The sequence below is a fragment of the Glycine soja genome, chromosome 7 (assembly GCF_004193775.1).
Source record: "Glycine soja cultivar W05 chromosome 7, ASM419377v2, whole genome shotgun sequence".
NCBI lineage: Eukaryota > Viridiplantae > Streptophyta > Magnoliopsida > Fabales > Fabaceae > Glycine > Glycine soja.
This window is the reverse complement of record NC_041008.1, coordinates 39,772,647-39,844,735: the sequence shown is the minus strand read 5'-3', so window position 1 is coordinate 39,844,735 and position 72,089 is coordinate 39,772,647. Positions and strand designations below refer to the sequence as shown.

General features: G+C 32.3%; 4 protein-coding genes, 1 long non-coding RNA gene and 1 other non-coding gene across 6 annotated transcripts in view; 2 read left to right on the top strand and 4 right to left on the bottom strand.

The window, feature by feature from the left end:
• The first annotated feature begins 11,096 nt into the window (after nt 1–11,096).
• Nucleotides 11,097–14,988, top strand: LOC114419634 (stearoyl-[acyl-carrier-protein] 9-desaturase, chloroplastic-like). Its single transcript, XM_028385358.1, has 3 exons — nt 11,097–11,325; nt 13,136–13,640; nt 14,064–14,988. Exons 1-3 carry the CDS (start codon nt 11,183–11,185, stop codon nt 14,622–14,624), a joined length of 1,209 nt encoding a protein of 402 aa, XP_028241159.1. The 5' UTR covers nt 11,097–11,182; the 3' UTR covers nt 14,625–14,988.
• Nucleotides 14,989–24,786: 9,798 nt separating this feature from the next.
• Nucleotides 24,787–28,867, bottom strand: LOC114419633. Its single transcript, XR_003668268.1, has 2 exons — nt 28,752–28,867; nt 24,787–25,276 (listed from the first exon to the last, which is right to left on the bottom strand). It is a non-coding gene; the product is annotated as an uncharacterized LOC114419633 (long non-coding RNA).
• LOC114420824 lies at nt 28,505–28,626 on the bottom strand. Its single transcript, XR_003668455.1, has one exon. It is a non-coding gene; the product is annotated as a small nucleolar RNA snoR86 (small nucleolar RNA).
• Nucleotides 28,868–33,250: 4,383 nt separating the features above from the next.
• On the bottom strand, nt 33,251–36,013 carry LOC114419631 ((+)-neomenthol dehydrogenase-like). The gene is made up of 4 exons (XM_028385357.1): nt 35,884–36,013; nt 35,341–35,608; nt 34,737–34,922; nt 33,251–33,874 (listed from the first exon to the last, which is right to left on the bottom strand). The coding sequence occupies exons 1-4, from the start codon at nt 35,928–35,930 to the stop codon at nt 33,464–33,466; spliced, it is 912 nt and encodes a 303-aa protein (XP_028241158.1). The 5' UTR covers nt 35,931–36,013; the 3' UTR covers nt 33,251–33,463.
• Nucleotides 36,014–44,979: 8,966 nt separating this feature from the next.
• Nucleotides 44,980–52,472, bottom strand: LOC114419630 (cysteine synthase, chloroplastic/chromoplastic-like). Its single transcript, XM_028385356.1, has 10 exons — nt 52,025–52,472; nt 51,812–51,921; nt 50,389–50,446; nt 49,133–49,396; nt 47,524–47,661; nt 47,254–47,305; nt 47,075–47,154; nt 46,636–46,695; nt 46,195–46,275; nt 44,980–45,396 (listed from the first exon to the last, which is right to left on the bottom strand). Exons 1-10 carry the CDS (start codon nt 52,256–52,258, stop codon nt 45,304–45,306), a joined length of 1,170 nt encoding a protein of 389 aa, XP_028241157.1. The 5' UTR covers nt 52,259–52,472; the 3' UTR covers nt 44,980–45,303.
• Nucleotides 52,473–62,949: 10,477 nt separating this feature from the next.
• The window catches only part of LOC114419628 (probable phosphoinositide phosphatase SAC9), an 11,563-nt gene continuing 2,423 nt past the window's right edge, over nt 62,950–72,089 (top strand). The window contains exons 1-9 of the mRNA XM_028385354.1: nt 62,950–63,127; nt 63,238–63,833; nt 64,645–64,777; nt 65,121–66,343; nt 66,682–66,789; nt 66,902–67,072; nt 67,436–67,678; nt 68,490–68,915; nt 70,331–71,116. Coding sequence (XP_028241155.1) covers nt 63,115–63,127; nt 63,238–63,833; nt 64,645–64,777; nt 65,121–66,343; nt 66,682–66,789; nt 66,902–67,072; nt 67,436–67,678; nt 68,490–68,915; nt 70,331–71,116 — 3,699 coding nt within the window. The 5' untranslated portion in view covers nt 62,950–63,114. The remainder of the gene's footprint in view (nt 63,128–63,237; nt 63,834–64,644; nt 64,778–65,120; nt 66,344–66,681; nt 66,790–66,901; nt 67,073–67,435; nt 67,679–68,489; nt 68,916–70,330; nt 71,117–72,089) is intronic.

Genomic DNA, 72,089 nt, shown 5'->3' with positions numbered 1-72,089 from the left:
TTTATAACATTATTTATAAATTTTTATGTTATAAAAATTTATTTAATCATTTAAAAAATACAACAAAGAATTTCCCCACTTTAAAGAAAAAAAATTATATGCAAAATTCAATTAAAAAAAACTTTCATTTTTTTTATCTCAAATAAAAAATTAATACTTCCATTTTATTTGGATTCTTATCTTAATCCAGTTTTACTTCTTTTTTTAATCCAAGATATCTCCTCTTTCCGAATATATGTTTTCTATATACACAAACTTCATAATTAAATATTTGATCACATATTTAAAATGAAATATTATTTATCGATTATAACACATCATATTGGTAATTGACATAATTTAATGCAATTCTACTCGAATTAAGATTACTATGAACAATGTTGATGGTAAAATTTAATTTGTGATTCAAGATTTTAATTCAATAAATATGAGTTATAATGATGAGAATTTATATTTCAAATTAAAATAATTGTGAGTTCTTTAATCGAACTAACAATCCACTTGATTCTCAACTTGAAAAAGACTTAAACTTAATTTAATTTTAACAAACACTTTGGTATTAAAAGAGTGTTTGACGATATTTTTCAATATTGAATTCATATAAATAAAATTATTTAATTTCTATTGGCAAGCATCAATACTTGCCTTCACATCATTTACTATTCACCTCAATTAGTAAAAGTATCATTTGAAGTTTGAATCAAGAAAACCATAAATCATAAAAGTAATAAAAATGAGTTATAAATAGAAAAAAGTGTTATTAAAAAAAAGAATAAGATGGAAAGCAGAAGCAAAGTAGTAAATCTACACTAATAAAAAATAAAGAAATCGACAAGAAGATACACTTTTCCATTAGAATCATGAGTCATGTGTGAGACAATTTGATGTACAAGAAGTGAGTAATGTTCAAAAACTATAAGATGATTACACCATATCTACAATTTATAGAAATCCTAATTAACGTTCGGATGTTGAGATAAAGACACATGTCTACTTTAGGTTAAACCACTTGTCTAAGAGGTTGACATTTGTCCCACGCGTTGCTCTAATTACTAACCTCCATTAATTACCCAGGTAACTTCTCCCAATTACATTACTTCTCCAATATGTTCGACAACATTTTTTGAATAACACTTAAACCCCCAACCTTAGATACACATGACAATCAACTTTTCGAACATCTTTATTTTGTCTTATTATAAACCTCTCGGTCTTGTCTAGAATAACTTTTCAACCATTTCCTTTACACATATTTACAAGCCATGCATAGCTCGAAAAGCTTCTTAGGAATCGTAAACTTGGAACATTTTTCAACACTCCAGTCGGCGAAAAAACTTTCTTTCCCAATATGTATCATAGTGTTAACATTCACATTTTTTTATTATTAAAAAATTATTTTCGACGAAATATTGAGAAATGGTATTTTAATATATTATTTTGAGTAAATGTTAAAATATAGTCTTTTAGTTAATTATATGATGATAAAATAAATAAAGATTTAGAAAATATCAAGATTTGAAAAACATCGAGGTAATAAAAGATATCAATAGTGAAGATTGGATATATAAGTCATTAAAGGTCACAATCAAAGATAAAAGTTAATGAAAGTTATTTGGGAAATTATGAGTAATTAGGAATTATTGTCAATAAATATTAGTTTGTACCATTGTAATAAGGGTTGAAACATATAACACTCTCATATCTTCTTAATCTTACTCTTTATGAATTGACGGGTTAGGCCAATGTTTTTTAACAAAAATTCCAATTTCAGTTTTCATTTTCCTCAACCCTTTTACTTTTTTCAATTTTAATTTCTTCTTGAAACCTTACCTTTTCAATCTTCATTTATTCTCAAAATTTTTACAATTTTAATTCTTACTTCTTATTATTATCGAAATTACTACCAAAATTATTTTGAAATTTCTATTAGAACTATTATCAAAATATTATTAAAATTATTATTAGAGTCAATATTATCAAAACTCATCACTTTTTTATTTATAATTTATTCCAATGATTAATATTTAAAATTGATAAAAGTTTAATATATATAGATTCATGGCGAAAGACCTATGAGGAGGATAAAAGGTCTCAAAAAAAAATTGTTTCATTATTAACACATAATTACATATTTAAAATTAGAATTTACAACTATTAATTAAGCTAAAAACAATTTTATATCAATTAATTCACATAAAAAAAGTAGTCCATTATCTTTGTGTTTAGGCTTAAACTAGAAGAAAATATAAAATACAGTTTTATAGGAACATTCATTTCACGTCATGTTCTTTCATTATCGAGGATAGGAGAGTGGAAATACATATACCATGTTTATCAGAAAGTTATAAGAATATATGCCCAGATATGTTGAATTCTCAGGAAAGTTACATAAGTAAATTTTATTCACATGAGAAAGGATATAAAAGTTAGTATATTTTTTTACAATAACTACCTATATATTTTTACTGCATTCTACTATATTTCGTTTTCTATTTTTACTTTTTAATTAAATATATTTCAATTACTAAATATTAATCAAACATATCTATGAGAATAACATTGTTGAACATAATATTTTTGAAAATATAAAACTGTACCGTAAAACAAACGTTATCTACTAAAAAAAAACTAATATTTTACACCATGATAAAATAAGATTTTTTACCGAGTGATAAAATAAGATTTGAACTTTTATCAAAAAAAATATTCATATTTAATATCCAATTTTACGTTAAACAAAATTATATATGTGAAAAAAAATGTAGAATAAGTTCAGTAACAGTCCAATAAAAGCCTCATGGCGAATAAGTCTACTTTCATTGAAGAAAAGGAAAGTGGGCAGTTCATGTCTATTAGTATTAGATAATTAGCAAAACAATAAATATTGCTTTGAATTGAACAAAATGGTTTTCACGCGCAACTTACTTCACAATAAATTAACATCACTTTTTTTTCCATTAAAGCCATATAATGCCGACCACTTCATAAGTAAGCCCAAGGGGTTGCCAGTGTGTGAAAACAAGAATGCGAGAGAGCATGAGATTGCGGTGCCATAATTTCTCACATAAATTAAAATTTCACATTTTCAATTATTTAAAAGTTTGTTTAAAAATTTTAAAAATTTAAATTTTTCATAAAAAATTTAAACAATAAATTTTAGATTAGAAAAATTTAAATTTTCTAATAAATTATTTTATTCTATTTAAATTATCTATCCAAACACACTTTAAATGTCATATAATTTAAAATTGAAGGATTATTATCTTAACAAACAAGATTATACTAGTACAATAAATAGACAAATTTTGTTAAATATTTGTATAAGAATTTACATTGGTAGTAGTATATGTATATAAATTAAACTTGTAAAAAATAGTTGAAATAATATAGTTTTATGAATTATGATGACTATTTATTTATTTAATTTACACAACTTAAGCAAATTACGTTTAAGTAAACATTTCTGATAATCCTATCTTATTCATGCTACTAAGATTATAACAATATGCATCAGTTTTGCTATCAAATTCAGAAATAAAAAATGATTTATTAAAAATATAGCCTTTATGCTATATAATTTTAATTTGATGCATTCCCCGTATAAAAATGTTTATATATTATCAACTAATGTAAATAACGGTAGGTATATTATTAAAGTAAATATTACAAAAAAGACTTGTAAATCATGATAATTTTTTTGTTTTTTTTTAGTGATGAGAGGTGTTCCTCTTATTAGATTAGAGACTAATTTTACACGTAACATATAATTGTCTTGGGTTTAAGAAATTTTTTTATATTAAGTAAATGTAACTTTTGTTGCTAAATATATACTATATCGTAATGGAACCTAGCTCACACAATTGACTCAACTTTTGGATTATTCATGATAGCCTATTGTTGAAGAAAAAAAAGTGTAAAAATGTTTTATATTAATTTTAAATTAAAATTATGTTATAAATATATTTTTATAGCAATTTTTAATAGTAGAAAAATATACTACTACTATTATTAGTAAATATTATCTCTGACCCAAAATAAGAGTCACATTTGAGAGAAAAAATTTGTTACAACATAAGTGTTATTTTTAACTTTTCAATATAATATTAATTATTTTTATATTAATACTCCAAATAAATATTACTTTAATTTTATAATTTAATGTTAATATTATTTTTTCCATTTATTTAATAAGATTAATTTTATAAAATTATTAATTTTTCTTGATTAATATAAAATAACATAAGATACATTTATTTTGAAATGGAGGAAGTATTTAATCGTAATCCTATATGTATATATAGCTCACATGTGATTTCCATACATTTTAGGCATTGCTGAAATCTATATGCATATATTGCTAGACATTCATAGGAGGAACTTTGAAGAACCTTGAAATTAACGGAGGGCAATAATTAATGCATGGGTTGACTTAATGACCCTTTTTCTCCGAAACCGATCCATCACAGATTAACTTCATTTTTCGAATGTGAGAACCATCCTCCGTGTCTCACGCATATGGAATTATGGAAAATCACAGTTATTTCATCGCTCCAACAGTAAATAATTACTTCCTCGTTTTTCTTAAATGTCAGATTTTTAAATCAAAAAAATATTTTACTTATATGTTATTTATAAAATTTAAGATATATTAATTATTTTTTTTAAATAATTACTCTATTTATATGTCATTACTCTTTTATCTTAAAATAAGTAGTAATTACTTTTGTTTTTAATATAGTATTAATGATTTATTATTAATATTTTTATAAGTTTTATTTTTAATTTTTATATAATATTAATAGTAAAATTAGTTTCGTAAAATAATGATTCTCTTTCATTTATTTTAAATTTTTTATTTGTATAATCTAAACGTAACGTGAAGCTTTATAATTTCGATGTTCAGTAACTGTGATTTCTAGCGGTCCAAAAAAAAAAATCTGCTTTCTTGATGTTAGATAGTTGTACTGTAATGTTATTTATCATGGCAATATTTTATAAAGTAAATATTTTGATATTAAGACATTTGGCAGAAACGGAACAAATAGAATTAATGGTTTAATTTAAACTTTTTGGTAGAATTAAAGTTTACTTTTTAAAGTTTATATGTTATTTTTGGTTGGAATTATAAGGTTGATTTGATCGAGGAAGAAAAAAAAAGAAAAACATAACATTTGAATCTTTTCCTCACATTTTAATAAAATTAATCATTAACATTAATATATTTATTTTTGTTTTTCTCACAACTTGACTAGTAGAATTACCAAGTCATTCATTCATATTAAACAGCAAACTGGACTTTTTCACACATGGATGGGTGAGTGGTTAAAGTTATACAATTTTGCATATTTTAAAAGGAAAATGTTTCTCAAATACAAAGATACAAAAAAAAATTTAACTTTTAAATATATTTTTGTGATGGGTACTTATAAAAAAGTTAAAAATAAATAAAGGATAAAAATAATTGAATATAATATTTTTTTTCTTAATTCTCTAGTTTATTAGAGAAAAAAAATCTTTATTAATACAGAATTTGATCACCAAAGATCAAACTTAAATATTACATAAATAATTTAACTTTAATTTTAATATATTAATACTTGTTTCCAACCATCTAGGTTATAATCGAATATAAATATAACATGCAATATCAAAATGTTAATATTCTAATAATATAATTGATTTTAAATTTTTAACGAATCTAGTTCCCGACATTATATTACAAGACTTTTTCCAATTGAGGTCCAATCAACATTATATAATAAGACTTTTCGCAATTGAGGTACAATAAGATTAAGTTATTTCAATAACTTAATAAACTAATTCCTCGCACATTAATAGTTATAGACTTATTAGTCATCATTGTCATAATCTCTGCAAAGGAGATCATTAATCTTAAAGTTCATTTTTTTAATGTTTTGTTGATCTTCAAGTTTGGTTTACATCCCTTCGAAAAAAAGTTTGATTTACATCAACATCAGCATTAACCTATTAATACATTAAAAGCTCCAAATTTCGTTATGAGAGAAAAATGAATTTAAAATTATGTTTGATTTCTCCTTAAAAGTATGTTTGATGATAAAATTTAGTCAGAAAATTCAGTTCAGTTTGGAAGAAATAATTATTGGGATACTTTTACAAACTCAGTTTTCAAACTTAATTTTGATTCAAACTTAAGTTTGCAAAGCAATCTAAACATGCACTAAATAACTAATAAATTAAAAATATAAATATATATATATATTTTTACTTAAAATATTATAATTTTTTTGCTTTAAATATCTTTCTAATTCTTATAATTTAATTTTTTTTTTACTTTTCATTCTTGTAAAATTATTACTTTTAATTTTTAATTTTTGAAAATTATGTTTATTTTATTTTTTGTTCTTATAATACTTTAGATAACGCTTTTTATTCCTTTTTCTGAAAAAAAAAACGTTTTAAAATGTTCATTTTAATGGTCCTTCATATTTTAAAATATTTATTTTAATTTGTTAAATTTTTAAAGAGAATCAATACGATTGTTTCCTTAGTTTAAAACTAATATCTTAATAATTTTAACATAGTAGTGATTAAAAACCACCACAGAACAATATTTCATTTTTTCACATGTAAAAACCATAGTAACAGTCTTTAATTGTCACTATTATTTAAAATTATAAAAATTAAATGAAACTAAAACACATGTTCAGCAAACCAAAGAAGAAAAAAGAATCAAATTAAAAAATAGGAGTTGAATTTACCAAGTTGTTGCATTTGATACATCTTTAATTTGATTCAATGAAAGCTTCATGAGACATCTGGTAATTTTCTTGTTCTTCCCTTCTTTCTTTTTGTTTCCCATTTTCAAACCCCAAATTAGAAACAAATAAATCCTAGAAACTGCAATTTAAATCATTGCAAGAAAAGACCCACAAATATTCTAATTTTGAAAATAGAGAACAAAAATTTGGTAGCGTTTGATCTAGGGTTTTGGTGGTTCCTGAATTGGAAAAAAGTAGAAGATGAACAATGCAAAAACGCTTTGTGATCCATTGAAGGTGAGCTTGAACAGATTCTAGTGTACATTGTTGGCTCGAAGATTGAACAATTTAAGTGGTCATCTTTGCAGCTTGATTGAGTGATTATTGCTTTATCCACTAGGCTTCAAATTCGTAGGGTTTGAATTTGATTGTTCCTCTTCCCTTCTGATTTTGTTCCTTGTATGTGCAAACAAAATTGGGAATACTTTAGATTTGAAAACACACTTGTATTATTGTTTCTTTTATTGTTGAAACGAATGTTAAACTTGATAATTTCTAGCTTTGGAATGACGATAGTTTTCTCAAAGATTTAGTGCATTAAACAAACTTTACTTTATTTCTGCTTAGTTATAATTTTACAATAATAGTGGTAGTTAAAAGCATAATGGTGGTTTTTAACTGCCACATTCATTTTGCAGCGTGGATAAGTTCATGTCTTTCTATGGATGGTCCAGATTTTGCATCAAATGTTTTTGAACTTTTGTGGGCGCTATGGAAATGCAGAAATGACCTTATGTCTTTTAAACGGGAAACTCCTATTTCTATTTCCTAAGGTGTTGAATACGACAATTTTGCTAAACTCATATAGAACAATGACAGAGACGGAGAAAGAGCAAGCTCCCATTGTCTGGTGTCTCCCAAATCCTGATGAGATTAAAGTTAATTTTGATGCCTCAATTTTGCATAGTAAAAGAACTGGTTTCTGGGTTATCTTCATAGATGAAAAGGGACAATGTTTGGCTGCTGCTACAAGTTTTTCAGCGTCATGTTATGATCCTCTGGTTGTAGAATCTGTCACCTTTAAATGGAGTATTCATGTAGATAGAAATATATATGCTTCACCAATAAGGTGTTTGAAATAGATTGTCAGGTACTACATAGTTTATGGAGAAGGGATTTACGATGAGATATATATCGTATGTCGCTGAAGTGTTAAAGGATTATGTTTCACTGACTGCCAGACGCCAGCTTGTGCCTTTGTAGTTCACGAAGAGAGAAGGAAATAGGGTGGCTAATCTTTTAGCAAAACATGATTTTTCTTTCCATGAGTTTTATTGGCTTGAAGATTTTCCTCACCAGATATCTCCTATTTTACATGATGATGTAATTGCCTTAAATAGTTAAATGACACTTATTCTCTTCTATAAAGTGCTATTTTCATAAATTAAAGAAACCCATGTGTGCAAAAGTAATTTAGGAAATAAAGTATTGTTGTGTGATAGTTTTTAACTTATTAATAGTGTTGATTTTAAATTGATAAAATCATCATTTTGACTCATTTAAAAAACTTCAAGGATTAAAATCAATATTTTAAAACATGAACAATCAAATTGAATAAAATTAAAAACACAAGAAATTGAATAATACTATCTTTTATATATAAGAAAGATAAGACAAATTATCAAAATCAAGAAAAATAGTGATCATATTTAATATTATTATAAATATAAATTTTATTTTAAAAGTGTCTTTAAGTTTAAATATTATAAGTTTAATAGGTTCAACGAATGTAAATAAAATTAACAATGAATTAAAGATATTAAAGAAAGTTAACCTATGACGAGTTTAAAAATTAATTATGGTTTCTTATAACTATGACCAAAGAAAAAATTAATTTATTATTTATATATAAGACCAAAAATAACATATTTTAGCTAAATAAAAAATAGGGTAAATAATTACTTTTGTCCCTCAATGAGTAATTCGCTGACAAATGCATCCTTGAAAGATGAAAATACAAAATTTAGTTCCTGAAATATGAAAATATAAAATTTAGTCTCTCAAAGTGTAAAAAGTGTTACAAATATATCCAGCCGTTAACTTCCGTCCGTCACCGTTAATAAAATAGTTTACGTGGTATGAAGAGATAAATTTGTCACTGAAATGATTGTCAACATGGATTGCTAGCATATGTACATATTTGTCATAATATTTTTTTGTTGACTTTTCGTCCTCCTACTCTGTTGACAAATACATCCCTTTAAGATGAAAATACAAAATTTAGTCCCCGAAAGTATAAAAAGTGCAATAAATATATTCGAACGTTAATCATAGATTGTGACTTATTATTATTATTATTATTATTAATATTATTATTATTATTATTATTATGTGTTCATAATTTACTATTCTTATTCGTTTAGTACTTATGTAATATATTTTTTAAATTGTCTTTTAATATATATATATATATATATATATATATATATTTATTATTTTGATTTCCCTTTCAAACCTTAATATTTGCTGTTAAAAAAACTTTATCTTATATCTTATAATTTTATCAAATTTCTACTAAATTTCTCACTTTTGATCTTTAAAAGTATTCCATATCTCAATTCCAACTTAAGTACCCTTATACTTAGATTGAAAATAATATGTCGAGAGTTTTGAGTAGAAAAAACACAACCAGTCGTGGGACCAAATTTATTTATTTATTTATTTTAAAAAAAGAATTTAATCAACTATTTTTTTTAAAAAGTGTCACAAAATTTAAACTAGATAAAGATAAAGTGAAATTATAAGTATTTTTTCTTAATCAATAAAATGTATATATATATACCTCAAATATGAAAAAATACTTTGGATAAAACTTATGTGTTTTTCCTCGAGATAACACTTATTATACATAATATAAATGAAATGAAAACAATTACTAACGAATAAAGAACCCATATAAATTTAAATAAAAAAATACAATAATGCTCAAACTAATACAAAGGTTAATTTTAAAAAAAATAATATAGAAATTTATTCTTTGCCTTTGGGACGTATAGTTGTATCTCTCGCTGATTTAGGGGTTGCAACGACCTTACATTCCATGTGACATATTATGACGTAATAAAGATTAGTAAGGGTGTGTTTGATTTGCATTTTCATTTTCTGTTTTCAATTTCTGAAAACTGTTTTCATTTTCAAAAGATTTGAATTCTGAAAACATGTTTGGTTTGATTTCTTGTTTTCCGTTTTCATAAAATAAAAATGCTGAAAATTTATGATATATTGACTTATTGTCTTTTTGTATTTTTAGATTTGCTTAAAACTACATTCATTGTCACCGCAATTTCATTTTAACCAAAATGAGGTTTGTGTTCTCAACTGAAAATACTGAAAACGAAAATTTATTGTTTTCATTTTCTAGTTGTTTCCTGTTTTCATTTTCACTGAAAATGTTTTCAGAAATCAAACCAAACATATTTTCATCACCGTTTTCTGTTTTCAGTGAAAATGAAAACAGAAAACAACCAAACCAAACACCCCCTAATTAATTGAAGAAACAAAAAATTTCAAGAAATAAATGACTTTTATTTTTTTAAATGGTAACTAAATTTTTTTATATCATAAAACTAAAGAAATTTATTTTATTTTGGAAAATAAGTAGTTATATTGATTAATTAAAAAACTAATTAACAATTTGATAACCGGATAAATAGATAGATAATCAAAGCATAAGAGTTCAAATCTTAAGTTGTATTTTACTATTTTTTAATCTCTTTTTTTCCTAACTTCTCTCTTATAGAATTCATTATTAGCGTTTGAATATATTTATCGCGGGTGAGAAGACGAAAAGTCAAAAAATATTATGACAAATATGCCCATAGGCTGACAGTCCACATTGACAATTATTTCATGACAAATTTGTCCCTCCGTGTCACTTAAACTATTTTATTAACGTGATGGATGTTACGGTCAAATATATTTGTTGCACTCTTTACACTTTAAGAGACTAAATTTTGTATTTTCATCTTTTAAGAATACATTTATCATTAAATTACACATTAAATGACAAAAATGATTATTTATCCTAAAAAATATAAAAGTCAAATTATACTTTTAATGTATCAGTTATTATTGTTTTACAATTTTAATCTTCATGTTTCAACTGTAATAATTAAATTTTTTCAAATATTATAAATATATAATTTTAGTCCTTTCCTAATTCATGATCTATGATACTCGTGGAACACAATTAAAGCCTTTAAAACTAAATGGGGGTGGGGGGTAATTAAGATAAACAGGAAAAGACAGGTGTATCCCCGAATCCCGAATCCCGAATTGATGCGCATAAACCATTCATTAAGTGGCCGGTCCCTTCTTCTCTCCCTTACACTTGCTCCTCCTCTCTCCTTCTACATTACTCTCTCTTCTCCTAAAAATTTCTAATGCTTCCATTGCTTCATCTGACTCACTCATCAATGGCTCTGAGACTGAACCCTATCCCCACCCAAACCTTCTCCCTCCCCCAAATGCCCAGCCTCAGATCTCCCCGCTTCCGCATGGCTTCCACCCTCCGCTCCGGTTCCAAGTTAGTCCCTCTCTCAGATCCCCCTCTTCACAAACCACTCTCCCCTTTTTTACCTCTTTTTTATTTTTCCATAAACTAAAAATCACGCATTTACCTCTTTTCAATTCGATTCTCAACTCCATTTATCACTTTGATCTACCGTTTTGTTATTTTATTATTATTATTATTATTACTGTTTTATTTCTTGTTTTTCTAGCTCTCTCTCTCTCTCTCTCTCTCTCTCTCTCTCTCTCTCTCTCTCTCTCTCATAATAGTGGCTTTCATTTGTGTGTGTAATGCCTGAAATGAAAGCTGGGAACAGTGAAAACGACGCGCCAGTTTTTTTCGCGTTTATTTTTGAAATTGACGTTTTTCTTTTCTTTAAAATTAAGTATTTTGTCTGTTGAAAAATGCTAACCTCGGAAGATATTTTTAATTTATTGGTTGGGCCATTCCCATAGGTTTGATTTGGTAATCTGATGGTTGGGGTGGTTTGATTTCATTCAATACAAAACCATTGGGTTTTCCCTTTTTTTTTTTCTCTCTTTACTTTACTTTTTGGGTTTGCATGTATTTTCTTTGGGTTGGTGAGAATTGGAAATGGATTGTTATTTGGTTGAGACTTGAGAAATCTGTTTCATCGTGCTACAATACCGACAACTTTTTATTTCACTTGCTCAGTTTTTCTGTTAGTTTGCACAGTAGAGAAACGTGTGGTTAATTGAATTGGGTTTCATGTTATCAATTCTGCTGTTCACTCTTTCATATTTTTTGAAAGAAAAAAATATTGCATGTCTGTGTCATTCTATAATGTTCAACGGTTTTGCAATCCATGTCGAAATTCTAAATTAGTCCACCTGAATTTTGCTCACGTTTTGTGGAACTTGTTATTTCTGGTTTATTGTTTGATGTTGGCACATATTCTCTAAATTTTGACTTTATTTGTTGGGATTCTTCTTTCTTCTTCAGTTTCGAGTGGAATATATAATCAACCATGGAGATTGGAACTTGCTCTGTATTGATACCTTGTGATTGATTTGATATGGAGTATGGAGTCTTGTTTCTTAGCCCATGATTTTTGCATATATTGGTTTGATGAATGTTGCCAACTTTTTACTAATTGTGATCCTCTTGTTGGAGGTGAAAATAAAAAGTATTGGTAACAGTTCCAAATTGTTATTTGCCGTTGCATCAAAATAGTTTTTCTGGTCGGTTGAGTTTTTGGATGAAGATTTGAATAACCTAGGCATGATGTAGGCACGTTCTGTGAAACTGTCCATGTATGACTATGTGTGCAGTTTGTGTTGATCAATGATGCATGTGCACTCCATTTTGTGTGCCATGCACATGCTAGGTACAGGTACACGTTGTGTATGGCTAGGTACGTAATAGGTGTGTACAATAATCTTTTCTATGGAAATGATGTGATCATGTGACTGGGTATGGCTTGGGTTTCAGCCGATTTTATTTGCCAAAAATGGCATCATTTCCCCAATTGAAGATATGCTCCCCACCCTCCCAATTCATCCTTACCCTATACCTGATAGTTGTGAGCAGAGTGTCTCCAGTTTAATCATAGACATTGGTTGTGTATCTTGCTGTATCAAAACTGATTAACTGTTTGCTATGATGCCATGCAAACTTCATGTTCCCATTTTTATGATTTTTTCTGTGTTCATGTAATGGTGTATAACTGTTGTACATGTGGGGGTTATATGATTATTGTTTCTACCAATAATACCATTCACTCTATTGATCAAATTTACCGGCATATGATCATTTGAAAAGTTGTTTTATTATTTCTCTAAAAGTCATTTGAATTTCTTTGTAGAGAGGTTGAAAATATTAAGAAGCCATTCACTCCTCCCAGAGAAGTGCATGTTCAAGTAACCCACTCTATGCCTCCCCAGAAGATTGAGATTTTCAAATCTTTGGAGGATTGGGCTGACCAGAACATCTTGACTCATCTTAAACCTGTAGAAAAATGTTGGCAACCACAGGATTTTTTACCCGACCCCTCCTCAGATGGATTTGAAGAGCAAGTGAAGGAACTGAGAGAGAGAGCAAAGGAGATTCCAGATGATTACTTTGTTGTTCTTGTCGGAGACATGATCACAGAGGAAGCTCTGCCTACTTACCAAACTATGTTAAATACTTTGGATGGAGTTCGTGATGAAACAGGTGCCAGCCTTACTTCCTGGGCAATTTGGACAAGGGCATGGACTGCTGAAGAAAACAGACACGGTGATCTTCTTAACAAATATCTGTACTTGAGTGGACGAGTTGACATGAAACAAATTGAGAAGACAATTCAGTACCTTATTGGGTCTGGGATGGTAAGATCCTATACAACTGTAGTCTATTTTGGTCTTCTGCTATTGTAGTTTTATTAATGAATCACACAATTATGCAATGTCAAAGAAACTCTTGCTACCCATTTATAGATACTTTATTTGTTTTGAGGGGGTGGGGGGACGACTGCCTGAAATATAAATTTTATTGATTAATTCCTCTGGATGCATTAATGTGTCACTGTCAGCAACATTCATATTCACACGAGTGTCTTTAAACTATTGAAGGATCTTCTCAGAATGAAGGGCTAGATTACAAAGAATTGGATGATACTTTCTTGAAATTAATTAGTAAAAATAGGTTATTATGTTGCTCTGAAGTCATTACACTAATTGATTCTTCATAGCTGCTGCACTTATCACATTTCTGGTATTGACCTTTCTTGACTGATTGAAATTGATGGATAGGATCCTCGGACCGAGAACAGCCCCTACCTTGGTTTCATTTACACTTCATTTCAAGAGAGGGCAACCTTCATATCCCACGGAAACACGGCCAGGCTTGCGAAGGAGCATGGTGACATAAAATTGGCACAGATCTGCGGCATGATTGCCTCAGATGAGAAACGCCACGAGACTGCATACACAAAGATAGTGGAAAAGCTGTTTGAGGTTGATCCTGATGGTACAGTTATGGCATTTGCCGACATGATGAGGAAGAAGATTGCTATGCCAGCACACCTTATGTATGACGGCCGCGACGACAACCTGTTTGATAACTACTCTGCCGTCGCGCAGCGCATTGGGGTCTACACTGCAAAGGACTATGCTGACATACTCGAATTTCTGGTGGGGAGGTGGAAGGTGGAGCAGCTAACCGGACTTTCAGGTGAGGGAAGAAAGGCTCAGGAATACGTTTGTGGGCTGCCACCAAGAATCAGAAGGTTGGAGGAGAGAGCTCAAGCAAGAGGCAAGGAGTCGTCAACACTTAAATTCAGTTGGATTCATGACAGGGAAGTACTACTCTAAATGCTTGCACCAAGGGAGGAGCATGGTGAATCTTCCAGCAATACCATTCTGAGAAATGTTGAATAGTTGAAAATTCAGTTTGTCATTTTTATCTTTTTTTTCTCCTGTTTTTTGGTCTTATGTTATATGCCACTGTAAGGTGAAACAGTTGTTCTTGCATGGTTCGCAAGTTAAGCAGTTAGGGGCAGCTGTAGTATTAGAAATGCTATTTTTTGTTTCCCTTTTCTGTGGTAGTGATGTCTGTGGAAGTATAAGTAAACGTTTTTTTTTTCTCTGGCAATTTTGATGATAAAGAAAATTTAGTTCTTCTGTGGTTGGTTCAATTTTGCCATAGGGTAACTGAAATATATGCTTTACTAGGTAATTTTATTGTGTATCATTTTGTCAACTGATTACATGTAATCTTGCTGGGATATGGCTTGTTATTTTCATCCTGTTTTACTTTGGTGCTTAGAATTCAGGTGTTATATTTTAATCTAATTTATTAATAGGTTTTTAGGTTAATTTTTTTAATGACTTTTTCATGCTACTAAAAGTTCTAATGAAATTTTTATTAACGATTCTATATTTCCGTTATAAGTTCTTAGGTCTTAATTATAAAATTGGCCAAAATCAAATTAATAAGATAAATAATTATTAGGAAGTATATATATTTTTTATTTGTAAGAAAAGGAAAAGGCAACAAAGAACAAAAGAAACAATTAAATCCTTTGGGTTGTGACACCCATGGCATCACCAACGTTAAGAATTTTATAATTCTTAATTAATTAACTACATATTATATTATAACATTTATATTAGTTATTTTCATTTAAATGAGTTTAATATAAAGTGATTTATTTAAGTGAGTCTATTAGACTGTCAAGAAATTGATAATATCAGTTTGACCCATTAGAGGATAATGAGAACCGTAATAGGTTTAAAACATAAGGCATGCTTATGTTCCCTATCATACAAACTCTCCCATTTGAAGAGAAAACGGTCCCATAAGGAAGAAAGAGATTTGGTTTAGAAAGGTCATTAAACCAATTGTTTATGACCACTGTTTAATGTGTTTTGGTGCTCATTTGGTATTGTATATGATTTATTGAAAATTTCGAAGAAGTAAAGCTTGATATATGAAAGAGGGGACAATGATCAAGAATAATAAAGTCCTCTCGAGAAGAGTTTCCCGTCTTTGCAAGTCAATCTGCACACTTGTTCCCTTCACAGTACACGTGCACAAAGGTCACCTCCCAATCCATCTGCTTCAACGAATGGATCAACAAGATGGTAGGGAAATATTGATGAAACAAGTTGATTTCTCCAGTGATCAAGTCCAAAGCAAGCTTCGAATCTGATTCGCAGATCAATCTTCCAATTCCTTTGTCTCTAGCTATCTTCAAATCATGATAGATGGCGAGTAACTCTGCATGAACTGATGTTAAAGCCACAGGATCCCATAAAACCTGTGTGCCAGTTCCCAAGACTATCCCTTATGATTCCGCCAAATCCTGCTTGTCCTGGGTTTCCAAAAGCGCTCCATCAGATACTACTATGAATATAATCTTTTTAGTTCTTGTAATTTTTTTTTTTTTACATTTTGTTCTTTTAACTTTTTTTTAGTTGTTAGGAATTATGTTTATGTTTATGTTTTTTCCCCATTAAAATGTACTTTGAACAACGAACAGTGAAATAAATAAAAAATATGTTGAAAAGATTAAATAATAAATATATCAAAATAGAACCATTGATTTTTTTTATAATCTTTTTCACTCCTAAGCGTCTCTCTCTATTAATCAACCCATGCTCCTCCACTCATATCCTGACAAATTGGTCAAGTTGCTCAAACTTTGCTGGCTGTGAGGGAACAACAGTTTCACCATATTCAAACTCTTGGGTTGTTATGGACTTCTCATCCATGTGATCCTTGCCTACCCTCTTCAACTCGAATTGAGATCTCTTTATACTTCAACTGCTATGTTGTTTACACATCATAACGTGTTCTGTTTTTCTTTTCCCCTCTTTTGTTCATTATGTTTGTATATTCAACTTAATGCTGTTTGTGAGTGTTTGATACCATGAAACAAAGTTTATATGATTTGTTGCTAGTGAGATCGACCTTGTATATAAGCATTATACCAATCAACATCAAGTATTCATTGTCGTGATGTATTTACTATATTCCTTGATATGGTACCAACTAGATCTATTGTGTATTGTAGGATGTAATTTTACGCAAGTGAATACACTTATTATGGGCCGTAAACTTTTCTTTTTCTTTTAGTATTTTACACAATAGTCAAATAGGTTACAAAATAAGAGTGTAAAATAATTTTACGTTATTATTCAATCACAATTTGTTATATATAATAAAATTATTAATTTTTATAATAATCATCTTAGAGGTCATATCAACGATAATTTATAATTAAACAATAATATCAAACTATTTTATAATATCAGCATATGATTATTAGATTCTTAACACAATTCAATTATTATTCGTAATTAGTCAATTACTTTTATTTATTTATTTGGGAATAACAACAAAATAAAAAAATTAATTTTTTATTTTTTATCAGTAAATGTTAATTGCTAAGTCTATTAGTTTTTACTGGTGGAGGAATTTGAACCAGAAGCTCTTCCTCCCTCCTTCACTTCAACTACCAAATCAACTTTATATGATTCATTTTAGATCTTTTTTGTTACATGAGCTAAAAAGAAAAGAAAGGAAAACATAAATACAATCTAAGAAAAACAACTTCTGTTGCATCAGCTCGCAAGGGCTCCAATAACATAAGAGGAGGAGCATAAATAACTTCCAACAGGCATGAAGATGCAACACCCATCTTAACCAGCACATTCGCGCACTGATTACCCTTTCTCAAGGTTTGATTCAACGAGCAAGGCCAATCCCTTCCCAACAACTGATGAAACTTCATAATCATGTTGTTGTAGAAATGGTAAGACCGAACTCCATTGTTGACAAGATTAACCATTGTCAGAGAGTCAGAGTAACAAACCAACTTCTTGTACCTAGCCTCCCAGCACAACTCGAGACCTTTAAGGAGCGCTAAAATTTCAGCATAAAGCACCTCCGATATCTCCACTGCTCCATAGAACCCTAACAAGAAAGCACCATTATGATTTCGACATAGACTGCCAAACCTTGCCACTTGCGGATTACCCAGAACGCTCCTATCTACATTTAAAGCAATAACATCCCCTTGAGGCCTAATCCAATTCACTTGCCTGGGCATACTTTGATGTGGTCTCTTACTACCAAACGCTTACATCGTATGCTACCTTAGGGCTTGAGCTTGGACGAGCAAGTCATAATCCCTCACCTCCATTCCCTAAAAAATGAGCTTATTCCTCACCCTAAATATCCACATGAACGTAGGCACTCCAATGCCTACCTTCGAAACACTAGCGTGCATCCAAGTCAAGATCTCCACATCAATCACAGCTAGCTGGTCACATCAAACCTTCCTAGAACCCATGAAGTATGGACTCAACATCGACACCGGACACGATACCGACACCGTGACACAACTAAATTCTAAAACATAATATACGAGAACACCACACACACATATAATAAGCATAAAAAATTATATTAAGTAGCACCATTATCATTCAAAAGAAAAATTTCACAAGACAAAAACTTTGTCTCTTTAAAAAATAGTCTAAAAACAAACTTACTAATATATTTAATAAAAAGTCTCACCTAAAAAAGTACCAAGATAAATCATCATAATTGAAAAGATAAATAAAAAATTGTTATCCTAATCCATCTAAGTTCTTCATCTTCTTCTTGTTCATCATCATTGAAAAACACAACTTCTAATTTTGGTTCATTAATGGATAAATTAATTAGCAACTTCAAGAATTCAATTCTCATAAAGTGATACAAACTCATCTCCTGCAATGTCTCACATTTTAGTTTCTCCTTGATGATATTGTGGAGAATTTCTTGAAAGAAGACGAAGATTACTATGAACAAATAGTAGATCTTTTGTCCGATGAAGTGTCATCTTGTTTCTTTTAACTGAATGAATGAAAGAGTAAGTAGTTCAATTTCTTTCACAGCATGATGATGAACAAGGTTGTCCTAGTAACTTAAGGAGCAATCTTTTGAAATGTTGGTGCATGAGTAGTGTGAACTAGCCACCAAGACTGTGCCTCCATTAGAGTTCTATCCTTTGGAGAGTCAATATCATCAGAGCCTTTTCTTCCAGCAGAAAAGTTTACAAACTTTACATTCACTTGCCTTCTTTAATTATTATAATCAAAATACCTTTTGAAACATTGATAACTGCTAAATAATTGTATTTTGATAGTAGAAAATTAGTCAAATATTGGCCTGAAATTAATTATTTAGCATTTATTTGTGATTAAAAGTTAGAAAATTAATTAAATTAAATTTTTGGTTGCAGATATAAAAATTGGAGGTGTAACAAGCAAAAAGGGAAAAAATTGAAGAAAAGAAGAAAATTTGAAGAAGGCTCAACCCAATACGCGCGCTCAGCATGCGTCACAGGCTAAGCGAACCAGGAAGTACACGCGCTAAGCGCAGGGTGTCGCGCTAAGCGCGCCTACGAAGGCCCAAAGCCCACTTCAGCAGCTATAAATAGAAAGTCAGTCCAAGGGAAAACAGACCACCACAGAACCCCCTCTCCTAGGGGTTTCATTTACTTCTTTCACCCCCCCTTCTCATTGTAAAGCCCTCATGACTATGAGAGGCTAAACCCCCTAGCTAGGACCTGGCAGGCCTAAAAAGCCAATGATGTATGGAGCATTTCAAGAGTTATCAATAAAAAGAGGAATTTCCTCCTGGTTCTTTTATTTATTCACCGTTCTTTCTTTTTTACATCCTGTATCTCAGAACTTACTTTCTGTTAGGGTTTAGTCCACTCAGGAGAGGGTAAAGCCTAATCAGGGGTAAGGAATGAATAATTGAATCTGTTTTAAGGGTTAGGCCACTCGGGAGAGGGTAACGCTTAATAGAACACTAAAAGGAAGAAATTATCGGGTTATCTTTTAGAGGGTTTTCCTTCCAGGTTCTTTTATCTGCCTTTCTTTCTTATTTATTCTGCATTTCAGACTTTATTTTCTGTTAGTCTTTAGGCCACTCGGGAGAGGGTAGAGCCTTGAATGCGTGAATCGGTTTTAAGGATTAAGCCACTCAGGAGAGGGTAGCACTTAATAGAACAATAAAAGAAAGAAATCATTGGGTTCGCATGACCTAATGCCCCGATGCCTATGCTTTAGCAAACATCTAAAATGTAATCTTAATGCATCTTAATTATTGAGTCTTCGCAAAGGGCATTTGGAAGATAGGTAATTAAAGTAGGCTTGTCATCATGAGGAATCAGGAGCAAGTAGATGGATAGATGTGGGGCAAAATTAGTTCACTGGTATTGATAACAGACAAATCCTGAATCCATATATTTAGGCTGATTAGACTTGTTAGGTTTTAGCAATTTTAATATATAGATTTTATTCCTTATTTTTCTTATTTGTTTTTCTTAGAAGTAGTTATTCCTTATATTTTACTGTTGGGTTTTATTAGGAGTGGTTATCCTCTATTTAGGAGTAAGTATTTAGGCTTAGTAGATTTAGATTTTATTCTGCCTTTATTTGAATTTCGTAGAAGTAGTTATCTTTATCATATCGCAATTTAAATATTTTATCTTCTATTTTGATCTTTCAATCTTTTATCTTTTTCTTTTATCTTCTAATTTTATCTTTAAATAACTTATCTTTTATTTTATCTTCTAATTTTATCTTTAAATATCTTATCTTTTCTTTACCTTATCTTCTATCTTTCTTTATCTTTTATTTTAAATTCGTATCTCTTGCTCTTAAATTGGATTTGCATTAATCTAAGTACAAACAAAGTCCCTGTGGATCGGACTTTCGAGAACTTTACTACTTGTGACGATTTGGTACACTTGCCAACGAGTTAACTAACATTTCAATCTTTCACGAGTAAGTTCTCCATCTTGGTGTGGAGGAATTATATTTGAATCTTCACTTAGCCATTCATGACTATAATAAAATAGAAATGCTCATCTCTATGATTAATCAATATAATAAAATAAAATAAAATAAGAACACAATGACCAATTTTAAAAAAGAAACTATGAATGATTAATTGTTATATTTAAAAACTATTATCAAAATAGGACATAAAATTAACAAACAGAAAGTATTAAATGTATTAGTAGGTCAAAAAATAAAGAAAAAAAATATTAAACTAAAAATTCTTACGAGTCTACGAAAGTAAAGAAAAAGTTTCAAAGGTGCAAACCTTACAAAGTTACAATGCACCCAACCAAAATAAAAACAGTAAGTTAGAGGTCAACAACCACAAACGCAACAAACAACAAGCCAGAGTCAGCAACCGTAAACGCTACGAAGGTCATAAGCTGAACAAACGACAACGACCACAAACTCTACCCAGTAATGATTAGACATGAACGAGAAACAAGTGAAGATATATGCGAATGAAGGAGTGACACGACTGATGTGAAGAGGAAACATTATTATTATAATTTGATTTAATCTAAATTCTAATCAGTTATTATAATTTAAAATATAATGTTTTATCTTTAAGATGTAAAAAAGATAGGAAGCATAAACGATGTGAAGAGGAAATAATAAAAAATATAATCTATTATTATAATTTAAAATTTAATCTTTATCTTTCAAGATTTAAAAAATATGATTTTGAAAAAAAAATAACATGTCCAGAACTATGTTGAAAGGTTTTTTTAAAAAAAAAAATAAAATCTGAACACGACATATGCATGTCCAACACGTGTTCGATGTGTGTCCGTGTTGTCGGTGTGTCGGAAACATGAACCTCGCTATTTGAGGCCCTGTGAGTGCTTCACAACCTAGAACCCATTAAGCTCTAGCCCAACGGCACAAAAAAATGGGTTATGGACTCCTGCTCCTCATTACAAACCAGGTAGTTCTCTATAAGCACAATATGTCTATGCTTAAGAACACTCCACATTGGAATAGCTACGTGACAAACATGCCAGATAAAGAATTGAATTGGAGTCGAGATAGGCATCCTCCAAATCTATTCCCAAGCATTATGTAACAGGCTTTGGTCATCCTCCCCCATGAGAGACTTGTAAGAAGTCTTAGTTGAATATACCTTTTCTTGGTTTGAGTCTAAACTCAAATACCACGCATGTCCTCTACCATTCATGGTTGTATCTTCCTAATCTGGTTTTCCAGTATCAAGGGAAGAGACGTATAAAGATCATCCAACTTCTAACCCATTCGTGGACTAAACACCCCTCACCCTTAGTCCGGTATCATGAATATCAATCTAAGGAAACTACACTGCCAATAACTTCTTTGTAACCCATGAATCATTCCAGAAATCCAAATTTCCCTCACCAATCTTCATTTGAAATCCTTCCTTAAGGAATTCCAAAGCTTTCATAATAGAATTCCACACCACTAACCTTTTTTTTTTTTTTTTTTATTTCGAGCGAAAAACAAATTTCCTTCTTGGAAGTACTTGCCCTTCAACACCGATGTCCATAATTGATTCGATGGGTTCAAGAGCTCCCACACTAGCTTCCCCAACCACGCTATATTCTGCTCATGCGCCACTCTCACCCCTAGACCACCTAACTTCCTTGGTCTTATAACAATCTCCCACTTGACCATAAGTAACCCCTTATCATTATGGCAACACCAAATGAAACCCCTGATGGATTTATCAATAAAATCACATATGGACTATAGATACCATTGAATCTGCATTCCATATGTTGGTAACAAGGCAATAACTGCAATAACCAAGGTTACTCTTCCTGGGTTATTCAGCAGCCTACTCTTCCAAGCATGTAATTTGGAATGAACTCTATCAACCAGCTCACCAAAATTATCATGGGTGACTCGCCCTTGAGAAATTTTAAATCCCAGATACTTCCCCAACTGGTTCGTTAACTGAGTCTGGGTAATCCATCCAACTCACTTCTCAAACAGAACGTGACTATTCTTGAAACAAAAGTTTTGGATTTAACCACACTAACTTTAAGCACCAACATCACCCAAAATTCCTCCAAAACCTTGGCAATACCCCTAGCTTGACTAGGCCTTGCTTTAGCAAATAACAACATATCATTTGCAAAAAACAAATGGGATATTCTAGGGCCATTTTTTTAGATTTGAATAGGATCCCACCTACCCCCTTGAACCTCCTTTTGAATCATCGCCCCCAGTTTCTCCATACACAATACGAACAAGTATGGGGAGAGCAAATTTCCTAGGCGCAACCCTCAAGTTGGAGAAAAACTATCCAACCTACTCCCATTCCAGAGAAGAGAAATGTTTGTAGAACTAATCCTATGCATTCTTAACAAAACAATCACCTTCGATAAACCATACAACCTTAACGTTTGCTTCAAACAGCCCCAATCAATCCTATTGTAGGCCTTTTCCAAATCTAGCTTAAGCACTATGTCCCCATCCTTCTTACTAGAATTTCTCACATGATGAATCACTTCTTGAAGCATTATAGCATTATCCTTAGTGCTTCTTTCTGGAACAAAGCTACTTTGGAGAGGGGTAATTAAATATCTCAAAAGCGGCCTTAATTTATTAACCAAAACCTTGGCCACCAACTAATATACTATATTTAGCAACATAATAGGCCGAAAATCTTTGAAACAAGATGGCACGTCACTTTTCAAAATAAGCACTAAAAGCGTCTCAACTACACTTGCATCGAAATTGCCCGTGTTAGACGCTTGAGACACAAACCTCCAAACGTCCTGCCCAATCTCATTCTAAAACATTTTGAAAAATATTGGTTGGAACCCGTCTAGACCCGGGCTTTATACGATTTCATGCTCATAAGAGCTTGATACACCTTTTCTTTCAGAACTGGCGCCACAAGAGAAGTATGAGCCTTATAAGGAAGTTGACAAACATCGGGCCCATTAAGATCCCCACTACCTATTTCTTGGGAACAAAAAAGGCTTTTAAAATAATCAATAACATCCTTCTTCAGGTCCTCAGGATCTATGCTCCAAGCTTCAAATTGCAAGTGTAACCCGTGGACTTTATTCCTCTTTCAACTCACAATGGTTTGAGCGTGAAAAAAAGTTGTATTTGTGCTCGTTAATCTGATCATCTTCTTCCTAGACTTTTGGAACCACATGGTTTCTTCCAAGAAAAGAATATTCTTATACTCCAACAGTAGTTCCTCGAATGCCCCTTGATTGACTCTGGGTCTCCTCTAAACCTACTACATTATAACCCATTTGTTCCCAAAATTGCTTGGCTTTTGAGATAGGGGAGTTAGTTTCAAGAACAAAAATCAAGTCATGATGATGCCTACGGATTAACTCCCTCGTATGATGAGATTTTCTCTTATTAGCAAAACCCTGAATATTTCAACACAACATTGAGAAATCTTTAAACTCAATCATAAAAACAAAAAAATATTGAAGTAACCTAAAACCGACCTCATGACAGTGTTTCTACCACCATCTCATCACTATTATCCACCACCTACTCTAAATGGGAGTTACTTGCCTCACCCCCCCTCCTCCCACCCCCCCCCCCCCCCCCCCCCCGGCCCCAGGACCACCGTTATACCCACCATGTTGTTTTGGTTTCTCAATTGTTACCATCCTTTGAGTCCTACCAGCTCCAGGAACCGACAAGGTTCTATCTCCTTGGGGTATCCTCCCCTCATTTGGATACCTCTCCTTATCACTTTATTGTATTATCTCCTTATTCTTCCCCCACATGCACCCCTTTTGAGGTACTATCCTTAAATAGAATTTTCATTTAGGTGTCATGTGCATCACTACTCTTTACCTCACTCTCCTTAACCTCACTCCTTGCTTTTTTGGATAAGTTCGTCTTCTTTCTTTTCTTTTTTAATCTTTTCCCCCCTAATCTCTCCTTAACCTCACATTACCTCACTCTTTACCTAATTTCACTCCTAATCTCTCAGGAGCTACATCAAATAATTTGTATAAATAAGGCTAAATAATATCATTATATCCCTTAACATAGATTACCTAGATGTTCTTCTCAAGTTCTTAGGAGATAAGCATTTTCCAATGCATAAACCCTATAATACTACATGAGTATGGGTGATCAAACCATAAACATGATATTAAGCACATAAAAGAGACAATAATATCAAAATAGCATTAAATAGATAGTTAGAATTATTACATCAAGAGTGTTTGGTTGTTGAGCTCCCAACAATGAATGGTTTAGCCCTTCATTGTCATGAGAGGCTTACTAATACAAAAAGAAAACAAGAGGTGTGGAAGAGAATGGAGGGAAGGGTCCCCAAGTGGGTGCATTCTCCCCCTTCTTTCGTGCCCTAGCTCATTCTTTTGGTAAAAAAAAAAAAAAAAACTGCTTTGGTTTCTCCCTTTTTTCCTTTAAAAAGCACCATAGTCATGTTTTTCAACATTGACTGTACACTAAGCCTGCTCGTGTGCGCTAAGCGTACATGCAAAGTTCAGTTGACATAAGTGACATCGCGCTAAGCCGTTAAATGCGCGCTAAGCCTGGCCTCCAAGTTGACTCCTTGCGTTGAGCGGTTGTTGACGCACTAAGCATGTTGCTCTAGTTCTTCAACCTTCTTCCAGGCCTCTTGCTATGTAATTCTACAAAAAAAAATCACTCAAAAATACTGTAAATTAACTAACTTTAACATCTATTGGATAAAAACTCAGAAGAAGCTAATTTCTTAATGCTTTAACACAAAAGAAGCAATAAAAGAGAGGAAAATTAGATAATTACTATGTGATTTAAATATTCAAATTACGTATATATAGCAATTATCACTTCCTTTTGAATATGCTCCACATCATGTTGCGCTAAGTCAAAACTTACCTCTTTTTCATGATTCCCCAATACGTTAAACTTGTTTTCCTTCCTCATATCTCTACCATTATATTTCACTTTGATATTCCATCCCCAATCTATAATTTAGTTGGTTGTTTTAATTTTGAAACTACAATTCAATCACCATATTGATTTGTCTCCACATGAATCGCGTCTTTTCCTTGATTACTAGATTTTGTGCTAGGGTTTCTTGGTGCACTCTTACTAGGCATGTTTAGGTCACAAACCTGATTCCCAATGCTCTACACAGTCGAGTTATCTTGCACTACCACTGTATCCTCTTTTGCTTTTGGACAAGTTCTTGCTATATACCCATAATACTCACATTTATTGCATATGAGGTGTAAACCTTTATATTCCACATGAAACCAATGATCCCTAAACCACACCCTTCCAATCATTGGTTTGTTCAAATATATTTCAATACATACTCTCGCAAACCTCCCTTGTGTTGCATCCACCATCCTCATATCCACTTTCATCGGAGTACCCACCACCGTCACTAGAGCTAGTAATATACTTTCATTGTAATACTCTAGCCCTAACGATGGAAATTGTATCCATCATTGTACTATTTATCATCACTTGTGATACCACAAAGTATGGAACCCAAGGTCGCACCGCCAAATAATGGTCAAAAACCATCCATAGGCCTCAACTAATAACCTTTTCACGATCATGTGACAGATCAAACTTCACTATGTAGAACCCAGACCCTACATCAATCATTTTGAATCCTCCCTACAGCTCCCAGATTTCCTTAAGCCTATCTCACATAGCAAAGAAAATTAGTTGTTTCCCAAGTAGTTTGATAATTATTGCATCTTTCCATGCCCTCTATCTGTCCTCTAGATTTGTATCATCTAGAAAGCATTTAGGTCTCAAATAATCTCCATCCTCCAATTCTATCTTAAACAAATTTTTTGCAATCAAATCCATTCTCCATTCTTGGGTTAGCCTTTGTCCACCATCACCATATCCCGAAACGAAATCTTAAGGACTCACTCTGTTCCCCACCCTATTAGGTGGTTTGGGTTACGGTTGAGCCCCTGTGTGCCTTGGTCTCGTATCATCTCCCATTCTCCCCACTTTCACAATCGTACTTAAATATAATATAGGATAACTCCTTTTAGGTTTTGAATTTAATTGAAAGAAAGAAGAATGCAATTAAAAGCATTAGACAATTCAATTGGAAATAGTTAGATATTCGAATCACCTTGATTCTCTCATAAGGTAATTTTTTTCTTCTTCTAAATCCCTCCTTATTATATGATTAACATTTTACTTCTCTAATTCAGTTTATCTCAATCTCATTGGATAGTAAATCCTTTCTTCCTAATTATGAACCCCAATTCCTTATGTGAGCAAAATTAGTAATGAGCATTAAATTTAGGAAATTCACACAAATGTATACAATCTATCCATATTCTAGGCTTAAGAATCACATGGTTATTGAATTGGAACATTCTAAACCCCAAATTTTTTTTTATTACAATAACTAGATTATGATTGAGTTTCCTGACGAGGGTTAATCATGAAAAACCATTAAGCATGAAGTCAATTACTTAATTAACATAGCAAGAAAAATTATTCAGAAAAAAAGTCAATTACAAAAACTTCAAATTCAAGATTCATCCTAACCTATCCTTGACGAACTTAGAAACCCGTAGAGTTAATAATAAAAAAAATGACGAAGAAAAAATAAGTAGAGAAGACATGAATCTACAAGTGTCACTCCCAAGTTCTTCAATTATACAATTTCTCAAAAAACTAACCATTAACATTTGTCGATAAAAAAAATATGTAAATTGAGATCAATGAGAGAATTTTATGATCAAGATGAAATTCTAGTGTGAAGGTTGAAAGTTTCTAAATTCTCCTTTTGTTTTGAAGATATAAAGAAATTTTATTTAAATTCCATTTTTATATTTAAAAATAAATACAAGTTTTTTCTATTTACATTTGAACTTCTCTACTTCAACCTTCTGACTGTAAATGGTATCTCATGTGGTCTACTGTTTAGGGAATAAGACTCAGAATACGTAAAATGTACCATCTAGGCAGCTGCCAAATGCACATAGTAAGAGGAAGCCTTTCATGATTACAACAGCCAAGATGACACATTTTATGAAAGGCTTGGCATACAAGCACAAATCTGATTCCATTTACTATGAAAGGCTTGGCATACAATCGCCAAGATGACACATTTTATGAAAGGCTCGGCAGATATATAGCCACAAAAGAATCTCATTCCAAATTAATATGAAGACCAACCCTCAACTTTTGTTTTGAGTCACGTAGTAGTCTGTGCGTAGTACATGTGCAATATTACAATATCATAATACTATCGGCAAATCTACATTATTTTGTATAAAAACCAAAAAACATGTATCTCCACTGTTACTACATGAATAAAAAAGTTTCATGAGTTTTAACGACATGGAGGACACAATAATTTAGTCATCTTCCGACACAAACTTGGCATACAAGCACAAATCTGCTTTATAGATGACCATAATATGAATGAAATTATTATTGTTTCCTTTGACTCGTGATCCAGGTTTTTTTATGGTAAGAATAATTTCTTATATAAACTCCGTTTAAAAAATTGTAAACCCATTAGATGTAAGAAGCTAGTCTACAAAATCTTCGATCAATTTTCAAGTGGTTACCAACGCGAACTTCGAAAACCCTAATCATCCACCTTACCAATCGATTATTAATTTGATTTATTTGTCATCCAAAATTTCCCATTTCAAAATTACAACCACGGCACCATAATTGTCAAATCTCCCTTGATGTTTCATAAATTTTTTACACGAAAAAGAATGGCTCATAAAACGAAAGGGCTTTGACATTGATCTATTCCCAAAACATCATATTAAAAAAAATACTTCGAAACTTTAGTAACAAACATCGATTAGGAGGAAAAAATAAGAAATTTCAGGAAAAATAAAACAAGAACGAAGACTAATAAGACAGAAAAAAATGTTGCGACTTGTTCGAGGCCATCATCAAAACAGAGTAAATTTGATAGGCACGGAGAATCGTCATTGTTTTCGCCAACCTTCAAGGCAAGATGCGCCATTTTTAATCGACGCCCTTGCTCTGCAAATTGGCTTTCACTTTCAATGCAAAATTATGAATTATGAAATGACAAACACCAACGCACACTCAAACAGATGCATAACATAAAAACTAAATAGAATTGGATTTATACAGAAAAACCCTAACCCAATTTTGAAGACGCCACAACGCGAAGTTACGACCGTGCTTCTGGTGTCTTGCGTTTTATAGATGGTCAAGTGGAACGGTAAACCCTAATTTCGTGCGGCGGCGACAACTGTTATTGTGAGTTGGGCTTCAAATAAGGGCCATATGGCCTACTAAACTTTTATTAACAAATTACTATTCCCCCTACCATAATTACTATTTAAACTACCCACGTGGGTAATTTCTTTGTTATTTCCAAAATTGCTCTTTCTATGAAAACATACTTTCGTAATTTTGCTGCATATACTTTTTCACCCCCACACTACACTAGAGAGTTATGTTTATGTTGAGTACTTTTTTACACTCCTTTTAATTAATTTTAATTGCAAGTTTCCATTTTTAACAGTAATTGTTATCTTTTTCAATTAAAATTGAATTAAATGGATAGAAGTTATCATTTATAGACGTAATCAAATTAATTATTATATGAATTAATTTTATTAACAGTAATCAAATCAATTTGTATCATAATTATAGGAAAATGGGGAGGGTGTCATAAGAGAGGAAGGGAGAACAAGGGATGGGTTGAGGGTGTAGTGCCAATACCAATTTTGGTAGTCACAATAGCAATGCCCCTTTTATTACTGTATCGATATTATTGAGCTTATTTAGGGATTCTATTTGCACTTGTCTATTCCCCCACCTATTCATTTTCTTTTAGGGTAAATAACCACTTTTATCCCCTAATGTGTAATTCGCTAACAAATGCGCCTCTGAAAGATGAAAATACAAAATTTTGTCCCTTAAAGTGTAAAACGTGCGACAAATATATCATGCTGTTAACTTTAATCCGTCACCGTTAATAAAGTCGTCTATGTGACGCAGAAGGACAAATTTGTCACTGAAATGATGGTCAACGTGGATTGTCAGCATATGAGCATATTTGTCATAATATTTTTTGACTTTTCATATTTTCAGTCTGCTAACAAATACATCCCTAAAAGATGACAATAAAAAATTTAGTCCCCAAAAGTATAAAAGTGCCATAAATATAGTCGTATGTTAATAATAGATTATGACTAATGATGATGATGATGATGATGATGATGATGATGATGATGATGATGATGATTATTATTATTATTATTATTATTATTATTATCATTATTATTATTATTATTATTATTATTATTATTATTATGTGTTTAAAATTTAGTTTTCATATTTGTTTAGAACTTATGTAATATATTTTTTAAATTGTCTTTTAATATATATTTTTATTATTTTGATTTCCTTGTCAAACCTTCATCTTTACAGTTAAAAAAAACTTTATCTTATATCTTATAATTTTATCAAATTTTACTAAATTTCTCATTTTTAATCTTTAAAATTATTCCATATTCCAATTTCAACTTAAGTAATCTTATATTTAGATTGAAAATAATATGTCAAGAGTTTTGAGTAGAAAAAAAACAATCAGTTGTAGACCAAATTTATTTATTTTAGAAAAACAAATTTACTCAACTATTTTTTTTTAAAAAGTCTCACAAAATTTAAACTAGATAAAACTAAAGTGGAATTTCAAAAAAATAAAGTCTCACAAAATTTAATCAATTGAGTTGTCATTTTAAAAAATAAAAGTATTTTATTTCTTAAAATTTTTTGTTTCTTCAATTAATTATTAATCTTTATTATATGTTCTTCTATAATATGTCAAATAGAATGCAAGATCGTTGCAACTCCTAAATCAACGAGACATACAACTCTATGTTCCATAAGTAACAAAATCTCTGTACTAGTTTTTTTTAAGTTAACCTCTGTATTAGTTTGAGTATTATTGTATTTTTTATTTAAATTTATTTGGGTTCTTTATTTGTTATTAACTATTTTTCATTTCATTCATATTATGTATAATAAGTGTTATCTCCAGTGGAAGCACATAAGGTTTATCTAGGGGATTATTTTATATTTGAGGTATATATATATACATTTTATTAATTAAGGAAAAAGATTTATAATTTCACTTTAGTTCTATCTAATTCAAATTTTTGAGAGTTTTTTTTTAAAAAAAAATAGTTGATTATATTATTTTTTTAAAATAAATAAATTTGGTCATGCGGCTTGTTGTGTTTTTTCTACTTGAAACACTTGACATATTAATTTCAATCTAAATATTAGAGTACTTAAGTTAGAATTGAGATATAAAATAAAATTTGAAGATTAAAAGTGAGAAATTTGATGAAATTATAAAATATAAGATAAAGTTTGTTTAACAGTAAAAATTAAGGTTTGACGAGGAAATCAAAATAATAATAATATATATATTAGAAGACAATTCAAAAATATATTGCATAAGTACTAAACGAATAACAGTAAATTACAAACACATAATAATAATAATAATAAGTTACAATCTATTATTAATGTCCGGATATATTTGTCATACTTTTTAGACTTTTAGGGACTAAATTTTGTATTTTGATTTTTCTAGGACGCATTTGTTAGCGCAGTCAGAAGATGAAAAGTAAAAAAAAAATATGACAAATATGTTCCTATGCTGGCAATCCACGTCGACAATCATTTTAGTGACAAATTTATCCTTCTGTGCTATGTAGGCGATTTTATTAATGGTGACGGACGGAAGTTAACAACATGATATATTTGTTGTACTTTTTACACTTTCAGGGACTAATTTTTGTATTTTCATCTTTATTTATCAGCGAATTATACATTGAGGGACAAAAATGACTATTTACCCTTTTATTTTATAAAAACATTTTTGAAAAATTGACATACATTCTTAATGTTTTTATTTTCTAATACGTTACAAAAATCAATTCTTGCAATGCAAAATTTCACATTACCGAAACTAGCTTCAATAATGCAGCTATTTTTTAATACATTATGAATGGAAGAGGAAAGATGTTAAAGATAAGAGATAAGATATTTTTTAAAATAAAAAAATGATGTAAAGAGAGAGAAAAAAAGGGATGACTTCTTTTATCCAGTACACATAGATATTCATGTGGGCCTGGGGGTTGATTTCGTTCAAACCCAAAACAGTAATTCGAAAAACAAAATGGGTTGCTAGGTCCATTCCTTGTGCTTTATGATTTATAATAATAATAATTGTCAAGCATACTTAATGAATTTGGAAATTGTAACCAAAACGAAAGAAATTTGTTAAGAAAAGAAAAACAAATTGTTGGGGGGAGAGGGAGTAATTGAACAACACCTCCGTTGACATTTTGGACTATTTTTGGGCCCAGAGTTGAATTTTTTTAGCCTTTTTTATGGTTTTTGGTAAATGACATTTTGGAGTTTGGTTTAACTAATTTTAATTGAGTAGGTGCTGCGTATGCCATTATTCAATGTGACGTAGGTAAGGTAAAAGCATGTGAAGATCAGGCAATTAATCAATGACCATCATATCATACCATATTTGATCCTAAACTCTTTATGGGATACATAGCCATAGGGTATCAACACTGACAACATGCACATACTTTTGAATGTAGAAACACATGTTGCACGTTTATCTGGTCATAGTTAATTATCAACATCAACATTCAACATAAGCTCATCAAGACATTCAACCAATTAGCTAATTAACTTCTTTCATATCATTGTTGCTTTGGAGAGAAAAGGAGATTAGTTTCGCTGGAAAGGGATTAGTCTTCAAGATATAGATACCTTAGGCGTATACTAAAAAAACAGAGATTATTACTTTTTAAATGGAAGGATTAATTTTTTAGTAACAAAAGTGATAGCAGTATACTTTACACTTCTCTTTATAGATGGAAGGGCTATTTTTTTTTGGCAACACAAGTGGTACGTGTATATATATCACAATCAAACGGGTAGAATGAGGAGCATATATATACTCAAATGTCAAGATAGTGATTCTACAAGATATAAATTATTCAATATCATCACGAAATCTTAATTATGATAATTAGGTTGCAATTTTAGAGTGGCAGCAGGACATTTTTCACTTCTCTTTATGAATGAAATTGAAGGATTATATTTTTGGTAATATGAATCACACGACTACCACACATATATATGTCGATCAAATGGTAGAATTAGGAGCACATATATTCAAAAGTCAAGTATACGATATCAACGTATGAAATCTTAATCATGATTAGCACGCAATAATCTGAGTCATGTGATTAGCAGTTGTAACGAACCATATAAAATTCTCTATAAAAAAAAACCAAAAACAAACCATATAAAATCATGCATCTTCCAACAACTGTCTTATCCGATGGCCTACAGTGTCGTGCAATATATATACCTTCTTTTATATGGTGTCGTGCAATATACTATAATCTACCACAGACACATATAGATACATAGATAGATTAAAATTTATTTAGATGTTACATTATTACTATTTAAAAAAGGCATGTGTATTTCCTTTTAATATTGATAACCATTCAAATAAAATCTTATAATTTTTAGCAGTAGAATGCACGCAGTTAATGTTTCTGCATATGGGTGGCGGGGAACGGTTATGCTGCATTGAGCTCTGCTCATAACTTTTAATATACATTTTAAATGTTCATGTTACACTTTGTACCTATCATACTATAGTGTTAAAACGCAGCTCAAGACTTAAAATTAATACCATTAGTTAAAGTTAAGATAACTCGAGCCAGTTGATCAAGGAAACAAAAAGAGTGTTACAATGTAAACATTTATCTTGATTAATTAATTAATTAGTGGGATCATAATTTAGAAGTAGGGTTGAGGAAGGTAGCCTTCTTTCCAAGCGAGAAGAACTTTCCGGTGGGCAAGAGGTGCGGCGGAAGCAAGGCGAGGGTGGCGGCCAGCGCGGCGGCGTCATCCGCGGTGTGAGTACCCTTGCCCTTGGTCATTGCGGTTTGAGTGAAACCAGGGCAAAAGCAGTTCACACTCAACCCACTTCCTTCGTACGAGTATCTCTTTGCCAACATTCTTGAGTATGCATTCAGAGCCAGCTTCGACACCGCGTATTCCGTCCAGTACGACGGCCACCCTTGGCTCTTCCACGTTCCGTTTCTCACGTCTCTGAGGAACGTTCCCACCACTCCATCGATGTGTTCTTCCATCAAGTCCTCGCGTTCTAACACTGCTCTTATCTCACCATTTCTCACCTTCTGCATATGCATATAAATATATCAGTCATATTCTTTCTAACACTCTTTAATAATTTTTTTTTTATAATTTGGACACACGTAATGATAATAAACATCCCTTTATTTAAAACATCACATTAACATTTTTTATTTTTCTCTTCCTATCATATGATAAGTTCTATAAGTCTCTTTCCTCGGATGTCTAATACCATTTGAGGTGTCAGTTTATCTTTTTACACCTACCATACATGACAGACAATCAGACAAATAATAATGGTCATATTGGAAATTTTAAAACAATTTTAATGAAAGTAAAAATATTAATTAATTACTCCTAGGTTAATATAAGACAATGCACCGGTAGTTATATGTGAACACCAAATTAAATCACTCCAATACTTTCTTTATGTCGTCTCTGAGTGTCACCTAGAGTTCGAATGTTCACTCGTCATTTTTTCCAGAAAGAAGCTAAGATAATTATTGTCTCGTTCCTTTCTAAGGTGTGAAATATGAGTGTGAACAAAAGAAAGATATATAATGTAAGAAAAATATAAAAGAGAAAAAAAATGAAAGATGTAATGAGAAAGAGATATTCCTATTCCTTCAGTTTTATATTATGTGTCTTTTAAGATAATTAATATATACTTCTTAAAAATATATTTTTCTTTTAAGTTAATATGACAAAAAAAAGTAATAATTAATTTTTTAAAATGACGAATATTTTGAGATAAACATAAATTATAAACAAATATCAAGTAGAATGAAAGTGAACACAAAGGGAATGTAAAAGAAAGACTATAGAAACATCAAGTTGCACTACTGTATTGACGAATTAACTAGTAAAATAAAATAATGAACAAAAGAAATAGAGGTAGATCATTACATCGAGGGAGCCAAGCCTTGAGCTAACGTTGAGAACACGAGTGATGGAAGAAGAAGAGCAACGAAAGAGAGGGAGAAGAGCTTCAATCAGCAACTTGGGACCGTAGAAGTTGGTCTTTATGACGCTTTCTGCGTGCTCCACTGAGTTTTCGTCTAGTTCATTGTAGGACACTCCCGCATTGTTCACCTGAATTATCACAATATATTCGTAGTTAAATTAACTATGATCAATTTAATAACGTAATTTAACTTTAAATTTCATTTCTGTTAGGTATTATTGTAAAAAGTATATCAATCATTAATGTATTAGATTTTTTTATGATGTAGTTCAATCAATAGGGGTGTGTTGGGATTAGAGTTGAAACCACCTTAAAGAGAGTAATTGTGTGATTTTAATGCAAAAATTCGAAAGTAACTATGTTATTGTAACTTTTATCTGAAAGTTTGTTCGTGTTGGATTAAAGTGATTTCCAAACACACACTAGATCGATCTCTTTAATTTGTTTATGTACGTAGCATGTGCACATGTGACATGATACAGGGGAATTGAATTAATTTTAAATCAAAACATAATTGATGTGAAAAGTAAAATAATGAATACGCACAAGAATATCCAAGGTGGCTCCGAATTTGGCTTGGAAGGAGGATGCGAAGGTTAACACAGAAAGGGGATCAGAGACATCAAGAAGTAGAAAGTGAACAAAATCACCAAGGCCTTGCTTTCGGAGATTCTCCACTGCAGCTTCCCCTCTTTGTCTATCTCTAGCAGTTAGCACCACACTCACTCCTAATTCCGCAAGACGGTTCACCAATGCAAACCCTATGCCCTTGTTCCCTCCGGTCACCACCGCCACCGTCTCCCTCGACCACCACCTTCATTCATTCACCAATCACTTAACACAAATACAAGGAAGAAAATAGTATGCAAACCTTTGTTACACGTATATATTTCAAATTACGAACAAAACTTAGACACAATTTTATACATACTTTTAATGTTGTTCTCCAATCAGAATTAGAATTTTATCTCGTAGTCTTGTTGACCTTTATACAAAGTTTTATTATGCAGATTATCAAGGTCAATTCAATTTTGACTGGAGAACAGTATTAATTAAACAGATTAACCCATACATAAATAGATGGCCTACCTGGTTAAGCATGATGAAGGACAAGGAAAATAATGCTCCGGTTCCATATATGTGTGAGAACAAAAGAATATGAACGAGTGTCAATTAATGCAGGACACTGTAATATGTATGCTGGGTGGGTATGTGTGTGTGTATATCTATATATATATATATATATATATAGGGTCACACACACTTACATGCATTAATGGGATTAATTAGGAACAAGACCTGACTCAGCAACATATAATATAACTATAGAAGTAGACTTGGCTCGAGACAGTGGCGGTGACCAGGTTATAACTATAAAATAACTAAGGGACGAAAAGCAAGTGCCAACCAGAAAAAATGGAACGTGTGATTTTTCTTAATTTGCAATGCCTAGTCTTCCAGGGGATGCGTTATAATTAAACTACTCCATAAATGCATTCTAGATATATCTCTGTTCATCTTTCTCTAATCACCACGTATGATTAGATCACGATAACAACTTCTTTTTATTGAATTTAATTAGAATATATATACTCATCATATACTGTCATTTAAAGTTTATTGATATGAGATTAATTTGTTTAAATTTATAAAAAATAATTACAATCTCATATTTTAATATTAGATTTATTAAATTTGTATTTTGTAAAAAAAAATAGGTGTGTAAAATTTTCTCTAAACATCTTTATCTCCCATAAAAATACTTGTGGTTTAAATTATAAAATAAAAATAAAAATCCTTCTCCACTTTGTGAATTTTTTTCCCAAATATACATAAAAAAATTAATTAAATACCGAAGTATACATATTCCTCTATTATTTATCAAAACATATATATTTACTATTCATAGTATAAATTTGGTTCACTTTTATGATAATTATTTTAAAAGTTATATATTAAAGAATTTGAGTCCCTCCAACCTGAATTCTCAACATGATTTATTTTTTATTTTTAAGAAAATTTAATTTTTTTAAAAGATTTAAAAATAATAAATAAAGGAAATTAATGCAAAATAATAAAATTAGAGAATATATTAAAGAAGATAATAAAGTTAAATAAAAATAGTTAAAAACACTCTGGTTGAAGAACTTTTTCTAATTTATATATAGTGCAAAATTCAATACATTGATAATAAACAAAAAAAGAAAATTAATTTGTTTGACTATAACTTTCAAGATGGTGAGAACACCTATTTTTTGAATGATCTACTAATCCACAGATTAAACAATGTTTTGGTTGACCTTTTTCTTTCTCATTCATATTAGTCCATATTCTTGTTGATTTTGGTCGACTTTTTTATTTCTCCTCATAACTGTATTGACACATAATTGTGGTCTTTCATTGATGATCAATAATCATGATGACACATGTATGTTAACGGGACTTTGTAGACACTTGACACGTAGTCCAATGTGTACACTGAATGAACATATTGCAAGTAATCTATATTTATGTGCTTACATGTAATAATGAAATGTGCATATGGTATGAGTAGCTTTTGAAGCTTCTCACAATTACATGTTCTTTGATCCAGCCTCAGTGAATTTTCCCATTCGATGTCTCTCTCTTGAATTCATTTTTTGCTCAACTTGAACTAAAATCTTTGGCGGTCAAATTGCTGAACGAAGTGAGTGTTAGACTTAGTTTCTTCTTCAATGATGAACTTGGCCGCAATGAGTGTGTAAACTTGTCTAGAGGCAATCATTGCATCACCTTGAGTCCCACGATCAACAAAATATTTGCTCAACTTCTTATACGTGATTTTGACCAAGGCAGTAATTGAAAATTTTCTCATTTTTTTTAGCATCAAGTTTAGTGACTCTACCAAATTAATGGTCATGTGTCCCCATTGTTTTCCATCATTCCATGCCAAGGTCCGTTGCTCCCTTGGTATTTGATCAAGCCAGGCAATGCCGTATGGGTTGTCTTTTTGTAACAACTGGCAATGACAAAAAAACTCAGGTTAAGTCATGGTATATCATGTTGTTTGAAAAAAATATAAATATGATTGTCAATTTAATTTTAAATAATAAAATAATGTGAATTAAAATTTTAAAAAATATCTTACTCATACTCAAGACGCTTTTCCTTTCATCCTCACTTTTGAATTGTTTTTTGTAATTTTGTCCAATGTGACGAATACAAAACACATGTGATGAGTTATCTGTTGTCCACCCACTGTCTGGTTGTCTGTATGTACTTTTGATTGACTCTTGCCTATAAGAGATTAGGCATATACCATGTTGTGGTGTGACGTGGGTTCTCAAGTTTTGCAAAAAAAGTGTCAATCATCTGTTGTCTCGCTCTCGACAATGGCAAATGCTAATGGAAATATATTGTTAGCCACATCTTGTGCAACTACAATTAATAATATCCCTTTGTATCGTCCATAAAGCCAGGTTCCATCGATTTGCACCATGGGTTTACAAAATACAAATGCAGCAATGCATGCCTTGAATGACCAAAAAAGTTGATGGAATATGACCTTGTTTGGAATTGGTTGGCTTGACTTGTCTAATGCAGGTATAGTTTGAATTCTGACAATTGTTCCAGGGATGAATAGTTGCAATGCTTGTAGATCTTTGACATGTATGTTGTATGACTCTTTCCAATTATCATATACCCATAGTTGTTAAACCCGACTGGTCATTGACTCAGTTGAGGTAGTGGGTCAGTGATCCAACCAGTGGGACAATAATTGACTCGATTTGACCCGATATATATTAAAAAATTCAAAATTATATATGTATCTATTATATATAAGTATATAAATAACATTATTTGAGTAAGAAAAGTTCATCCATACTCCAAAATCCAAAATAACAATTAATAATAATGAGACATCAAAACAACGTCGTAGAGCTGTAAAGGTGGTCCATTTTATTTTATTTTTTTGTAAAACCGGTCGGGTCAGATCGGTCCAACTGGGATCCGGTACCTAACCAACTAGGTTTGGCCAGGTCATTCCAGGTCAATTGCGTGACTGATCCAATAGTGGATCCGGTCCAGTTAGGCCATTAAGTCCCGATTGGACCAGATCGGGTTTCACAACTATGCATATACCTTCTTGAGGGCTCATTGTTTTGCTAGTCATGCTTTTCAATATGTGATGGTGTCGCTGAACTCTTGTTTAATGAATGTGATGAATGTTGGAACTGTTAGTTGCTCATTTTCTTCAACCATTGCAAGGATATTTTTGCTTGAGTTTGGAATCTATCTTATTGTGATCTTGTGAAATGGTGGGCTTAACGCATGTGTGAGGCCTTTCAATCATTATAATTTCCCAAAATTTAAAATTTTTGCATTTTGACGCTCTAAGTTTCCATTGGCACCCCTCAGCTTGACAATAGAAGACTCATGTATCTTTCGCACACCTCTTGTGTTTGAAAGTGACATGGTTCTTAATATGCCACATTCTTACTGCGTGTTTGAGGTCCTCCAACTGACGGAATCGCTAACCAACATATAGCTCACCATCCTGTGATTTAGATTGTTGTGGTAGGTCCAAAAAATGCCTATAGTTGGGATTGTCAATCACTTGGTTGTCACCAATATCAACGCAATTTGGATATGGACGATAGACATTTTTAGTTGTTGCCGGTTGGAAAAGAAATTGGATGTCATTATCATTGTTGTCGTTGATGTTGTTGTCATCATTGACCGCCAAAATTTCATCTTCATTGTCACTGAAGTCACCAACTACTTCATCCGGCAACCCGTTTTTAGCATGATAGTCATGTGATATTTCATTACTTTGAGATTGAGCAACATGGATTTGAGTAGTTGGTTGGACATTTAGGTCGGAGGGCTCATTTAGGTTCAAAAGTTAGGGAACCGTCACATAGTAGTTTGATGATCCATTAAGCAATTGTGTGTATGAGCCAATGTGTGCATCAAAGAAATGGAATGGTTGTTTGGTGAATTTGTGGTGATGGAATGGTTGTTTCAACATTAGTGGTAGAAGAAGGTTGTTGTTCATATTGTACGAGCAACTCAAAGAAACCTATGCATTCATGTCAGTGATAGACATTGAACATGTCATCAATATCCTCATTGTCATTAATGGTAACAACCTGGTAATTGAACATGTCTGACCCGACAATTATAGGGTATCGATAAATGTCTGTGGTTATGCTTTGACCTCGGTTTAGGCTCATCTTTTGTTGGATTTTTCTTTTCTAGGCATTGAAGGTCATGTCTCTTTTCATTGAAACAAGTACATTTTTTTTGCCTTTAAACTCAACGTCAACGTTACAATCGGCATCGTAGTGGACAATGGTAGAGACTGTTTGGTTTATGGTTGACATGGTTATACTAAGGTGTGATGTATGTGAATAAGTTATATATTTAAGAGTGAATTGAAAGTTATCTAGTGAAGGGTTTGATGCGTTATGAAGAATACGTTATTAGTCTAATTTATAGTATCATGGTATGAGAATGTTGTACTGATAGATTCAACGGTCGTCATCGCACAGACACTTTTAGCGGTTGAGATTGCATCGACAATTGTAGCTACAGTACCATGAATAATGTTTGTACCACGTCTGCATCGAGATTTATGACGCACAGTACCATGAATAGTGTTTGCACAATGTCGCTGTAGGATTCATGACGTGCACAGTGTCTCTGCAGGATTCATGACAGACACAATGTCACTGCGTCTCTGCAGGATTCCTGACATGCACAATGTCTCTACAGGATTCCTGACAGACACAGTGTCGCTGCATCTCTGTAGGATTCTTGATGTGCACAATGTCTTTGCATGATTCTTGACGTGCACAGTAACGTGCATAGTGACACGCATAGTGTCTCTGCAAGATTCCTGATGTGCACAGTGACGTACACAATGTCTCTACAGGATTCTTAATGTGCACAGTGACGCGCACAATATCTCTGCAAGATTCCTGACAGGCATAGTGTCACTGCACAGTGTCTATGTAGGATTTCTGATGTACACAATATCTTTACATGATTCCTGACGCGCATAATGTCTTTACAAAGTAATTTAGAATTAATTTTCCATAGGTAAAATACAAAAATCTTACTATCTATTTGTATCCCATAAAAAGGTTTTTCTCTTTATTATTTGAATGAAATTATTTTTAACAAACTATTTTCATATATTATTCTTAAATGTAAATTATTTTTTAATATTATTTTTTTAAAAAAAAAAACTAAGGTTTTTCTATTTATTCTGCTAAAACAAAGTTTAATAAATATATCAAATGGGCCAAAAATTAATTTAAAAATAAACAAATTCTTGTCCATGAGGTGAAATAGTTATGAGTAAAGTGAAATAAATTTCCTTTATAATGCATCATAAACTCTTTTGTACAATGTCTGAGTATTATCTTCTTTTCTTTTTGCTAAAAGCTGAATATTATTAAAAATATATAAAATGTAAAATATATTAAAAGAGAAATTATTTTAAATCATATAAAATTACAATGAAATTATATAATTTAATGATATATAAATTAAAAATAAATGAAAATAATTATAATTTAAAATTTAAAAATAACTATACAGATAATTGATTCAAAAACTGAATTTATTCAAGGATGTTATTATATGTCGTTTTTTAAGACATTATATTGGGTTTGGTAAAAATAATGGGGGATTAAACTGTTTTTTATTATAATAATAATAATAATAATAATAATAATAATAATAATAATAATAAGTTTAGTAATAATAATAATAGTAATAGTGATTATTATTATTATTATTATTATTATTATTATGTGAGCTTGATTTTGACTTTTTAATATTATCGTGCAATATATGAATTAATACGTCACTAAATAAATTTAATTTTTTACGTAGTTAATATTAATGGTCGAGCTTTTTTAACGATTTGAAAAAAAAAAATATATATATATATATATATATATATATATATATATATATATATATATATATAATTTGGTGAGACAATTTGATTTAAGAATAATTAACAGGTTACATTATTATTACATAAAATTTAAGAAACTTTTATGCACAAGGATAAATTCCGAAATTAATTATTAAGTGAAAAATTGCAAAATTCAATATATTTAAATGATTTTTTTTTGTTTTAAAAGTAATATGTATCATAGCCCTGCAAAAATTGCACATAATGTTTTTTCATAACATAATTTGCTTTAATAATTAAATCAGTACTATCAATATTTTAAAATATTTAGTAAAATTAATTGATAAGTTAGTTAAAAGCTCATAAGTTTACTCCAAAAAAATTAGAAAATTTTATTAAAAAGACAAAAATTTGACAAATCATAAAATGATATAATATAAATTATTGTACATATATCATATCTCAAAACAAAGTCTCACAGAGACTAATTATGAACAATAAAAATAAACAGGAATTTTTAGAGGAACTATTGACAAGGACTAAACACTTACCCTAAAAATTATAAAACAAAATAAAAAACTAAACTAAATTTTAACATAAGAAAAATAATATAGTCTATAACATTGAAAAAAGAAGAGACTTGTTATAAACTCCAACTAGAAAAAAAAAGTAACACATCATTTAACTTGATTTGCTTTCGGCCTTCTAATATTTTTGAAAGAAAAAGGGAATGACTAAAAAAATGAAGTAAAGGAAAAATAAAGAATGTAATATTTGATAACACTACTCAAATAGCTTATACTTATATATGTCTAAAAAAATTAATAGATAAATTGATTATATATTTTATGTGTTGGGTTTTGATTAGACATAAAATATATATAAATAAAGAGTGTACTGATACTTTTGACATTTTTTTTTGCTTAAACATGAAACTGTATAGTTCAGAACATTTTGTAAATTAGGGGGGCACTCCGATAGCTGTGGTTCCGTCCGTGACTTAAAAGGGATAATTTTGTTTTACGAATATTAAATCCTCTCTATCATTGCTCTGAATTATGTAAATATGTTGCATATCTATCTATTCAAATTTACACGTTTTTTTTTTTTTGCTGATATATAAAAAAGCATATCAACCTAATTGATTAATTTTTCGTACAATATTTTATCTGATAGAAAATTAAACCAGGGTTGATGGCCCCCCCAACCCGTGCCCAGTTTATGCATTGCACTGTTGGAATCCACGGGGCATAGTGCGTTAGCTTTCTTATTCAAAACCTTTCTTGAGTGCAAGAACTACACAATCCACTTCACAGTGAACTCAGATAAATTTATTAGAAAATCAACCATTGTTTTTTCACATATTAATTTTTATACTTATTTGTGTAGCTCAGTTGGCACATACCCTAGCAGAACGGATTTTAAATATGATTAAATTTTAAACTAAAAATTAATTTCATAATCAACTCAAAGAACTGAAATATTTTATTATTTTCTTTTTCTTTTTCTATCTTTCCTCTCATTCCAAAGTTCAATTCAATCAAAGAATAAAAAAATCATTTTTTCTTGTAAAATGAAACTACCATATGCACATTTTGATTACTCTAAATCCACTTTTCCATTTTCTTTTCATGAACATGCCCTTTACCTAACTTGTAGCTTCTAGCCATAATGTGGTCCTCAGAACTCAGATTCCCTACGACCGGCGATCATATTCTTCGGTTTATACTGCACAGCAAGAAAAAAAGTCACCCTAGCTTTTGAGCTTTGGGCATGTGACATGTGACTTATATTTTAGAAAAATGGAAGAGCACTTTTGTTTCTAAGTTCACAGCCATTCAATTCTTATATATGAATTATGATCCCAAGGAAGTCGATCGGCTGAAAAAAATGAGCAAATATCATTGCTCTATCTTTATCAAAAAGACAAAAAGATGCCAATGTTTTATATTTTACTGCACTTGAACGAACATGAAGTCCACTGTGACTGCTGAGCCAACCAAACACAAGCGAGTTCTTGTGTTTTTTTCTTTATATACATGTCAGTATCTCTTTGTGAACCATATATATATATATATATATATATATATATATATATATATATTTATTTATTTATTTATTTATTTATTTTGTGTGTGTGTGAATTTGACTCATTTAAAGTGACCAACTTACTTTAAAAAGTAAAATAAATAATCTCAATTGTTAATTATATATACATGCATGATGAACCATACACGTGTTTGAATATTAACGGATGATTTCATCAACAATTGGGATTACCTATTTTACAGTTGCTCACTTTAGAGTTTAGAGGAAATAGAACCAACTGGTCAAAGTGTAAGCTAAAGTCTAATCTGTACAAATTAAAATGAGTTCTTGTGTTGCTATTCACGACGTACATTTTAGTGATTTTATTTTAGGTTCAAACAGATTATTGTTTGCACTTCCCTTATATTGTTCTTTGTTCTCCCTCAAGTACTTGTAGAGGGGAAAAGACACGAGATTAACGAGAAACCATACCTGACTCAAATTCAACTTAAATCCTGTATCTTTCTCTCTTCTTACTACATGCAAGGTGACGAGAGAAGAGGATACAGGTCTATATTTTGTTGGTTCTACACTGCCAGTGTACTAACTTTTTTATTGGTGAATTATTTGGACTACCCTGTTTGGCACAGCCAGAAAATGTCAAAATGACAACTCATTCTTCGTTCCTTTCGGATTCATTTTTAAAAAAAATATTTAGACAAGGGGAATTTATTTACGACTAAAGATAGACGAGGATAAAAGTTATTGGTACAAACAACTGTACACTTATATACCTTAACTAAAGACTAGAATTCCATCCCTAACTTAAAAATAAAATCACAACTAAAGATATCATTTTAATCTTAACATGGGTCAATCTAGTGGGAGGCAGGGGCACAACCAAGTGTATTGCTACATGGACATCCACCCCCTATAATATAAAAACCTCCTAATATTTACACAATTTTTTTTTTGCCTCACCTCCCCCTTCTAATATAACATTTATATGTACCATTAACTTTTTTTAACATCTAATTTTAATTTTGTAGCCTTTTAATTTTATTAAAAAAAAACGTTTAACTTCTAGCATTTCAATTTTAACACTCTAGCTTTCCTCTTCACCCCTTTTTATTAAGCTACATTTTTGTCTTAACATTTTTTTCTGATTCCATTCCTGGTGGGAAGAGAGATTAATTGGGTGTCAAATAAAAATAAGCAAGTCTAGAGGAGGGGGGTGCACAAAATGCAACAGATAAACTGTTTCATCAATTATTTTTTAATAGCGAACATTAGACAGAAATTTCTTACGCTGCCATACAAAAAGAAGAGCAATGCCAGTAATTCCTACTACATCTAAAAGTTTTAGCCCAAAGAGAGAAGGAAAAAAACTTATTCAATCAAGGGCCATTGATCTGTGCTGTAAGTCAAGTCAATGACCTTTACACAGTTATCTAATTTCTTGAGTGTCAAAAATGAGAAACACGGACATAACATGGACATGTCACACTGTCATTTACATACAGATACTCGTGGAGAATGAGTATGAAACATTAACAAGCAAAGTCAATTCATGGCTCAGGTTGCATTTTCTCGCATTCTTCCCGAATTGACTGGAAAAGAATAGTAGACAAATATCTTTCACCAAAGCTTGGGAAGACAACCTGCAAGCAATAAATATTTTGTGCATTAAAACGTAAGAGAGTAATTTAATACTGAAATTTCAAAATTATATGAAGCTTTAAGTACAAAAAAGATAAAATTGGCAGAAAGCCAGAAACAACAAATGATGACGTTTAAGCAAATAGAGAAAGAAAAATTGCAGGAAGTGAAGTGATCCTTTTTCTGGCTACATACCAAAAACCCCTCTCCCAAAAGGAGAGCAAAAATTTACTTGAAATTATATAATTCAAGCTAGTTATGCCAACCAGAAAAGGAAGGAAAGAGAAGAAACTTAGCCCATAACAATAGCAGGGCAAAAGTACATAATACAAAATACAAAGCATTTCCAGCCTTTTCAGCCAGGATACTAGGTGGATTCACACTAAGCACTATGGACAAATCCAGCTAAGTTTTCATTCCATCCCTACAGGTCCTTAACACAATCAATCCACCAATCAGAAAAGACGAGCAAATAGGACAAGATAATCATGTATAAGCTAATGGATGAGAATTAGCAGTGTGCTACAATGCAAGCAACTGGATACTTAAATAACATCAGAAAATGGTGAATAAGACATAATCTGCAAACTTGTCCTTAAGAACCAAAATCTAGACATTTCTTTGAAGGCCAGGTTGCTAAGAAAAAAATAAAATATAATTAGATTGGTAAAATGAGGAACTCCATCTGTATGATGCTTTCGTAACTTTAGCAAAGATCAATCTCATTCCAGAACCAGATGGATTAAATTCCTTGTACAATTATGTATTGATTTAGATTTTTTTGTAGGAAATATGCATACCCCAATAAGCTTGCCTGCATTCTCAGGCCTCTTTCCAACCTTCAAAGCAGCTGCAGCAGCAGCTCCTGAAGAAATTCCCACCTGTTTTCCAATTGAAGTTAGCAGGTAAGAGGCAAAGACAACAGATACAAACTCTTTATTGGTGTCAGAGTTGAGGTGTCGCAGGATTTGAAGAAAATTAACTCAAACATGATGTAAGCTAAATAACACAAGTTCTTATGCCCTTCATAATAGGGTGTGGGAAGGATCATTCATGAACGTAACTAACATTTTATTTAATATATGATGAGGGTACTAGACGCCATCATCTTGTGCATGATTGTTTCAAGCAACCCTGGCATGTCTCCTGTAAGAGTGTAAGTGCACAGGATATGCACGCCAGAACCCATTAAGAAACTCAAATCACACATACAGGTGAAAAGATGAACATAAAGGACTAACCAGCAAGCCTTCCTGGAGTGCTAATTGCTTTGCAGTTTCAACTGCTTCATCACTTGATATCTGCCAAATTCACAAAAGGGAAGGTTAATTATAATACAGACCAAGAAAATTGTGACATTCACCATTGTTGGCTAGTACAGTAGGCAAAAGCTTATAGAGGTAAAGCAAATATAAAAAACAAATGTCAACATCAATTTAGTTTGCAAATGGTCAGTAGACAAGGAGCATTTGTTGTCATAATAATACATGCATGTTGACCAGAAGAAATGCATACAACAGAATCACGCAGAATGATTCAAATTTCAAAACGTGACAAGTTCAACTAATTGCTTTTGGAAATAATTAGTAACACATTTTTAAAACACTCAGTTTAGGAAACAACAAAAAACATTGGATTATAACAAATAGAAAAGGACAACAGGAAAGCATAAGAACAGACCGCTATAACTTCATCAAGCACATCTTGATCCAAATTCCTGGGCACAAAACCAGCCCCAATACCCTGAATTTTGTGAGGTCCTGTGGTTTAGCAGGAAAAAAGAAAAAGATATAACTTAAAAGAAATTAAAATTAACATATTGGATTTGAAATGTGTAGAAACTTGTTATGTTTTTGTACCTGGCTTTCCGCCAGTAAGTATGTTGCTTTCCAGAGGCTCTACACCAATAACCTGATACATAAGGAAAAAATGCTTAAAGGAATCCAACAAAGTAGAAAGCTTTCCTAGACGAAATTATGCTTCCGTTGATAAGACATGAGCAGTATACTGAATACATAGATTCATTTACACTTACACCAAGTATTTTATGGACTGTTCCTTTACATCATTATATTGATTGATAATATTAGATAAATTAGGGTTTGGCAATGCCATTGAGAAAGATGTACCTGTATTTTTGGATTTTGTTGTTTTAGGAATTGGCCAACTCCAGAAACAGTTCCACCAGTTCCAATTCCTGCAACTAAAATATCTATCTTTCCTCTTGTATCTTCCCATATCTCTGGGCCAGTTGTCTCATAATGAATCTGTATAGTTGAATTCAACTTCATATATCAGATCATACGGCAGCACAGATGCTATCTATGTAGGACATTTCAATCAACTTGAATTTAACTAATGCAAAGGGGATATACAATATTGGCTCACAATTTGAACATTTTCCCAACCCCTTTTCTTTTCTATAGCAATCTTAGATAATAATGCATAAGGAGACAATTTTTCAATAAAAAGTTAAACTGGCTGCATGACTTTGTTACTTCTGGAAACCTTGTAACTAACTTTAACCTTGTGTGTGTGTCCCATGTGTCATGACAAAGTGCTGCTGAAAGCTAAAAACAGAAGAATGCATTAAGGGAGAGAAAGAGTACAGAAAAGAAAGAACAGCAATCATCTTTGAGCTATAAAGGACACAGCAACAGGAAATCTCAGAGAGAGAGAAAGAGAGAGAGCACATCAAATCAAAAGAACCAAGCAGTTCCTTTGCATATTAGAGAAGAAACTCCTCTAGAAGACCACAGGCAGAAAAGACAGAGAAGCTAAGATTAAAAAAATCATCTCATCTTTTATCACAACTAAATATCTTCAAATTCAAATCAATAGTAAAAAACTAAAAATCATTGTTGACAGATTACTAGTTTGTAAAAGCATATAAGTGTTTCAAATTATGCTTTTTCCAATGATAAAGTGCATGTGAAACAGTGAAAGTAATTTGTAATGGTTTATTGTGAGAAACATTACCAAGGTCATCATCCCTGAGGAGAAAGTAACCCAAGAATGGGTTTGATGAACTTGCCATTGCTGCCAGCTAGGGTTCTAAGGTTAGGTCATTCATTTTTAAAAAACAGTACCTACTAGAATTAACACTAATAACATTGATGAAATCCTAGTTGCTGCCAGCTAGTGTTCTAAAGTTACATCATTCATTTGAGGAACAGTTCTCACAAGAATAAACAATAATGAGATGTTGCAGCTGCACAGACCAAACAATATCTTATCTCTGAATAGGTGTATGTCTGTGTGATGGGATACTACACTTGATAAATGGCTATAGACTTACTAATACATTGTCCAGCTGTTAGATACATAAGGGCCTTGGTGTTTGGTGTAGGCTCATTGGTATGTCTAGGGAAACTTAGTTATGCTCTCATAGTCACAGCTATGAGCATTTTCTTCTAATTAAGTTTATGGGCTTGATAAAGTGTGGTGGCAATGGGATGTATATGTTGTTAATTGGAGCCTTTAGCTGGAGCAAAATGCATTTATCTTTAAGGGAAAATTTGCTTTTGCATCTCAATTAACATGGACTTTGTGACTACGGTTTCAAGCAAGACTTTCAACTAAAGATAAGTAAGAGAAGTATCAATTACCAATGCTGAATACAAATGTACAACACACAGGCCTAACCTGGAGGCTGGACATAATGATGCACCCTGCAAGGGTTCCCATTCCCAAGAACATAGGATTTGTGCACTTAAACATAGAATAAGCTATAAATACCTTAGGATTTGAAGGATTATCAAATTGTTGAAGCATGTATGCATTGGGGGTACTTTTTAAAATTTCTTCAGCTTTTTGAACTGCTCCATTCATGCCCTTTGCTGCATCAGTCAAAACAAGCTCGGCCCCAAATGCTTTCAAGAGAACTCGTCTTTCTAAACTCATTGAAGCAGGCATTGTCAAAATGAGTTTATAACCTCTTGAAGCTGCTATAAAGGCAAGACCAATTCCGGTGTTGCCGCTAGTAGGTTCCACCAATATACTCTGAAATGCACATGAGAAACAAGTTAACTCAGAATGACAAAAACTTATGAAGCAGCATAAAATGTATTTGGCCACAGGTAATCTGAATAAAGTAAATCACAACAAAATTTAACTAGCTCTTATGAAGAACACAATGTGCTTTTCCAAAAAAACCATATATGGTTGCAGCATCAAAGTAAAAGAAACTATACTGCTTCATTGCACCCCAAAGCAAAAGGTTGACTTGCCAAAATGTCCAGACTAAGTTATAGTTTCTAGAATTGTCAAAACCAGTAAATATACAAGCAAAGTTGTGTAACATGCCATATTGATAACAGAAAAATGTTTATAATAAACACATATAACCCTCTTAAACTCCGATTAGGGCATATAAAGTCTCGCAACATTTTAAAAAATTGCTCATATGCAGTCACATTATAAAAGCACAACATGCTCCAAAGCATGCAAGCATAATTTCTTGACAAAAGGCATGTGTATTGATGATTTTGTTTCTTTTTTGAGAGAATAATTCCCGTAAAGACAGAGAGAGAATGATTATAGAGAGATACGACTTTTGCGTTTGAATATGCATAAGTGATTAACAAGGTGCATGATTAGTTTTATTATAGTCAAGCAAGGAGCTGTAGTACCAGGGTGCAGCCCAAGAGTATAGACATAGGGACATAATACACCATGTACATCATCAATGTACAGATACTATTTCTAATGTTTATAGTTTCGACCAAAAAATTATTCTTCACTTCAATTAATGCCTGCTATGCATTACATATGTGGCTCTAGAACAATATTGCTAAAAAACATTTAAAAACTTTGGTGTGTCCATAATGATCAACCATAAGACCATTCGATACCTAAATACCAAATGCCAAGCACGGGAAGAATAAGTCGTTTAGGTGGTCTGCATTAGCCATGGTGGACAAGCAGCAATAATTATAGGGAAATCACATGTTACACATACTATGAAATCCACATTTGCTTTCTATCATTTTTACCTTCCCAGGTGTTATAGCTCCTCTCTGCTCAGCATCATTTATCATACTAAAACCAATCCTGCAAGATGAAAAATCGGAAGCATTAAAGAAAAAAAAATTACCAGAGACAGAATAAACCTCCAATATGCAAATTTATGTGACCAAATAACTTATGCAGGCTCATAGAAATACCATCATCAGCCTCATATATGAACTTTTGAGTTTATACCTAACGATAACTGAATTTATCACCTAATAATGGATACATGACTAAGTGTTTTTACTTGTGCCATATAAGGAGTTATATATACATCCATATTAATATTCAATACTTAGTGTAAAGCTATACATGTCAAGTCAACCTAACAAATAACAAAAGAAACAATAAAAAAACAGCAAAGAAATCAATAACAAAATCAAACCAGCTGCTTTTGTCACTAGAAACATTTTGGGCTTGTTTGGTTTATGGAAATATTCTGTTTTCATTTTCTATTTTGCACTAGCAATTACAAGAGAAGTGTCAGCAGTACACTCTTTAGTCTTTAGTATTGTTTCATCCTTCAAAAAGGTGAAAAGTCAATTTAATTACCTCATAGGCAGGTCACATTTCGAAGAGTATGTTTACAAAAGTATATTGCGAAGATTCTCTAGTCACAAAAAAGATACATTGTTTTCACTTTATTTCATGTTTCTAAAAGATGAGATTAATTAATATTACATTGTTGGTCTAAATTAATTTTACACATCCGATAGAAATTAATCTTATCACTACATCATATTAATGAATAAGATGGCACATTAAAATGGTCAATTCTTATTGAATGTCTGCATAAAAATGTTTTCCACCATTAGTGTGTATAATTTTGGATGTCAGTTGGGAAAGTTCATAAGTACTTTTATTTCTAAAATATCAGTACCAAATTCTTTCGTTGGCTAAAGTATGAAATTCGATGCATAATTGCAAAATCCAATGAACAATTAAAGAAGGAAAAAAATTGTTACTTCGGAAGTAAAAGTACTTTTTTTTAGTAATGTCAACTTCAATCCAAACATCTACTTTCATTTTATACTTTAGAATCCGTGAATGTGCATTGGAATTCCCAAAAGCACGTTTCAAACTTTTATCTAAACATAGCCTATACCGGTAAAAAGTAATTTTGAGTTTTGTCAACTTCAATCCAAACATCCACAATCATTTTATACTTTGGAATCCATGAATGTGCATTGGAATTCCCAAAAGCACATTTCAAATTTTTATCTAAACATAGCCTATACTGTAAAAAAAGTTTTGCACACAAACATTTTGACAAGGACCAGAACAAAGTCTTATCCCATTGCATGACTCACATTACTGTTAAAAACCACACCCCACGTAAATAAAACAGTGCAAGATAGGAGATTTCACAAATCACAAGTTCAACAAGTAACAATTGAAGTTTCTCACCTGTCCTTTACACTACAACAGGGCTCCATAATCTCAAGCTTGGCAGCAATATTGGCCACAGAACCCTTCACGATATTGTTCAGGTAAACCATTGGCGTTTTCCCTATGAGCTGCGCCACGTCAGCAGCAAAAAGAAAACGAACAAAAATTAACGCTGAATTCTCACGCATAAGCGAAAGCACGCAAAAACCAAAGAATTATTTATCCACGGACCTGGGTGACATCTTCAGCAATGTTGAGACCTTCGATTTCGGTTTGGGGCTTAACGGAGACAGCTTTGCAGACAACGGTGGAAGGCGGCGAGATCCTCGTCGCGAGTGGTCTCCGACAGTGGCTGTTAAATTGTCTCAGTGACGTGGCGGCGGTGGTGCGGGTGAAAGTGGAACAGTGCTGAGTGGGAGCACGCGAAGAACAAGTCAACGAGTTGATTAAGGAAGCAGAAGCCATTGGAGGAAGGTTGGGAAATGCAGAACGACGACGTTTGTTGAGTTGAGACGAAACCCAACCCAAAGTCACTACTACACAAACACAATGAATCGCACGCACTCACTCACAATAGTATCTAATATCCCTTTGTAGTTGTTCGCTCACTCCCACGATTGTGGATTGGAAAAATGGGTCGCAATAGAAGAAGTGTATGTTGGAAGGGTAAAGGGACAAGTTGGCTATAATAAATGATAAAAATGACAATAACCAACTGACCAACATACCTACACAAGTAGTAATTTTTACTATTAGTGTGGTAATTTTATAACCTTTATCTTATTTATTATTTTATACAATAATAAGAAATTATATTAATTTAACAGGTGTGTGCTTAATTTTATGTTAGATTCTTTAGAATCATATTAAAATACCAATTAACATGTGTTACCTATATTATGTAAAATTTGTAGAAATTACAAAACTTATGTATAGTTTTGATGAACTTGTCTCGAGGCAAAGAAAAAAGTGCATTAAAAAGTGATTAAAGTATGAATTAAAATTTGAGAAGTTGAATGCTTCATTGAAAGAATTGATTTCGATAAAAATTGACGATTTCAATAACTTCATTAAGTCACGTGGGATCAGAAAGCGCTCAAAAATAGGATTTTTTTAAGTTTGAGGGATAAGTTGAAGCGGTTACAAAGAAATTGCATGAAGATATCAAATAACATTAAATGTATGTATTTAGAAATATTATTGTACGCGTGTCAAAATCATAGAATTTGACCATTAATATTAAAAGTTTATAAATAAGATCTCTTAGAGTCAATTTTCGGGTGATGGTTCAGAAGGTGATCATATATGTATTCATTCTCACCTTTTACATATGAATTCATCTTTCTTTACTTTATTGCATCTTTTTAAACCCTTTACTTTTCCTAATCTTTATTTTTTCTCTAAATTTTTATTTTTTCAATCTCTATTTTTGATTACTTATTGAATTACTATCGAAATCAAAATAATTATAAAACATCTTTAAATCAAAAATGCTATTATAAATTTTACTTACAAATCATCTTATAGACCTTTATATGATATTACTATAATTAAAAATAGATATCTTTATTAAAATTACTATTATATGCGTTAAGTATTAAACAATTCTCTAATAAGTTGAAACTATAAACTTGCTTATTTAATTAAAAAGAACTTACAATCGAAAATGAATTATGTTTCATCTTTAAACATTTATGTGTTAATAGAATTATTAAGTGAAACTTACTCAATTTGTTGGGAAAATATATTCCTTTTGTGAAGTAGGTGCAATTTTCACAATCAACAACATGATCTTAAATGAATTGTATCATCATGGATCATCCAGATATACAGGGTTTGCCTCTCTAAGATGAGGAGGGGGGAGGAGATGGTGTTCGTGGGTGATGTTGTTTCAGGGACGGGTCAAAACTACTCTCTTTGTTTGGTGGGAAGGTTCCTCACAAAAAAATCCATTAGAGTCCATATTATGAAGGAATGTATGGCGGAGATTTGGAGCCCATTTTGAAAGGAATATAGATCATGGACGTTGGCAATGGTGCTTTCACATTTTAGTTCTATCATCACAAGGATATGTAGCGGGTTATGAAGGGCGAGGGCCCTGGACTTTCGATAAGCACCTTTTAATTCTTAGCATCATCAAGGAAGGTGAAATCCTGGTTTGGGTTTAGGTGAACAACATCCCTATAGGCTTTGCTACAATCGCGGTAGGGCAGAACATTGGTAATTTCTTGGGTACTTTTCTGGACTATGATGATAAGCACAACTCCAGCCCATGGATGTCATACATGAGGATTTGAATTCTTGCGAATGTCAACAAAACTCTCAAAAGAACGAAAAAAGTCAAAAAGGAAGGTGGAGAAGCAAAAACGATCAATTTTAAATATGAAAAACTGGGGTTGTTTTGCTAGTATTGTGGCATTCTAATGACTTTTGTGGAAAACTCTTCAAGAAACGTGAGGTTTTGTTAATTGTGGCATTCAAATCTCCAAATACTTTATTACCTCAGCCCACCAACCGTGCAATAACTCCTATTGATGGTGATCTGAATAATGGTGCGGAAATTGATGACGACATGGACATAAACTTAATTGTGGGGGACAAAAAAGGAAAATATTGATGGCAATAGATTCAGTCACTATTGCAGTTGTGCAGAATGCAGTAACCTCCATTGTTGACCTTGAAGAGCAACTGAAATATGAAAACGAACAACATTTTTTAATGGCGGGACCTGGCAACCTACTATGAACAACGAGTTGCTTAAGCTCGAACTATTGGGGCCTAGGAAACCCGCGTGCAATTAATTTCCTTTGTGACCTCGTCCGAGACTATAAATCGGATATTATATTTTTCTTTGTGAAACTTTAGTTCATGTCACAAGGATTGATGAAATAAAAGTGAAATTGAATTTTGATTGTTGCTTCTTTGTTGATTGTTTGGGCAGAAATGGTGGTTTGGCTTTGTTGTGGAGAAAGCCATATGATTACGTTTAATTAATTTTTCCCATAATTTTATTAATATGGAGGTCAATTATCAAGACAAACCAGCTTGGCGTCTTACAAGTTTTTATGGATTCTCGGAAAGACATAGAAGCAAGGACTCTTAGGATCTTTTACAATCTCTTTCTCAAGACACAAATCTCCCTTGGTGCATCACAGGAGATTTCAATGATCTTTTTTTAACTGAGGACAAAAAGGGTCATATTGATTACCCTATTTGGCTAATGAGGGGTTTCAAAGAAGTTGTTTCTAATGTGAATCTTGTTGACATACCTATATAGGCCATTTCACATGGTGGAGAAGTTAAGGCTTGGTTGATATTGGTGCCACTATTGCACATGTCCCTGCTAATATTTCATCTAATGATAATGTTGTTCTTATTGCACCTTTTAAAAAACGGGAGTTTAGATAAGCTATTTCCAAATGCACTCTGATAAATCACCTGGCCCAAATGGTTTTAATCGTACTTTTTATAAAAGATATTGGGATTTGTTAGGTGAAGAAATTTTATAAAATGGAGTTGTTTGGCTGAATCAAGGTTTCTTTCCCCAAAGCCTTAATAGCACTAACATTTCTTTAATCCCAAAAGTTGATAACCCCTCCTCTATGAATGATCTGAGACCTATATCTCTTTGTAATGTATTGTATAAGATTGTATCAAAAGTGCTTGCTAACCGGTTGAAAAGGGTTCTTCTCAATTGCATTTCTAAGGAGCAGCCAACTTTTATTGAAGGGCGTTCTATCCTTGATAATGTTCTCGTTGCTATAGAGACCATTCACCATATGAAGTGTAAAGTGATAGGAAATGAAGGTGGATTTGCTCTGAAGATTCATATTAACAAGGCTTTTGACAAGGTGGATGGGAGGTACTTAAAGGCTAGTCTTCACAAAATGGGTTTTCATAGAAAATGGGTGAGTTGAATGATGTGTGTGAATTCGGTGGAGTTTCATGTGTTGGTTGATGGAGAGGTGTTGGACCTATCTTACCAGGCCAGGGAAAGGACTGAGACAAGGGGACCCATTGTCCTCCTACCTCTTTATTTTATGTATGGAGAGCCTTACTTCACTTATAAAAAAATATGAGAGAAAGGGAGATCTTCATGACATCAAAGTGTGTATGGGAGCTCCTTTCCTCTTGCTTATTTTTTTTTTGCTGACATTTGTTTTTTATTTTGCAGAGCATAAAAAAAAGAAGCAGATCTTTTGCATAATATCCTTGGTTTGATGCATTTGAGTTCTCTTCAAGGCTTTCTATAAACTTGTAGAGGTCAGAAATATTTTTTAGCAGAAATACTCAAGAAAATCTCAAGGACCAGATTTTAGCAAAGCTTAGAGTTAATGAATGCCTAGGAACTGGTATATATCTTGGAATGTCATCCATGATAAGAAGAAAGAAAAAATTAATTTTTGGATCCTTGAGGGACAGAATTTGGAAAAAAAATCAACATTAGTCAGGAAAGCATTTATCAAAAGCTAGTAGGGAGGTACTTATCAAATCAGCTGCTCAAGCTATTCCTTCATATTGTATGCATGCTTTTCTTCTTCCATCAACTGTCTAGGATGAAATTCTAAATATAATAAACTCTTTTTGGTGGGGAAGTAATAGAACTTCAGGCAAATGTATAAATTGGTTTAGTTAGGAACATCTCACTATTAGAAAAGAGAATGAAGGTAAACATCTTTACGCTTTTAATTTGGCTATGCTAGGGAAACAAGAATGGAAGGTAGCTTCTGACCAGGATGCTATTATTTCACAAGTTTTCAAGGCAAAATATTACACTAATGGAGAGTTTTTGGGTTCCTCTATGGGACACAACCTAAGCTATACATGATGTAGTATCCATACTTCACATGCTTTTGTCAAAGATGGAATTAGATGGAGATTGGGAGATGGTCAAAAAATAAAAATTTGGTCAAATCCTTGGTTTTGTGACCCTCAAAACTCATATATTGTTTCTCCTCCTATTGATGGGCTCTTGGATTTAACAGTAAGTTCCCTTATTCACCCTACAACGAAAATTTGGAAAGAGACTCTTATTCATGATCTTTTTGTTCCTTTTGATGCTACAAGAATTCTATCCATGCCTATCTACTCTTCACATGATCATGATGAGATTTTATGGAAGCTCAGTAAGGATGACACCTTCTCGGTTAAATCAACTTACTATCATGCCATGGATAATATGGTTGATAGTTCCCATCTTCATGTAAGTGGAAATTGGAAAAGTCTATGGAATTTGAAAATCTCGCGAAAAATGATTGTGTTCTTATGGAGGGTTGCTCGTGGTTGTCTTCCCACTTCGTGTTCCTTTTGTATGGATTGATAGAGAATGTTTGACACATTTTTGTAGGGTGTTCAAATGCTAAAAAGCTTTGGCTTGAGGTTTCATTGCTTTGCCAAGTGAATGATCTGGCTGCATCTGTTCAAGACATGAAAGATCTTATTTTTGCTACACCTAGCAAATTTTCTCAAACCCAAGTTGATCTTTTTGTTGTTGTTCTCCCCCCCCCCCCCCCTCCTTATGATTTTGTGAAGTGCAACACCGACGCATCAATTTTCCAAGATCAATCCAAATTTGGATTAGCAACTTCTGTTCAAGACACAGATGGAACGTTTATCTCAGTCATGTCCTCTTGGTTTAGTGGTATCCCTTCACCATTGGAGGCAGAGGCAAGATCGCTGCAACTTGCTCTTGATTGGCAATCTTCTCAAAAGCAAAATAATTTAATCTTGGAGACAGATTGCAAGCAAATAATAAACTGCATCAAAGCCAAAAAATTTCAGAATAATGAAGTTGGTGATATTCTTAGGAATTGTGTTGAAAAAATTTCTACTTTTCAAAACTGCATTGTTCAGTTTGTAACCCAACAAGCCAATCAAGTTGTTCACTCTTTAGCTAGAGCATCTAGATCTTTTGCTTGTTTGCAATTATTTGATTATAGTTTAATTTAATATAATTAACTTTTCTTAAAAAAAAGTAAAAAATTATATATTTAGTTCTCGTTAAGAAATTATTTTTGGTTTAGAATTGATTCTGAATTAAACAAATCTTTAGATAGATTTTGAGTTGTGTTCACACCAAACAATGTTACCGCCTACGAAGGAGCCCCTACATTAGAAAATATCAAGAGAAAATTGTGTATTGTGTAGTACATGTATCTTTGTGTGTCAAGATTAATCTTCCACTATGAGATGTTAGGACACGATGTCCTTTTGACTTGACATCACATTCTCACGCAGGAATGTCACCTTACCTCAACATGTTAGGATGTCGTGCTCTTTTTGGGGCGTTAGAGATTGTCATCATCCTTCCAACTCTTGTCCTCTAGTGTGGCTTGTAGAAGAAGATTATATTTTTTTTAACATAATATTTTGAACATTTGTTCCCCTTTAACCTTATCAGTCTTCTTTTTAAATTATTCATCATCATCTGAATCAGTGAAACTGTCCAATTCTTCAAACATATAATCTTCCTCTGTGTCATGTCCTATATGATCACATCAAGAATATCAAATGGAATTCTAGAATTAACAACATTCCTCAAATCATCCACTACTTCTTCAAAGGTATCTTCAGTATCCAAGTCCATTTCTGTGTCAAAGACTTTCAAACATGTCCCTTGGAATGATTCATCACTACCATTCACAAATGTATTTAAACTAACTCCAACCCTTTCTTCCACACTTGCACCAACCCCTGCTTTCACGCCATCATCTACCTTTGGTAACACCACCATATAGCCCTTTTTGCTAACCAACATGTACCCTTGTTTCATCGCAAACTTCCTCATGATCACTTACTTCCAAGCCAATGTCCACCTTAGGTTGCACACCAACATCAACACCAACGTACATCACTTTGAGGTATAGGAAGCAACAATCTTAATTGGATCAACTTGGGTTCTTTGTCTTCCATACTTTGTGAATGACTAATAAGTTAGTCACCTTTTGTTGTAGGGCTTTTACTATTTATATTCCTATTTTTTAAGTACACCCTTCTTTTCTTGTTTGGTATATAAATTTACTTAATTACATTTCCTTTTTGTTCATTTTTTCAAATAATCATCATTTCATCAAACCCCTTTTCTTCTTCCATTAGCGTTATTATTCCCCATTATTCCTCTTCACTCTCTATCTTGGAAATATGGTTCATTTTTTTTTCAATTCCTTTGTTCATCGATCCCTTTTGTTCTTACAGGAAACATTGATAATTCCTTCTCAACCTCTATCTATTTCATAAATTAATGATCCTCCTTTTTGTTTAGTTCCTTTGTTCAACAAATTTCATTTATTCTTCTAAAAACATTATTTTTTTTAAATTTGAAATCCCTTTTTTTTTTACATTACGAGTGATGCCCACATGCTAGATTAAACATTAATGCTTATGACGAAAAAATATATTATTCTTAATTCTAGATTGTAATTTGGGGTTTTGATTTTAGGATTGTAATGTGGGGTTTCATTTTATATATGAGATTGTAACTTAGGTTTTGTTTGTTTGTGACGAATTCGTTGTTTTGAGATTTTGATAAAATAAAATTAAAAAACATAAAAAAGTAAGAAATACTATAAATTACTTTTTGGAAACATTTACCTACTTTGGAAATAGATTTCTAAAACCATGTTTTACTTTACAAAATAGTTATATGTTTCCAGGAAGTAATTTTCGATAGCACTAAAAAAGTCACGCAGATATATTGACGAACAAATGCAACATATTGATGCACCTTCGATGAAAGTAATTGTATGGAACTTATGGAGGGTACGTAATTCATGTGTATTCAAGGAAGGGTCCTTTGATCATGGTAGGGTGATGAATGAAATCTTTTTTTATACGTGGTTCTGGTTAAATGAATTGAAGCTGCAAATCTGTGTTCATATGCACAATGGCAAGTATAACATCTTAGATGAATCACACCAAAACAAGTGAGATTAAAAAATTATGCAGTATTGGATTATATAGTTAAGAATGACTAAAATAAGTTAATTGGTATTACCTATTGTTTTAAAATAAAATAAAAATAAATAAATGAAAAAAAATGTAAAACCTTAAACAAAATAACAAAACAACATTAGTAAATTAATTTCATAATATATAACAGAATATGCATCAACAATGCAATCTAACATACAATAAGCATGAAGAAAAATTTAAGGGATTAATTTTTAATTAATATGGGTTGAAGCGCGCAAATTCTATTCTTGAAAAAGAAAGCAACTTGTTTTTTTGTCCACCGGTGTGTTTTTGCTAGAGGGGGAGAGAGATATACCCAGGTAGGTATAGATCCTTTTATGCAACAACAAAAAAATCTCAAAGTAAATTTAGATGACTGCATAATAAATATGTATCAAATTACATTTGCAAGTCTTAAAAGATAGAAATTCTAGTTTTAAGTAACAGATTCTACAACAAATATTTTATTTTATAAAAATAAAATTAATATAAGTAATATATTTTTATAAATTTTAAAGTATAAAACAAATATTTACTAACGCTTATAACAATAAGATGTATTTACTTTTTGATAGTCTATCACTTAAAATTTTTATGGTTAAACATGTTTTATTTGAAATAGTTATAAGATAAGTAACTTTCTAACAAGTTTTCTAGTTGTTAAACGGTCAGAGTTGATTGTTGATATCTCAGGAAAAATTAACTACGGAGAAGTATTACAACAAGCACAAACTGGCTCGTGTATGAGAGATTTATCCAAATGATTAGGTATTTATAAATACCTAATCATTTTCTGGCATAATTATGACTGCAGTTACTTAGACTGTAGCTCATCTTTTCTGGCATATTGCTCCAAATGATTGTGTGTAGGGGGGTGGTGGTGGTTTTTGTCGCATGTTTTGTGGCTATTGATAAGGCAATATGGCTGGAGGACTGACTTGCAGGGTTGTATCAAGGCAACATGCTAATTATGTAAGGAGCTGGTGCTGACATCTCGTAACACGAAGCATATAAAGATGATGCAATGTTTTGGAGATTGTTGGTGCTTCAAATGCCATGTGGAGGAAGCTGTAACTGATTTATTTGGCTTCAGTGCACTCATGTTTGCTGCAGATATCGGTTTCTCTTGGTGGAGGAGGAGGGTATTTTTTTGTGGAACATATTTTATCGGGCTACCATGTTTGGTAGTTTTCTGGTAGCTTGTGGTTATCATTTATTTGTATCTATTCTTTGATATCTTTTTGGTTTGCTTTTGTTTCTCTTGTAACTTCTTAGTATCTCTGGTATTGTATATACATAGTTGTTTGTCGAGGAAAAAAAATTAACTTACTGACAAAACGTAACACAATATTTATGTATAGGATTGATGAAATATGCACATTAGTACATTGATGGAAAACACACGGTATTTATATTGAGTTTGATTGAAAACATTGTATTCAATAGGGAATGAAATTATGATGAAATTTTATTATTTTCAATAAAAAAGAAAGATAAGGGAAAAAAACACATGTAGAGAGTTTAATGAATAATGAGTACAAAATTAAGGTTTAAAAATAATGAAGGTTTTTTTTAGTAATCAAAGTAAAGTATTTATTAAATTTGTTGATTATTAATTTTTGATAAAAAAAATTCAATTTATCACTTTTAATGAACTCTCTTTTTGAGATAAAGGGTTAAAAAATTATTAAGTTAGATACAAAAGTCTTGTTGAGGATAAAAAAGTGTTTGATAAAAAAAAGGAAAAAGTGTGCTTAATAAAATGGAAAATGTAAACAGTAAAAGTCATATTAAAAATTCCTCTAATTTTTTTTACGACATTCTTTTTTTATAAGCATTTTTTACGACATCCTTCTTCTTTATTTTTCAGTTCTTTAATAGAATTCAAGTAAGAAAAGAAAAACTGTTCAGAAAAATCAAATTTAAAGTCTTATCTAAAGAAATGAAAATAAAAATATGGATACATACATGTTCGTCATTTTGTTTTGCTAACCAACAGAATGATAAATGGTACAATTTTTTTTATAATTAGTACAGTAATCCGTGCAGCACGGAAATATATTAAATTTATAATATCAAATACCTTTTACAACCATATAGTATCAATCAATTAAAAGCCTTTTTTAAATAATCCTTCAATCTCAAAACAAGTGTCCTTGTTTTATATAAACCTATAAATATAAATAGATGAAAAATAATAATAATTTATAAAATTAATTTTATGAAAGAAATGAAAAAAATAATATTAATATTAGATTTAAAAATTAAAGTATAATTTATTAGAGTATGGTTGGAAAAGAATAATTAATGTTACATTAAAAAAACATATATGATTTATTTTGGGACAAATTTTTTTTTCCTTAAATGTGACACTTATATGAGAGAGAAAATAATATTTAAAATACTTAAAAAATAATATTTAAAATAGTTATTATAAAATTAATAATTTTAATATATATATATATATATATATATATCAATTTTCAATTGTATTATTCATTATTTATCATTTTATATAAATTATAATAGTTATTTTAAATTAGAGTTTTTTATGTGAAAGTATATTTAGAAACTTTTGTTAACTTTCTGTTTTTTCAAATTTATTATTTTTAAATTTAACTTGAATTTCAATAATTTTTTAAAATAAATTATTAATAATTAAAAATAAAATTATTTTAATAATTTAGTTCTAAATTAAATTTCAATAAATTTTTAAAAGCAAATTATTAATAATTTAAAATAACATTATATTATGATATAAATTATTCATCATAAATTTAAAATATAATTTTATATAGAAAAAGATATTTCTTGATTATAACTTTCAATTATATAAAATATATTTATTTTGTGGAATGCAAGTATTAAAATACTAGTTGTAGATTAAATTCTAAATATTTATTTTGGTTTCTGAAACTGTGAGACATGATAAATTAAATCTTAAAATAGAAAATTTAATATTTAATATTTAATTATGAAGGAAATTATAAGGTTAATATACTGGTTAAGAGATAAAAGATAATGAGAAAAGATTCGAATCCTTAGCATTAATAAATTAACAATGACCTTTAAAAAAATGCTACAAATGTGAAAAAAAGATAGAATTCGGCATTCTACTTTACTACAATACACGAAAAAACAAACAATTTCTTTACTTTTTAATCTATCTCTAATTTATTTATTTATTTATCATAAAATAAATTAGCTCGCCTAAAACGAGGGAATACTCATCAGCGTTGGTCACGAACGAGTCACGACCTTGAATTGATTCAGTCAAATCAGCAGAAGACAGGGGTCGGAATCAAACCAATCACCGGAACCGATTCCGTTTATGAGCGGCGACGCGCCGTCGATTTAACCACCGCAAACCGATGGAATCACCGGGTAAGCCAAGCAAAGCTGGTTCCATCCCTTATTTCCGTTTCATCACTTTCACTTCCCAGTTTTCAACCTAATTCGCGTTCGTTCCTTCGTTTCGTTTGTTCAATTTTCAGGTGCTTTGAGGGACACGTCAGTGATCGTGGTGACGCTGGACTCCGACGAGGTCTTCATCGTCGCGAGCCTCTGTACCAGAACCGACACTCAGGTAATCTACGTCGATCCGACCACTGGCGCGCTCCGCCACGAGGCCAAGTTAGGGTTCGATCTGTTCAAGTCGCAGGGCGAGGCCTTGGATTTCGTCACCAACGGATCGCGGTTTGCCTGCAGGAGCAGGACGCTCGCGAGGGCGATTCTAGGCTATGCCGCGTTGGGGAACGTCGCGCTGCTCCTCGTCGCGACGAGGCTGGTCGCGAGTGTTTCCAATCTGCCCGGCGGTGGGTGCGTGTACACGGTTGCGGAGAGCCAGTGGATCAGGATTCCGCTGCAGAACGCGGTGGCGCAGGGGAAGGGAGAGGTGAAGAACGTGCAGGAGTTGACGGAGCTTGATATCGATGGGAAGCATTACTTCTGCGAGACGAGGGACGTTACGCGGCCTTTTCCGAGCAGGATGCCGGTGAACGAACCGGATCAGGAGTTTGTTTGGAACGCGTGGTTTTCTACTCCGTTTGTTGAGATTGGCTTGCCGCGGCATTGTGTCACGCTACTGCAGGTTCTGTGATCTCTTCTGTTTGCAATTAGAATGAATGTAGTAGAACTTGATCCTGAAATAGCGATTGCTTGTTGAACCTGTGAATTGAATCCTGTGAAAGTAGGATACAGAGTAGGATACTCCAAATTCGGGAGTCCAATGCAATTTATGATTTGCTGTTACGCGTGTTCCTTGATATTGAAGGAAACTGCTGACAAATGCGGCCACCGTTGCAATCACTTTACTTCAAAAACCTTGATTTTGTGGCTGAATTTGCAGTCGCATACTGTCTTTTAAAACCTTGATAACTTGTGTTACCTTGCTAGCTGAAAGTTTTTGTCTGTGAAAATTGGTTCCCAAGAGAGGCGAATTTGTTAGGAAGATGATGAGTCGATGACTTATTGTGTGATAATGACAAAGGATGTAAATAAATGGGTTTTGCAGTTTGCTTCCCGCAAGATGGAATTTGTTGCTATGTTGTGTTGGACTATTTGTATAGACAAGAGCTTTTAATGGAGCAATGTGGCAAATGATGCCTTTTTGGAAGCAAAAATTGTGTTTATATTTGTTTGCATTTTGGAATTCTAATCCTCATACAGTGGTAATCATGAAGGTCAACATACGTTTCATATACCATCCTGATGGTTTAGTGTCTTGGCTGTTAGTTTCTTGTTAGCTATTAGTTTTCTTATCTTCCTCCAAGCTTGCACAGGCTCTGGCTCAACTATTTTTTTTATAGCAGTGCTGTACCAAAGATAGTACAGTGTATAGAGCAATTAAGACGGAAAATTCACATGTGCATTCTGTTGTCTCACTTGGTCTTGATGTGTAGGGGTTTGCAGAATGTCGAAGTTTTGGAAGCTCGGGTCAACTAGAAGGTGTTGTTGCTCTCACAGCTCGTCGGAGCAGACTACACCCGGGTACTCGATATTTAGCAAGGGGGCTAAATTCATGTTTCAGTACAGGTGAAGAAAACTATCATTGACTTTCCATCTTATAATGAATTGAGTGATTGACTTATAAAATAGCTAGCATCATGTTCATTATGGTTTCAGTATCTCTACTAATTTTTGTTTATTCAATAGAACCTTCTTTTGCTTTCTGTTGGCATGCATTAAGATCTTCTTTATTCAATTTCCCAAATTTGGAAAGGTTCCCAAATCACTTATTTTACCCTAATTCCTTTTGTAGTGTAACTTTTGCTTGCTGCTTCTTTCATTTATGCATTCTATATTCTGTTTTGACTTGATAACCATCATTTCATGTGCCTTAGTACATGCCAAATGTTTATTAGGTTCCATTTTACAGGAAATGAAGTGGAGTGTGAGCAACTTGTATGGATTCCCAAACGAGCTGGTCAAAGTGTACCTTTGAACAGATATGTATGGCGAAGAGGCACTATTCCTATCTGGTGGGGTGCAGAACTGAAAATCACAGCTGCAGAAGCTGAAATTTATGTTTCAGATTGTGATCCTTATAAAGGAAGTGTACAGTATTATGAAAGACTGAGTAAGAGATATGATGCTCGTAATATGGATATACGTGCAGGTGAGAATTCAAACCGAAAAGCTTTGGTTCCCATTGTATGCATTAACTTGCTTCGAAATGGGGAAGGAAAGTCAGAGTCCCTTTTGGTTCAACATTTCGAGGAGTCTATAAACTTTATTAGATCAACTGGGAAGCTTCCGAATACTCGGGTCCATTTGATAAACTATGACTGGCATGCCAGTGTGAAATTAAAAGGTGAACAGATGACAATTGAAGGGTTATGGAAACTTCTAAAAGCACCCACTCTATCTATAGGTATATCTGAAGGGGATTACTTGCCTTCACGACAACGAATAAATGATTGTCAAGGTGAAGTTATCTACAATGATGATTTTGAAGGTGCATTCTGTTTAAGAACAAATCAAAATGGGATTGTACGTTTTAACTGTGCTGATTCTCTTGATAGGACCAATGCTGCTAGTTTTTTTGGTTGCCTCCAAGTATTCACAGAGCAATGTAGACGGCTGGGGATATCACTTGATAGTGATCTGGCATTTGGTTATCAATCGATGAATAATAATTATGGTGGATATACTGCTCCACTGCCACCTGGGTGGGAGAAGCGTTCTGATGCCGTGACAGGAAAAACATATTATATTGATCATAATACCAGAACCACCACATGGATGCATCCATGTCCTGATAAACCATGGAAGAGATTTGATATGACATTTGAGGAGTTCAAGAGATCAACAATTTTGTCTCCTGTATCTCAACTAGCTGACCTTTTCCTACTTGCTGGGGATATTCATGCTACTCTTTACACTGGATCCAAAGCAATGCACAGCCAAATACTTAGCATATTCAATGAAGATACGGGAGGAAAGTTTAAACAGTTTTCTGCTGCACAAAATGTGAAAATCACTTTGCAAAGAAGATATAAGAATGCAGTTGTGGATAGCTCTCGTCAAAAGCAATTAGAAATGTTTCTTGGAATGAGGCTTTTCAAGCATCTTCCATCAATTTCCCTTCAACCTCTACATGTATGTGACTTGCCAACTGTCAAAGTTAACTGAGTGATGGCTTTCTGTTTCTTTTTCATACATCAAGTGCCTAGCAATTGCAGTTTCATATTTAATTTCATGTTAGTTACTGAATCACATCTCTCTCTTTTAAGAACAACTTAATTTATATGGCATCTCTCTGTTCTCTAATTTTTTGCTTATTCATGTCTGCTTTTGGGGTATTCCACTGCTAACTTTTGACTTGTAATCCCAGTTAATACAGTAGAATTTTTTTAATGCTGACACTTTTAAACCCTGTGGTTTTGAATGGAAATAGACAAATAGTTATCAATAGCTAAGCTATCTGATCATTGTAGGTACCGTCTCGGCCGTCTGGTTTTGTTCTCAAACCAATTGCAAACTTATTTCCTATTTCTGGTGGTGAAGCTAGCCTTCTGAGTTTTAAAAGAAAAGGCCTAGTTTGGGTATGTTAAATATTTTTTACTGTTCTATCATATATGAATTTATCAATAATATTTACCTGAAATTTTTATGTATCTCTTCTTATGAAAGTATGTATACCTTTTCCTTTCACAGATTTGTCCACAACCTGCAGATGTAGTTGAAATCTTTATTTATCTTGGTGAACCTTGCCATGTTTGTCAGCTTCTTCTCACAATATCCCATGGTGCAGATGATTCAACTTATCCATCAACAGTTGATGTACGGACAGGGCGCCATTTAGATGGGCTTAAACTGGTCTTAGAGGTCTGTATTTGGCACTCATTATGTCTTGCAACTCATATTATTCATGTATGCATAATACTGCAGAAAGAGTTGGTCTTAATCATGCTTATTGAATAGCAAAAAGCCTTGTGCTCATTTATGTTGTGTGAAAAACCACAAGAGTTTCCAACAGGAACAGTTTGAAAAACATCTTCAATTTTTAATTATTATTTTGACTGTTTAAATTCATTTTCATTTACATAATGCGATATCTGCTTCAATAAAAAATAATATTTTTTAAAAAATTTTAAGCAACGATTGTGTAGCTGTAGTGACGGGCAATTTATTATGAAGCTTATTTATATATAGTTCTTACATCTGAATCTGTCTGACATCTATTGGCAGGGTGCTTCTATACCACAATGTGCGAGTGGGACCAACCTTTTAATACCCTTACCTGGGGCAATTAATGCCGAAGACATGGCTATAACTGGAGCAAATTCTCATCTACATGCCCAAGATGCATCACCCTTATCATTACTGTATGATTTTGAGGAACTCGAGGGAGAGTGGGATTTCCTTACTCGTGTAGTTGCGCTAACCTTTTATCCAACTGTTTCTGGAAGGAAACCATTAACGCTTGGCGAGGTAGATATTTTGGACAATTTCATAACTTGATGAGTCGTGGCTTGACTAAGTATAATATTCTTTGGCATTTTCTTTAATTTTCCATGTGGGTCGCATGAATGTTTTATTTTGTCTTGCAATTTAATGAAGCCAATACAGTGCAAAAATGTTACATAATTTAACTGAATTGGTGAGTTGGTAATCAATAAGTATAGGTTGAAATTCTTCGTGTAACTTAACTATTTTTGGTTACAAAAACTCATCCTTCTCTTTGTGTAACATTAGTAAATATGACTTAGATCCATTTGAAGGTTTCTTGGTTATAATGTATTGGGTGGAAATTCATGACTGAAATTAAAATTTATTGGCTCTTTCTGCCCCTTTTATTAACTACTGGCGGTAAAGTTTTCTAGCTAAGCTAATTGTTTGTGGGTGTTAAATTTGGCTGTATGTCAATAATAATGAAAACTTTTCCCTTTCTAAAATGATATAATACTAACAGATTTTCATTGTTTCCTTTTTTCTACTAATCAATTTTCAATTTGATGAGCCAGAAATATTTTCTGAAATGTCAAGGTCTTGAAATTAAAATTTGTAAAATTTAATCTGGATGTGTGCTCCAAAAGAAATGCAACTTAATTTGCAGTCTCTCTCTACTTGTTACCAGACCAATGGTTGAAGGCTTTACTTGCATACATGCTCTCTTCATTCTTGTGCCTATTATTTCAATTGTTCAGTTAGTTTTCTATTCTTTTAGGTCTATTTTCAAGGTAGGCATGTAAATTTGGGTTACGTGAATCTTTAATTGCTGCTGTATGATGATGTGCTATAGATTGAAATCCTTGGAGTTTCTCTTCCGTGGAGTGATGTATTTACTAATGAAGGCCCTGGTACAAGATTAGTTGAGCATGTCAAGAAGTTTGAAGAGGAGCTTAATCCCTTCGTATCTGATTCGGATACGAATCCATTTAACTCTTCATCCTCAGAAAAAGCGTCACCACCCAAACAAGGAGGCACTTCTGCTGACCATTTCATTGACCTCCTGTCTGGGGAGGACCCGCTTCCACACCCACTTGCGCAACCAGTTACTGAAAATATTGTCTACCAGGAAAATGACCCACTTGATTTCTTGGACCTAAGTGTTGAAAATCATAGTGCCAAAATCAATGGTAAAGTTTCATCAGAAGATGCCAGACATGCAGATAGTAGTGCTGAACAATATTTAAAGTGCCTTAAAACTCTTGCAGGGCCAAGTCTGGTATGTTATCAATTTGTCGAGACAAAGCATTATAAATTTTATTGTTCTGCCCATCCAATATGATCAACCCCTAGATTTTATATAAATTTTCTTTTTCCCCAAAGCATTCTTTCTATCTTCATAATGAATATACTAATTATTCCATTGTTGTTGTTGTCGTCAAAGATAATGCATGACATAATATTTGGATGTAACTATTGCTCTAGATAGATTGTTTGAATTTGGTTCTTCTATGCTCCCTCTAATAATAAAGGGTAGCAAAAAGGAAAAGGAATTTCATTGAAGATTGTTGTATGTGATCAGATTCCATGTAGGAAATGTCGCCTTCTTATTTGCCAATTTTCACATTTGTCTTTGCATCATAGTGCAGACACTTTTGTTTGGATTAAATTTTTTTGTGTTTTTGAATGCAGTTTTTCCATTGAATTTGGAGCAGTTTTTATTGGTTGATTTATAAGTTTTGGGGAGGTTAGGAGGGCAATATTTTCTGATGCTGCGCAGATTTTGCAGTTCTCGGGTGTATTTGGTTGGAGTGGAAAGTGATATATGGTTTTATGTGGCTTTCTATTGGTGTTCTGCTTATGAGCTCTGGAAGGGAACTGCCCTATTAGATTTGCAGAGGGATTTGAGTGTTTTATTGTACTGACAAGCTTGTTCAATTTTACTGTTTCCTTTTTTTTTGCTTTCCTTGATAAGAAAGAAATCTCATTCTACTTTTTTATTTATAGGTCGGGCATTTTTGTTCCTAAGATTTTAAAATCCTCCATTAGTCCATGACTTTGAAAAAGTAATTGGTTTTTGTTCCTTTTCACTTTATTTTTCTCTATTGTTTTGCCCCATAAAAGATTCAAGTGAATGACATTTTGCAAATTAAGGGATTAACCGAAGATTTTTAAAATCTTTGGGAACTAAAATGCCTGAAACACTCCTTGGTTCCTCACTTTAATATATTTATGAGAAAAATTGAATAAATGTAACGCTTGTTTACCCACTTTGAGATATGGGTTGTGCTTGTGGCTTCTCTTTAGTACTCACGGCTATTTCAAGGGAGTTTCTGTTTTTCATATGGAGAGAGACTTGGCTGCCATGATGCATGATTGATTCCTTCTTTTCATGTGTTGTCTTTTTTTCATCTGTTTTAGAGGATTTTTCTTCTTCTGAGTCATACTTTCTCCATTTCTCCCTAATAAAATTTCTTTATAAAAAATGGGAAAATTCCTGATAAGTCAAGCCAAACTAAGATGTTGGGGAACTGGTTAATAGTGATTGGTTAACCAGTTGCTTGAACTTGATTCAATAGTTATCATTCACCTGTTCCCATGGGATAGCTTGGCTGGACACTGAATATACAAGTAACACTTTTAGTATCTTCAATTTAAATCTAATTCATGAACTATTTTGACTATGTTTTGTAGCAAAGAAAAATCAACTTCATTGAAGCCATTAAACTTGAGATTGAACGCCTTAAGTTGAATCTTTCTGCTGCTGAAAGGGATAGAGCCCTGCTATCTGTTGGAATGGATCCTGCAACCATAAATCCTAATACACTGCTCGATGAAGCTTACACGGGAAGATTATCTAAAGTTGCAAACAATCTTGCCTTGCTTGGAGAAGCTTCTCTTGAAGATAAACTTGTTGGTGCTATTGGTCTTGGGACTGTTGATGATAATCCAATAGATTTCTGGAATATTATCAGAATTGGGGAAACCTGTTCTGGTGGTAAGTGTGAGGTGCGTGCTGAAATTAGAAAGGCAGTTCATTCATCTAACACAATGTCATCTGCTGGTGCTTCAGAAGCTGTATTCTTGTGTTCTCAATGCGAAAGGAAGGCTTGCAGAGTTTGCTGTGCTGGGAGGGGGGCATTTCTGCTTGTAGGATATAATTCAAGAGAGGTCCAAGTTGACTTTCCTGTAAATCGTTTATTAGCTCAGGATGGTATAATTTGTAAACGGTGCTGCCAGGATATTGTGCTTCATGCATTGATTTTGGACTGTGTGAGGGTTCTGATTAGCTTTCGAAGAGCAGAACGTGTGGAAAAGGCTGCTTACAATGCTTTGAAGCAAATCATTGGATCATCTTGGGATTGTCATCTAGAAAAGAAACAGGTCCCTGATAGCAAGTCTGCTGGCAAAGCAGTACAGTTGTTACTGAACGGATATGAATCCCTGGCTGAATTTCCTTTTGGCAGCTTTTTACACCCGGTATATTTTTTAACTATATATTTGATTTTAGGCCTGCTGCATTTTGTTTTAATTTTTCATGTGAATTTTCAAGCCACATGCTGTTGCATCTACCAAAAATGTGTTTAATCCATGATATATGACTTATATCAACAGATGCATGGATGAGTTTAATACCAATCTTCTAAATGATTTTCATATTTGATGATTGCAAAAGGAAGGAAAGCATTGGATATAACTAACACAAGAACTTAAGGTTTATGTTTCTGTTCAAAGAATCACAAATTTTAATCATGAATTTGAAAGAATTGTGGATATACTTTTTTGTAGCTGAATTCTTGAGTAGGATTACATTGTCTCTTAGAATTTGGGTTTGAGCCTAACTCAACCTAGAAAACCAACGTGAGGTGAGGGTTGCCCTCTACTTATGTACACAACTTTGGCCATATCACTAGTCAATGCAAATTCTCCAACACACTCTTCACGCCAAGGACTAGACATCTTGAGCATGAAGTTTGCTGGACTGGACATCTGCGGGTGGTCCAATGAGGGCCTGATAACAGGTGGTCTGAAAGGCCTAACATTGATCGTTAGGATAGGCTTTGATACCATCTTAGAATTTGGATTTGTTCCTAATTCAACCCCACAAAACTAGTTTGTGAGGTGAGGGTTTCCCTCCACTTATATGCACAACTTTGATCGTATCACTAGTTGATGTGGGATCTCCAACAGTCTCATTTTGTTAAACCACTAGAGCTGAATTAATGGTTTTCAAGTGATATATCCAGAAAACATAGTAAATAAATAATACAAGCCATGTTGTCTAGATAAAAACTTAGAAGACTAGCAAATACCAGAGTAAACCTATCCATAATTATATTGCCAGCTTTCTAACATGAATACTGAACCATTTTCTGTGATTTAATCAACTGTGGCTTTTGGTTATCCTCTTATTTGTACTAATTCCATGTAAAATGAAGCATTATGGGGTTAA

Bases quoted from the DNA above. Each gene is read 5' to 3' on its own strand.
- LOC114419634 (XM_028385358.1), top strand. From the start codon at position 11,183: ATGCTTCCATTGCTTCATCTGACTCACTCATCAATGGCTCTGAGACTG. The intron at 11,326-13,135 runs GTTAGTCCCTCT...ATTTCTTTGTAG, and splicing joins ACCCTCCGCTCCGGTTCCAA to AGAGGTTGAAAATATTAAGA. The intron at 13,641-14,063 runs GTAAGATCCTAT...ATTGATGGATAG, and splicing joins ACCTTATTGGGTCTGGGATG to GATCCTCGGACCGAGAACAG.
- LOC114419630 (XM_028385356.1), bottom strand. From the start codon at position 52,258: ATGGCTTCTGCTTCCTTAATCAACTCGTTGACTTGTTCTTCGCGTGCT. The intron at 46,696-47,074 runs GTCTGTTCTTAT...TGAATTTGGCAG, and splicing joins TGCTTGATGAAGTTATAGCG to ATATCAAGTGATGAAGCAGT. The intron at 45,397-46,194 runs GTATGCATATTT...TATTGCTTGCAG, and splicing joins ATGCAGGCAAGCTTATTGGG to GTTGTCTTCCCAAGCTTTGG.
- LOC114419631 (XM_028385357.1), bottom strand. From the start codon at position 35,930: ATGGAACCGGAGCATTATTTTCCTTGTCCTTCATCATGCTTAACCAG. The intron at 34,923-35,340 runs GTGCGTATTCAT...GTGATAATTCAG, and splicing joins GAGCCACCTTGGATATTCTT to GTGAACAATGCGGGAGTGTC. The intron at 33,875-34,736 runs GTAATGATCTAC...ATGCATATGCAG, and splicing joins CAAGGCTTGGCTCCCTCGAT to AAGGTGAGAAATGGTGAGAT.